The following is a 72089-nucleotide window of genomic DNA, read 5'->3' on the forward strand; positions in this document are numbered from 1 at the left end:
AATTTTAAAAGGGAAAAAAAAAATGCATCCAGGTGCGAATCCTGTCCTTCCAAATTCTAAGCAAAGTCTGCAAAACGATTGTGCCGTTTGTGTTGAACACTTACTAAAATATAAGCTAACAATTTATTTTAATATTTTCATGCATGATCATCCTAAGGGTATACTACCACTGTACTAAATCTCCTCCTGAATTCATTTTCCTATTTTTACCCTTCCCATGTAAGTCCGAACAACACTTTTTTGGAATTATGTTCGTCCGAATTTTTAAATTAAATTAAATTAGATTTTAGATGAGCACCCCTAAGACTACATGGTTATTATTTTAAGAATGTCTTCAGAATTGTAAATTATATTCGGTGGCGCTACATGGGCCAACATTTCCTCCCCTCCCAAAATTTAATATGGCATAAGTGAAAAGACCTTACCTTAAACCTTAAGATTTTGGAGGGGGAGGAGGTTCGATACTGAAATGCAGTCACACTTGAACTTTTTAACTAAATACTTATTCCTCTTATGCCCTTTTTTCAAATGAAGATATATAAAGAAGGAGTTTAAAAATACTAAAAATATTTTTACTAAAAAATAATCTCATTGTTTTTCAGTTGCTTAAAATGATTTAACTATTACTTATTTTACTTGATATGGCAGCAAGCATGTGACAGACGAATTCGACGCAATCTGCTCTCGTCTGCTTGTTTGTGCTGAGCAAAGATCATTTTAATAACAACAAACGTCAGTAATGTTTGTTTACATTAACATTTATGCATGCAATATGTTACTCACATTATTAATAATAACAAATATGTGGTGGTTCTAATTATTATTTATTTTAATTTGTATTCCTTTTCAAATTGTGACTTTTTTCCTCATTGTTGTTATTTCTGTTTTTACTTAATATCCTTCAGCTTACTTAAGCATATGAATTATGCATTCTTTTCAATAAAAGTGTTTTCTAATATTTTTTTTCTTTTGGGTTTTTTTATGTAATTAATACTATATCAGTGCATAGTTTTTGTCCTAAAATTTTTTTCTTTTTTCAAATTTCATGCAATTTTTTTATAACATTCAAATTATTTTTAATTTTTGAGATCTGAATGTTTGTATTTTTTTTAATAAATATTTTACACATTATTAGAAAATACAGATTTGTATTAAATTTAAATCTTTTGCTCTCTAAAGTTAGTTAGCATTTTGGCTTTTTTTTATTGTATTATTTTTATTAATAGTTTCTATATATTATCCACTCCCGGCATGACAAAAAAAATATTAAAAATTAGTGTGTATTACTATTTTCTTTTTTATTACAGTCTTTCCCAAACTTGTGTATCATTTCATTTTTATAACAAATAGGTTATTCTCCTTTTCTTTGTCATAATGCTTATAGACACTGAATATATCTTTATATAATAATAGAAAAAAAAAGGATCAATAACTTGAATATGAGTTCAGAGTCCTTATGTAAATAAGGGCTTTATTTCACTAACTTTAGACAATATAAAAAGATTGAAATACAGTATTCTTATGCCTTTGAGAATTATGCCTACGAAAACGTTTTTGTTTTAATTTTTAAGAATGTATTTTGCATTAATTTTTTTTTATTTAAAATTATATCTGTATTATAAATATGAGATGGTATCATATTATAAAGATGGGTGCATTTTTAAAAAGTAAGAATATTTCTATGTAATCAGTTATTTTTTTCTTTATCTTTGCATAATTATTATTTATTTGAATTACTTATTCAGTAACCCAGGGACATATTGTTGAATAGAATCAGGTTCTTTCAGAGATATAGAAATATAACCACTCTAGGTGAATGCTATTGAATCAAAAGAATTTTTTCCCAAAATAAAAATGCTTTTGAAGATGAAGAAAAACATATCTATTTCATTTAAAGTTATTTAATAAAAAAATATCGTAGTAACCTTTTCCTTTTTTTCATTTTTTTTTTCATTTGCAGATTGTTATTCTAGTAAATATTTTTAACTGATTGTTATTATAATAAAATTTATTCAAACTTTATTTAAGTAAAGCACTTTGTTATTTTAAATCTAAAGTTTGATATTTCTAAAGCATAACTGAATTAAAATTGCTTACTGTACTGGATATGGGCCCAAAAAATTTTAAAAGATTTCCATTTTAATCAAAAATAATAGAACTTTATAAAAGTAGTTCCTGAATAAATTTGAATCATATTTATAACTTTAATAATTTGGAAGTATAATTATAGTTTTTTCTTATTAGGTTGTGTCACAAGTTATGCTCATAAACTTACTGTGCCTTTTGTTAAGGAGATGAAAGTGTTTGAAGCTAGTTACCCTGGACCAAATTATTCATATCTTACTGAAGTATTATTATGGGGAATTGCCTAAGGCTGTGTGCTTCCTCTCCTGAGGATGACACACTTCTGCCTGAGCATTTAGACCAAGATTCATCGTCATCTCCGCCAACACCAATTGAGGTATTTTTACATGCTTTTATTTAATTTCGCTTGTTTTTTTTGTAAAGATGAAATATTATAATCAAAAGTTTTCTGATGTACTTGAGATTTCAAATTTTGTACACTTGTGTATTCTTAGTGGTAATACATTATTTTAATATTTTCTCATCTAGGAATAGCATTCCTTGGTAATAAATTTTAGGAAAAAATTATTTCAGAATATATATTATCATGAATTAAAAACTTTAAAAGAATTCGGGGATTCTATTCACTAATAGAGATGTGTTTTCTGAGTCTGTCTTAAAACCATTAATCCTTTTTTTATATTTCTGTGCAAGTCTTAATAATTCATATCTTACTGAATAATTATACTCATATCTTACTTTCATCAAAATAATTATTGAGACTTTTAATTTTTTATATTATATTATGTTTTAGTATAATATTATACTAAATAATTAAGTATAATATTATATTCTTTTAAAGATCACCAGATTTGCAGCTAACCTAATAAGATAATTTATAATAAATTTAATGTTGTTATAGATCAATTTAATATGGAGAATTTTTCAATCAAATTATTTAATATCAATTTGATGAAAATCATGACTTTCATAATTGATCTATTACTATACTACTACTTATTATTCTCTATTGCCTACTCCACTGATTATTCACTAGTGTTTTGTTTTCAGTTTAGATTTTTTGATGAATTCAGCTTTTAATGGAATATTGTACTGAACCTGTTACATAAGAGAAAATTTTTTAGATTTAATGTATTTATTTCTTCCCTTCCTTTATCTTCCCTTCAGCTTTGGCTTTCTCAGTTATATCTCCTTATTATTTATTTAATTCTGGCTCAAAAAAAATGTAATGAAAAAAAAAATACAATTCAAACTTATTATTGTTATTCATAGATTTTTTTAAAAAATATGTTTAAGACTTAAACAAATTATTTTTATTTCATAGGTATGGTAATTTTTGTATATTTAACCTCCATAGTTTAAGTTTAAAAAGGTTCCAAAAATTCTTGCTGTAAACAAAGAAATATATGGTCTTTAAAAAAAATGTAATAAGGATTTTTAATAAACTCTTAAAAAAAATTATGGATTAAGTGCTCCAGTTATTTTTATGCTTGAAGAAATTGTATTATGCTTAGGTACTGGAAGCTGCAATATTCTGCATATTTATTTGAGTTTATTAGCTACTGTTGGAACTTAATACTTTCTTATTGCAACAAAATATTCATTATATTTTTACTATTAATATATTAATAAAATAAAGAAGTATAACTTCCATGTATAGCTGTTTTTTACTACAACTTATTTAATTTTAAAATAATTCATTATTTTAACTATTCAAATGAAAATAAAGTATAAAGCAAATGTAAATAATTTTGAATAATAGCTAATAAAAATAAAAACAAGCAGTTATTTTTGCAGTTTTTATTTTTAACTTCAATTAAATAACTTTTTTTTCAGGAACGGCCTCCAGAACCAGTATTTTTTGTATCGCCAAATATTGGAAGACCTATTTCTCAATTAACTGAAGATGAACAGGTTAAAATTGCCAAGAGAATAGGTTTTATCCAACAACTTCCTACTGGAATGTATGATGGAAGTAATAAAACTAAAGAGTATGTTTTATTATGTTTGACAATTTGAATGCTCTTATTAAAATCTTTACACACTATCTTGTGCTGAGTATATCTAAAGCCTGTAATTTCTTACACTAAATAATGCCAGTTTTAAATATCATAATATTCAATGTTAGTTTTATTAATAGTTTTACAATTCTGTGCATAATTTTGCATTGTGATTTGGAGTTGACCGTGGGATCTTTTTGTCATGGTAAAAATTTCCTGTAATATATATATATATATATACACATGCACACACAATTCTTTTCAGACTTCCTTAAAAGTCAAGGAAAAGTCTATTATTAATATAACCATTGTAATCTTTATCCATTAGATTAAGATTATATAAAATATTATAATAAACTCAATAATAAGAATTTAATTTTGATGTACATTCCATAATAAAAATAAGAATAAAGAATGTCTGTATATAGTTACTCAAAAAAAATTATTACAATAATGTGCTATAATTATCATTACTTTTTATTCTTTTAAGTGAGAATTTTTGAATTTGTTCTAAATTATGTCAATATTGTATGAATATAATTCAGAATCATTAAAAGCAGACCTTTTACCATTTTAATGTACGAGTAAAATTTTAGTTTCTTTTGAACCATGTTTAATAATGCAGGATTTTGGAGCAATCCATCACATGATGGGTTTCTTTTAATAATAAATTATGTCAAGAGATTGAAATATAGATTTCTGCTTTGAAAATGACTTAAAATTTTTCTTCCACAAATTGGAAAATATAGTTGACTTGAACAGTTGTTGATTATCAGAAGTATAGCATTAGTTGTAAGATATGAAATTTTCAGAGAAATTTTAATTTATTGCTGTACAGTTAGTATTTAGTTTTATGCTACGTCACCATCTGATTTTTGATCGAAATTATGTTTGGAGATGATGGTGCTAGATGAAAATATGGATGTTTTAAAAATAAATTTGTTGAACATATTATTTTAGTTTGAATAAGACAACAAAATAATTAAAAAAATGTCTGAAGTTTAAAAATTCTCACCAAAATACAGGTAAGTTATATTCGCTAATAAAACATGGATATTTCTTCAAATGCATTTTATATTGCATTTAAAATATAGACATTTTAGAATTAAAAAAACATGCTAATGATAAAATGTGCGAGTTCTGTGTTTTAAAATTATAGAATTTACATAAATATCCATATACATTTTAAATAAAAATATGTTCTATGATGTATATTATTGTTTTGCCTGATTGGTAAGGTTAGTTCAGATTGTTGCAGGGGAAATAAGTTTAGTTTCAAAATTCATTTATCCCGTCCTTGTAGCTTCAAATTTTTGTGTTGAATCAATAAATCAAATAATTGCTTTTTCATACCATCAATATTACATTCATTTCTTGACTCATTACTATATAATATAATGTAAGGGATTATCACAAATTAAGTGCATATTGTGTCTAATAATTTTAAAAACATGCATACACTTTCTAGTAATAATAAACTTTTTCAGGCATTCGAAAAAATACTTATCTGTATTTGAAACTGAATTAATATTCATCATATTTTATAATAACTATAAATTTTAGAAAAAAATATTTATTTCCTCTTGTTTTATTCCATAGATTTTCTTTGTTTGAAAAATGGAAAATTATCCTCATTTTATTATGAGGGTGATCACTTGAAAAATTAACACTTGTTATTTAGCTTGAAAGAAAAAAAAAAGAGAGAGAGGAAAATATTATAAATACATTTAAAATTTTTATTTCCATCATTTTTTTTCCTATTGTCAACTTTATATTTTATTGAAAGTACATAGATTTCATATTGCAGATATACAACTTATATATTTATTTTCTAATGGTTCAGTTATTTAATTAAAATAATCTTTACAATTTAATTTCATTGAAAAGATATTTCTATATCATTTTTACTGATTGTTTAATGCTTTGGACTAGCTATCTCTTTCAAATTAATAGGTAATACTTTTAGTTTTAGTTTTACCTATATATTATAGATGCTGTGGGCTTATTCAAGATAAATTTTGACAAATATTATATTTAATACTGTCATTTATATTTAACATAATATTCTAGATACATATATATATAAAACAATAGATACACTAGAAAATAATGTGTCATTCTTCTTTTAAACCACTTTTCCATCTTACTGGTAGCTGTTTTTCCTTCAAAAAATTAAATATTCTCTTTCTGCCAATGTAATCTTTTTTTTTTTTCTTCCTACTGGTATGCTAGTGCATGATATTTAATGATTGCCTTACATTGTATGACTGTAAAAAAATTAAATTTGTGGAAGTATGCCATTTTGATTAAGTGTGTTATTTCTATTCATATATAAAATCATTCTTTGAAACCACTTACATTCTTTATCAAGAGAAATATTGTTCTAGTGTGTTATTTGAAGTGTTATTTAACTCACTCCTTTCTTTAGATGTCCCATCTGCATGGGTGACTTATTGTTTGGAGATTCTATCCGTTATTTGCCATGTTTACATATATATCATACTTCATGTATAGATGATTGGTTGATGAGATCCTTTACATGTCCCTCCTGTGTGGAGCCTGTAGATGCAGCTTTATTGAGCACTTTTCATGCAGCATAAAAGTGTGTTAAAGGTATTTAAAATACATGATTTATTTAAATCATTTATATAGAGAGTATCTACTCTGATTGTGACTCAATAACTGATTTCTAAACCTGTAAAAATACTTACACTTTCAGGTAGAAAAATATTTTAATTGATTTTGAAGACTTATATTTAATATGCCTTAAGTCAATAAATGCATTGTAAAAAAATTACAAAATTAAATTTTTATACAATTCTCTAATCCTATTAATTTTATTTAGTAAAATATTCTTAACACACTACTAACATTTTAAGGAGAAAAAAAAAGTTATTATTTTTCAATCAAAACTAATTAAGTTATGAAACTTTATTTTAGATGATTTTAAGAAATTTCAATGGCTATCTCAAAGATCATCTATCCAATTAACTATAATTTCTGCAAGATTGATTGCTTAAAATAAAGAAAATAAAAATTGCGCAATTTTTTTTTTTTTAATTTACTGAAATTGCTTAAAATATAATTTTTAACCTCATTCAAAACATTCTTCATGCTGACTGTTCCTAACAGTTTAGAAATAAACTCTTGGACCATAGTTACAATAGATGCAGTATATTTTTCTCTTTTATTCCTAGATCCATTCATTCATCATATTTGTTTCATTATTGCTTGGATTTTTTTTTTTTTTTTTTTTTTTTTTTTTGCATTTAGGAAATTTGCACATTAAAAAATATTGCTTTATTTTATTCAGACTTTTATGGAAAGGAATTTGAAGAGATTTCTAAAAAATTTGTAGTTAATTTTTAAATTTACTATTTTATTACATTCAAATTTATGAAATTATTGATATATATTTAAATTTTTTATTCTTTTGAGTGATGTTAGCAAATTATCATCATGATGCTAATTTTCATCTAATTTGAAATAGGGGATAGAGAGCTAATCTTACATTTTCTTATCAGGTTTCAACTTTATTTGCATTTGGCCTTTTGAAATGGAATAATTAATTTTACAAATATCTTAATAATCATTCTGAAATGTTAGGATCATGTAAGAACATAAATAAATTTAAAAAAATTATTAATAAATTATCTATGTTAAAATGCAATTGAAAAGATTTGTCTCTTTTTATAGTTTGATATTAAGCTAAAATATCTTGTATATTAAAAAATTTTTATTTTGTAGCATTTACTAAAATGCTATAAAATCTATGTTATAAAAATTAACATTAGATTTCATCTAATGTTAATTCTTTTCACTTTACTGTTTATTTAAAATAAAATGCTATTTTTATTCAACTTAATATTCATTTATTAATTTTTCACTAATTTGTTTAGAACTACTGTTTCTTTTTATTTGGCTTTTATATATTGTATTAAATATCAAATCTTTATTCCCAGATCTCACTAGAAGTAAACAAGCTCTGTCTTAAGCTTCTTTATATAATTTAAGCAGTTTGATGACAAGTTCAAGAAGCTTTTTAAAATGAAATGAACTAATATTGAAAGTTAGATTGACTGTAATATAATTAAAAAGACAAAGGGAAAAAGATTTCAGCTCGGAAGAGAGTTGAAGACATCTATCTGTAATATGAAACAAAGTTACGTTCATCTATGCAAACAAGAGGTACCCAGTTGTCCTACTACCTGCTAGTCATGTGTTCAAGGCCATTATGGTCATTTTATTAAAATGTTATGATCTGAATTGTTAATTTTGTCTTTTAATAGTAAGATAATTATAAAAGTGAGATTTTGTTCTATTCCACATCCTGGATTTTAAATGCACAAGAAACATAATTGAAATATCTGTGTCCTTTAGATGAAATTTTTTAATTTGTGGCACAGACAGGCACAAATTTAGACAGTTTAAGTATTATTCTTATTTGAAGTATGATACTTTCTCTTGCTTCTTGAACAAATAAAATTTCATTATTGTTTATTTTTAGTTTTAAGTTTATTCTTATGTGATTATAAAACATTAAAATTTATACTAAACATTCCATTATTAATAGGAAATGTGATTTTTATTTTTATCATTTTTTAAAAAAAGTATTTCACTTTACCAATCTTGGAATTAAATTTTAAACTCCATTTTCAAATTATTGTTGTTACAAAGTTTATAAGAATTTTATATTGTTAATCTGTTATTGCAGTTTTCTATGTGCCATTTCCAAAATTTGTTATTTGTTATTGATTCCCATATTCTACATCATATGCTGTATTTTAAAAGAATGAAAAAAAAAATTTTTTTTGTTACATAATGACTCTTCAAAAATACAAAATTTATTTCTGATCAGATTTGAAATGTTTCTTTATTCTTAAATTTTTGAATACTGAAAATTACTTTCTCTTTTTGTACTTTGTCATATGCATTGCTCATCTATTTAATTTTATCTTTTAAAAAATTTCCTTGCTTATAAGGAAAAAATGATATAAATCTGAAATGATACCCTTTGTTTGAATTTTTTTAGTTAATCAAAATATTTAATATTCATGTGATAAATATGGTTTTTCCCTGTGCTTTTTTTTTCCTGTGCGAGTTTTATTTAAATTTTTATGGCATGTTTATTATATTTATTTTTAATATTTTTTCAAATTGTTACCTGAATAAAATTCAAGAATAAAAAATATTTAGAAAAACTACAATGAGAATTCTTAAATTATATTTGTATATAATTTTAATATTTTGAACATATAAAGTTAAAATAGTTTCTCGACTTTTAAAATCAATAATGGAAATATTTTTCTAAGTTGTATCAGAGAGAATTCCGTTAAGGATCAATTTGACAAATATTTTTCAAAAAATTAAATAAAATAATTTTAAATATGAAAATATGTTTCAGATATTAAATTCTTAATCTGAAATTAATATGATGGATGTATTTAAAGTATTTTTAATTGAGACCTGAGAAGCTAAAACTGTATCAAGTTTTATGTATGTATTTTATATAGTTCTTTCTGTACATGTTTTTGAAGTATAATTATTTGAGTTATTTTCAATATGGTTTTATTATTATTATCAACACTGTGTAAAATAAATTTATTTAGTTTGATTTATCAAAGTTAAATTATCAGTACACATTCAAAATAATTTACATAGACACACCAATGTATGCTCTCACTGAATGAAATATATATAAATATGTCAAAAGCTGTTGAAAGCCTCCAGATTATTATAAAACGGAAATGCTCTTTGTAAAAAGCTGAGTTTTTCAATTAGCCCGCGACATATGCTTTTTTAAAAAATATACCTTTTATATAAGATTTGAGTCATTCAGTGCATTAATATTTTATTTAACTCTAGTCTATTGAGGGGACAGAATTGTTAAATTTGAATGGCAATTTCCAAATTTCTACACAATGATATAGGTGCAGGTAAGTCATAATGGATTTAGTATGCATTGGCTTAATATATTTGTTAGATTTATGAAACCTAAAACTAATTTTTTGTATACTAATCATAAAATTTGTCTCTATTTGTCTGCATTTACCTTATTTTAGAATCTTCATTTAAAATTTATAAGACAAAATTTCTTCTGAACTGGAAATAAAAATATATAGATATTTTGAAAGCATGTGAATTTCGAAAGCTATTACTAAGCAATCACAAATTGTTAACTTATTGTTTGTTCTTTTTTTTTAATTTATAAAATTAATACTTAACGCCTTATAAATATTTACTTATTTTGCTATTATGGATATTCTTGTTCTATATAGTTACGACATCTTTAATTATAGAGCACAACAGTAAAAACAAGGGATTTTTCTATTCTAGAAGTAGCAAAGTTTGTGAAAAATGTGATATAGAAGTTAAAAGACTACTATTTAACTCATGATATGTTGATTAATAGCAGTGAGATAATTTGATGAACAATGTACATTCACTGCAAAGTTTATTATTATTACTTTACAAAAAATTGCAGTTATATTGAAGAGAAGTGTGCATTTTAAAATCACTTAAGCATTATGTATTAGATTAAGTAGTTAAAACAATAAAAGTGTGGTTAAATGAATTTCAGAGAATGATTGATATAATAAAGGAAAAAGGAGAAGATTAAAAAAAAAAAAAAGGATATGCTTACAAGAAAGTACCATAAGTCTTAGTCAAAAATTCCACTTTCAAGTAACTGGACATTTTATGGTACCTATATATATATACACTTTTTTCAAGCATCCATTATAAGTTGCAAATATTTTATCTTCATATTCCAATTGTTTCATGCTGATATTCATATATTTCTCTTTCTGACTCATTAAAAAAATTCTGTTTTATTGCTGCACATTATATTGTCTACTCTTATTTTCTGAACATTGAGATTGACTTCATATTTGAAAAAATATTGCCTAATATGTGAATGGATGTTTAATTGGCCTAGGTAAATTTTAATAATAGATAACTAGAATCATTCATTGAGATTTCTTGAAGGTCTTGTGACATTTTATTACATCCTAATTTAACTGTCCATTCATTAATACTTATTAATGACTTTCATTATGTATATTTTTACTTTTGGTTCTACAAAATTCAACTGAATAGTAGTATTTTTCCACTCCAATCGATGCAATTTAAAAATATTTTTAAAACAAACATGATTGCTAATTAATACTCTTACATTGTTGAGATTAATAAAATATTGAGTTTGTTTGCCCCTTCAATTTTTGTTAAATTTATATGATAGATCATTGGCATTTATGAATATTTTCAAAGTCTGTTTATCACAAATATATATTTAAGTAATTAATAGATCTGTACTCTTGATAATACACCAACATTTAAAAGTTAATTCATCTTTCTACTGAATCTGAATTATAATAATGGAAAAAAAGTTGAAATTATTATTAGCTATTTATTTGTCTTATCTTATAAAACTAGTAACATTGAAATTATATTTTAATTCCCAAAGATGATTATTTAATTAGGTGATATTGATGTTTTACTCCAAATGTTTCAATTGTAAAATCTGTCTACTTTTTACAAAGTTAGACATATTTCCTTTTTCAAAAATCTAATATGTAATATGAAATATACAGAAAAAAAATTATTACGAACTTGTTCAATTTTTTTTTTCTATTGTCTTTCGATTTTTAATAGGAGCTTTTAAAATTTTAAAAGTCATTGAAAATTAGTGGCTAACAAGAAATGGCAATTAAAAAAATATCCAAAGAGCAATTAGCTGATATTGCTTTAAAGTAATAAAAATCAATAAAATGCATTTGAATCTAGTTCAAATTGCTTGAAAAGTAACTTTCATTATGATGCATCCCATACAACCAAGTCTTTGCACTGTATCTCTAAAAAAATTAATCTCCTTTTATCTTTAACTAACTCTTTTTTTTTCTTTTTTCTTCTTCTTTTTGGTCTGAAATTCCGACACTAAATAACCTCTCTTTCATATTAAAATTGATCTTCTGGTTGTAAATTATAATAGAAAAATTAAACAAAAAAAAATTGTTCTAACACTAAGACATAACAATGTCAATTTTTATATGAATGAAAGGTTTTATTTAATATATACATGTTTATTTCATTTTTCTTAATTCTTTTCATACCGCTTTCATATGGTGTGAATTGATTTCTACAGTCAAAAGGTTCACGGCTATCTAATTTCAATTTTTATTTGTTCAATAAAAATCTCTAGTTTAAGAAGCTAAATAGTTCATTATTAAGATTGAATCTTTTAATTTAAATTCATTGTAATATAAAAAAATAAATCTATTTACAATGCTAGTAAAACTTGCTGCTTCCCAAAATGGCTTTTGCTCCGTAAAACTTTCATTACTATAAGATTAGTGAATTAGTATCACGCTGTTGAAAGGATCATATAAATATGTTTACTTATCATTGCACTTCTCTAATAAATGTAATTTACTTCTTAAAAGCATGATCTATAAAATCATACTTTTTTCAAATGATTTTCGTTTTTAATCTGTTGCAATTCAGAAAGAATCAAAAATTTAGTTCAATGGAAGAAAAAAAATTAATATTTTCTATGTAAAACTGAATCTTCTTAAAATTGCTAATTTTAAGGATTGTTTTATTTTGAATAGTAAATGTTGTGACTATTCTTAGAATAATTAAAATCTAATTTTTCAAAATCTCAAATGTTAAATTCAATTTTTTAGATAAATCTTTAAAAACAATTCAGCATTAGACAATTCAACTTGCATTGCTGCTATGTAAAATATAATGGAAAGATGGTATTTTATATTTTGTTTTAATTTAAAATAAAACAATGAAATTAAAATTGTCATTCTAAAAGATTGTGCTTCTGTTTTGCTTGAAATCATTATACTGCATATCTTTGTGTTATGAAATGTGAATATTGTTGATTTTGAAATAATATATATCCATATAAACAAACATCTCTATACATAAAATATTTTGCAATCTTCTATGGATTTGTACATAATGTATCAATAAAAATGTATATTAAAGTTATGCATTGAAGTTATTATTTGGATCGTTATTTTAACTGCAATTAAAATTATGTGAAATATGAATAGTTCCTTAAATTTACTAATCAATAGATATATTATTATAATATGCTTTTTATTATTGTTTTCCCTTTTATTTTATCTTTATAGCAATTTTTTTCTGAAAATTCAATCTATTTAATTTAAAAAGCATGTTTATATCTATTTTATGCTACTGTTGTTTTTGAAGTTATTCTGTTTTTGTTGAAAATGTGTTAACTTTATATTTAATCTTAATTACATAAGGTGAATAAAGTATTTGTTAATTAATCTGCAAATATAACTTTGAAATGAGATTAATTGTTTAGCATTTTCTTTCTCCTGTTTTATTTCACTCTTTAAATTTATTTCTTGAGTGTGTAGGTTTTAACTCTGAGAGGATTGTTTAGTTGTCAACAATTTTCATTTTTAAAACCTTTATCAACAAAATCTTAATTGTAGCACAGTTGCAATATAACAAATGATATATGATTCCTTTCGCTTGAATTTTACTACACACTAACCATTTTTGGTGACCAGCTGGTTCTCCAGGATTAGTGGTACTTAAGTATTCAATTTAACATTTTATGCAACTTTTTCTTGATAGATTCTTCAATGAAGTATTTTTAAATTTGTAATTTGATAAACATGTGACAAATGCTATTTTAATGGTATCTTTCTTGTCATGCACAAAGCATTTTCCTACTTTTCTTCATTTCACCATAAATGTGAACATCAATTTGAAAAGCAGGAATGTTCAAATTCAGCTAATATACAAATGTTGTTGGTGAAATAAAACAGTTTTATTTTAAATAAAAAAAAGAAAGAAAGTAGAATTATTAAATTTTTTTGTGTACTATGATATATTTTTCATAATTTGTGTTATAGCTCAGAAGATTATTCAATAAAAATTTATCTGATTAAAAGCATTAAAAATTTTTTTAAAAAAAAGCAATTTTCAAGCAATTAGAAAGATGATATACTTTTGTGCATCCAATTATCTTATATTAAAGGATAATAGTGTTTTAAAAATGAATATACTTTAAATAAATTTCATCATTCTTACTAGGGAAGATAAATCTTTGTTGTAATATAACAAATTTCAAAAAGTATATTAAAAGCATGCTTTAGATAGAAATTTATTATAAGAAAATAAGTCAGAATTTATGATTTCATTATTAACAATAGAAAAAAAAAGGGGAGGGGGGTGGATGAAATATTAAGTAGAAAGAAAGTAATATATTGTTGCAAAATATATTTAAAAAATTTATAAAAATAGAAAAATTAGTATTATTGAAATATACTTTTTTAAATTTAAAAATGATCTAAAAATCAGAATTAAATAATTTTAACTAAATTTCAACAAATTTGTTCCAAGATTCCAAAGTTGATAATTCTAGGAAAAATATGTAGGGAATAGAGGACGAACATAGACACTAATACATTCATCTTTATTATTAGTAGAAAGATTATAATAATTGTAACAATCTGATTATGGATGTTTCATAAAGCTTTTTCTTCTCAACAGTAGTTACAGATTTGAGTCATAATCAATTCAGATTATGATTACATCTTTATTTAATTAACTCGTCAATTTAGAATCGCATTTCAATGCATTTTTAATTTAATGAGTTATTGCTTCATTTGAGGTTAATTTTTTTTTTATTTTATTACTTTTTTTTAATTTAAAAATGTATTTTATTTGTTGACTGCAAATCTTTGTTTTTATATAACACTAGCCGCTTTTGGCGACCAGCCGGTTCGCCAATCTTAATGTTCGTTAAAATTTTAATAATTAAATATTTTATGCAATTTCTACTTTAATAGCTTCTTCATCAAAATATTTTAAAACTTCAAATTTTGATTATCATATAATTCATTCATAATATTATAAAGGCCTTCAGTCATAACGTAATATGTATCTCTCTCATTTTCTGTTAGCACCCGTAGAATTTATGCTTTAAATTAAAGTGGAAAGAATTTATCTTCAATTAATATAATAATATTTTTTACTGAAACAAAGCATATTTTTATAATCTGATTACTGAAAATAGAGTCACTCAGCGTTTAAACTTTATGGGCACTAAAGAATATCTTTTTTAATTTATGTAATATCTCAAGAGTTGGTCAACAAAATTTTCTTAGATTCATTATGAGCAGATCGATTAATTAACAATGTTTAAATTTAAATGCATCAAACACTAAGAAAATAAAACGAATCGTTTAAAATAAACGGTTAAAAACAGGTTTTAAAAAAACTACTTAAAAAACGATGTACTTAAAACTATAAGCATATGCAAAGAATATATAACTAACATAAATACAATTTACTTACAAAAGCATGCAACTAACCCAAAAATAATTTAAATCATCCATTGATAACGTTGTCATGGCAACAATCAGAACAGAATGCGCATGCGTGAATTTTCTTCGCCGGTTACGTAACGCAAATACGTGATTTTTTCTACGCCAGTTGGGGTAACGCTATGCGGATTAGAAATTTTTTATTTCCTTTATTCTGTTTTATTTTAATTCAAAAGTACTTCAGAATGAATCTGAAAGATTGATTCATTAACAATGTTTAATTTTAAATGCATCAAACATTAAGAAAATAAACAGAACCGATTGAAATAATCCGCCGAAAAATTTTAACCCTAGCCTCATTACTGTTAGGAGAAAAAAAAACTGAAGTCTTTCTCGTTTAGCGCTGGGGATAATGGAAGATTTTTTTTGGCGGAAAAGTTGGCGGTGGGGAAAATGGAAGATTGTTTTGGCGGGAAAGTTAGTTTTTAATTAATAATTAAAATTCTAATTAAAAATTCGAAAAAAGAAACCCCAGGTGCACATTCCCAACCTCCAAGGTATACATGTACCAAATTTGGTAGCTGTATGTCAAACAGTCTGGCCTGTAGAGCGCCAACACACACACACACATTGAGCTTTATTATAAGTATAGATTACTTAAGCAGATGCTTGTTATTTATAAATATTGTAATAACTAAGAGAATGAAATGAAACAGATAAGAATGTGACCAATATCAGTTCATAAAGTATTAATATTGTCCTAATATTTTTAATTCATAGGAATTTGCTCTGTTTTACAAATTTATATGACAAATAGACTAATAATAACTTTTTAATAAAACTACAGTCTTCTGTGGCCTTATGCAGCTACTTATTAATCTGAGAGCTGCAATTGCTCCTCAGACAAGCAGAAGAGTGCCCTCTACTGTTGTTATCTTTTCTTAGTGTTTCAACCACACCTCCATGAGATTTAATATAATTATTCCTTGAAATAGACTTTTATATTTCAAAATTATTGCCAATTAACAAATTTATATTTTTACAAACTAATTAGTTGCATCATGATTTAAAATTAATATTTTAATTGGATTAATTTCTTAATCAAACTATTTTGTTATTTATATTATGATGATATAATAATAAAAAACTAGAATAAAAAAACTAGAATTTATATAAGTCATCATAAGTTCAAAATTGAAAAAATAATAACAGTATAAATATAACATTATCATATGTAATAAGCATTGCTAAATGATGTTCAGAATTATTGAGTTTTTTCTTTCCAATTCTTGGAAGTTAAATCCCTTCCTCCTTCATAGAATGAGGGAGGGGGAATCAGATACTTGATTTATTAACACCTAAATTTAATAAAAAAATGGAATGGAACTAAAATTATTAATAAGAAGGCATCATTAAAAAAGTGTGACATGCTAAATGCAAATTCTTGTATCCAGAGGATCATGAAGGATACCCACTGTTTTAAGTCACTCCAGATCAAATATACAAATTTCATTTTGGCTTAAGATCCTTTGAAGAAGCATAAAAAATATTTTAATAAAAATACCATCATTATATATTTAATTTAGTAAGAATTTATGTTAAAAAATTTTTGAATCAATAAATACAATGACAAAAAAAAATTGTTAATAACCCCCTGATCCTATTTATCATATTTCATATCCATTAATGATATTTTAAATTTAAAAAAAGTTCCATTCAGTCTATAGAAGTTATAAATATCATTATTATTGATAATTTTAACCTCTGAATTTTACTGTCTTAAGCATTTTTAACCTTTTCCAACATGGCTTCTTACAATTTTTTTAATATAATAAAATATAAATATTGATTTTGTAGTAACATTTCTTTTAACTAACTACAATCCATGAAGGTGGATCATTTGGTGACACTTTGTTTAGAGCAGTCGGTTTATAAGAAAATTTGTTAAGATAATTACATAAATTTCTCATGATAATAATAAAAATTATGAATATTTTAATTTCATAATCATTTTTATTTCATTTGAAACATTAAAATTATGCATTTTAGAAGATATATAAAATAAATCTAATAAATGCATATTAAGAAAAAAAAATTAATACAAGCATTAATTTAAAATAAAATCAAAATAATATGCAAAAGATAAGTATATTTAAATAGTTAAAATTTAAAACATTTATTAAATTTTAAAATATTTCATTAAAAATTATATAAAATGAATATATCTTATTATTTTTGTTGGGATGAAACGAGTGAACTATTTTTCCTCGAGTAAGAATATCTGTGTGGTTACGCTTCTGGCTTCGTTCCAGCACATTCCTCCCACAAACTGCTTAGTATGCTGTGTGCGTAACCATCAATACCTGTGTTCATTTCTTTTCTAATAAATGGGCTGTCTTCAAGAACCATGCTGAGATTTATTTCAAATTAACAACAATTTTGAATAAAATTGCTTACAGCAGGTGGCAGTGTCTATTTACCTCACAAATAAAGAAATACTGCATATTTTAAACACCCAGCAAGCTTTCTGCATTATATTATACTTTTCAAGTGCAGAACTAAAGAGATTTTGCGAAGTGAGTATTAAACCAGTATGAGGTCACATTCAGGATGCACATTTTAATATATTCATAAACGAATTTGAATATGAATATTCGATGGATATTACAGGAATACGAAAATTTTGTTAAAATTGTAATCTTTCAACAAATTTTTGAAAATTTTTATAGTAAAAAAAAAAAATGTTTTAAATATAAAAATCTTATAAAGGAAGCCACATTCTATAATTGGCCATCTTTAGTTCTTAAAAGGAAGATATTATATTTTAATTAATTTTTTTTATCTTAAAGTGAAATGTGTCTCTTTTAGAAACTTTTACAATGTCTGTCTTTTTTTTGTGTGTATGTGATTATGATATTAAAAGGGGTTAAGGAGTAGTAAGCAGCTTTAATTAGATTTATATCTAGGACCGGGATAGCCTGGTTGGTAGACCATTGGATTCGCATCCCTTAGGTTACGAGTTCGAACTCCGCCGGCCGAAGATTCCCCGCTTGCGTGGTGGCTGACGCGCGGAGGTCAAAAAGTCCTCCATGTCGAGAGTTAATACCACTGGGGGCACTCGATCACTCCTGATCGAGTGCCCCAGTGGTATTAACTCTCGACAGATTTACACCTTATTCAGGTCTAAATTACAGTCTGTGGATGAGTGAATGAAATGTATAAAGGTGGGTTCACACGAGGCTTTTTATTGCGCGCAAACGTTGTCCCTCTATTGTCCCCGTGTGAACAGTTGAGACAACGTTGATGGGACAATGGCTAATAGTTGTCCCGTTGCAGTCACGTGATTTTCCTGAAGTAGGCGTGACCTTCTATTGCGCGCAATAATAAGCCTCGTCTGAACCCACCTTAAATGAAGTCCGCCCCGTAAAAAGGGGTTCCGACTTGTGTGTAGCTAAATCGTTCTCTTGGCCTTAGATGGCACTACTATAATCGCTGTCTTCGTAAGAGCGGGCTTGTCCATGCCATAAGAAAAGCCAACCATAAGTGCCATAAGAAAAAACAACAGATTTCTTTCTTTCAATTATTTATTCAAGCATAACTCTGCATCGAAGAGCTTTTTAAAATCCAATTTCATCTTTTATTTCCTTAGCCATTTTATTTAAATGTTTTCAAGGAATGACTCCAAAACACCTAAAAAAATTGGAAGGCTTATTATAATAAATTAATCGTATAAGATAAGAAAATGTTGAAATTTTGTTAGATGATTTTTACTTAATTGATGAAATTAAGAATGACAAATGTATTTTCTAGTTAACCATTCAAGTCAAACTGGAAGTAGTAAACATAATTACTACTGAACCTTTAGGATAAGCATATCTGCGAATATTCCCTATTTAGAATTAATACTTAATTTTAAGTAAATGTAAACAATTTGCTGACTTTTTTCATCTAGAATTCCTCAGAATTGGAAATAGATGTCTAAATTTCTGAGCCTTATACATCTGACATAAGAAACTGTTTTTTTTTTTTTTATTATTATTATTATTCAGAAAGTTTTTTTCGAGTTGAAATTAAAAGAGAAGCTATTGTCCCTTTTGGTTTCTAGAAAATCCTCATTATATATGACCACACACCAAGGTACCGACTTAATATATTTACACAGTCAGTGCCTATATTAGAGAGAAACTGTACATTAACCGAGTCTTTTTTCTTTAATGATGTTTTAATATCTGCTAAACTTTTGGTTATTATATTTGTACTAATTAGGTGGAGCTGTTTTATAATGGAATTTATCTAGAATGTGGTTTCAGCAGAATGGAAATAACTAATAGAATATGGAGATATTTAAAAGTGACTTTCATGACTGCCAGATTTAAATTCATTAAATAGATTTCCTTAGGAATAATTAATAAGCAAAGTCTATGAAAAGGAATTTACAAATTAAGCAGATATGACAATCATTTTGCTAAGGTACATATATCTATAATACCAGATTGACTTAACTTTCAATCTCAGCAAATTAATGAGAATAAAAAATTTGTTTTACAAATGCATTATTGTATTTCAGCCAAAAGTCAATTCAAACAAATATTATAGTTTTGAGCAAATAGAGAAAATTACTTAATATTTATTTCCTTCATACTTCTCTGCTAAACAAAGATCACTCTAGAAACACCTCTACATTGACTATAGAAAATAAACTTTCTTTTTATTAATAAAGAACACTTCTTGCAAAATATGAAAAAGGACAAAAATTTTAATCAGACTGAAATATATCTTAAATGCATTTTTTTTTAATATGCAAGAGGAATATAATTCAATGCCCATGCTACTGATTATTTTCTTACAGCTCCAATGATTTCAGATAAAAATAAGAAAATACAGTTTCTTAAATATATATATATCTTAGAATTCATTATGGTTTTCTTAACTACTTAATTAAAGAGAACTAAACAAAAATTGAAAAATTTTATTTAACAATAACATAAAATTGATATTAGCTATAACTATTTACAATATCCAGTTTTATGGAATAACAACCTTATATCAAAAAAAAAAAAAATTACGAAAAACAAGTATATTTTATTTCAAGGATAGGGGGAAAAATGACTAGAACTAGGATTAAGAAAAAGTAACAATAAATTCATCTCTTCCGTTCTTATGATGAAAAAAAAAAAAAAAAAAAACTTAAATCTAGGTTCATTTCCAATAAAATTTCTTGATAAAGAAAAAAGTAAATACAATAAGTACTGGTTTTTATGTCCTCTGAAAAGTGATATTGTGTTTGAAAAGTGTCCTCCATTTGAATACTGACAAACCAATATATAAACACACATAAATGCAAAAAAAAAAAAGACTTACAAAATCTTATTCGACATAATTTATATGAACAGCACTTAATTCAAAAACAAAGTAAATAGCATAAACTTATGCTATAGAGAAATCAATATATACTAATTTTTTTTCTTAAATAAAATATGAAACAAGAAATCATGTTCAATTAATCTTGGAAACAACGAAATTCATGAGATATTAACAAAAGTCAAATATTTTATCATTTTAGGTTGATGTTTGGACCACTAATACTTTTTAATAATAAAATATTCAAAAATGTCAAAAGCAATGAAACCTGATAACTTTTTATGTTAAAATAAGATATTATTAGATTTGTTCTTCTTATTTATCAGCATTTTATCTGAAGATAAGAAAAAAAATTCATGAAAATATAGAATAAAATTTATATTAGAAAATTTTCATAACCAATAAAGGAAAACTTTTTATTTGGCTTCGTCATTGTATTTCCTTTTCAACTTGTTTAAAATATTTCTCAATTCCTTTTTTGATTCATGCATGTGAACAGACATTTTTGAATCCGATTTACATTTGCTGATGAAATAAACACCATCTGGTGGTGCAGATTTTAAACTATTAATCATCTCTGAATTTTCAAATAATTCTTCAATACTTATTCCTATAACTTTTAGAACTTCTTTTACTTTACAAAAGGCTTCATAATTGTGTTTCATCTTCTCATCACACTCAACTGGATCTTTAAAATTTATCTCTGCACTATCAGTATTATTTGAGTTATTGACAATAAAATCAGTTGCTTTTTCAGTTTCCTCTTCCATGTTTTTAATTATATCACGATTTTCTTTTTCACCTTCTAAATTATCAGTTTGGATCATTGATAAATTGGTACCTTTATGAAGTTTATTTTTTGTAGAGCTTTCGTTAACCAAACTGCAATTTAATTCTTCCATTTCACCATTTTTAGATATGTTACTATTGCACATAATTTGAGATTCCAAATTATTTTCCTTTTTAGAATGGCTTTCCTTGACTTTTTTAGAATTTTGAAATCTAACTGTTTTCTTCTGAGTTCGACCAAGTTTATTATTTACTTTTGAATTTTTGAAGAGATGTTCATTTGGTTCTTTAACTGCATTAGAATGTGAACTATTGGCCATTGATTTAGCAATCGGAACAACTGAGTGTTCTTTATTAGAATCTGGTCCAAGTTTTATTTTTCTGGATACAACTATTTTCTTTGAACCATTCTTTTTTAAACACAAATTTTCATTTTCAATACTCAAATTATTAGAACTACTTTCATCTTTTATGACTTTTAATTTCTTTTTTGAATTAGATGGTAATTGCATTACAGTTTTCTTTTTTAAAGTATTGACTTTTTTGGAAACACTGGACACTTCTGAGCTTTCTTGAATATTATCATAAGTTTGAGGCCCATTAAGTGAACCAGCATTAGATTTTTTAGAAAGATCCTCTTCTGTTTCTTTCATTTCATTTAAAATATTTAATTCATTACGAGAATCGCTATTCAGAGACTTGGAATTTTTTATACTATGATCATCTGACAGAGTAAATGCATTGATGGGTTTAGAATAGTTATCCCGACTTAAAGAAATAGTTGCTTCAGTATCGGAAGAACTTATTTGTTTAGTAGAAATATCTTTAGGGATAGATGTTTCAGATGAATCAATTAATGAAGTTTCAATAGAATTTATATTGTTTCTACCATTATTTTTAGAAGTCTGCACCGAATCAGATTTTAAAGTATTCTTAGTTGCTAGCATAATTTTATTTTCATTGCTTTTTTTCCCACGTATTTTCTTAGACTTTAATTTTAATGGAAATACAACAGTTGTATCCTCTATTAGCAACGCTTCAGTTTCCTTAGAAAATTTCTTATTTTGAGATGGTGAATTGTTTGATGAATCAGTTGATGTAGAAATTATATTGTCCTTATCACTATTTTTAGAAGCTGGTTCTGAATTGGATATTAAATTGGTCTCGGCTACTACTTTGCTTCTATTTTCATTGCTTTTTTTCCTATATCTTTTCTTTGAATTTGCACCTATTTGAGTTTCAATACTTAGCAGCTCTTCTGTAGCCTTAGCTAACTCTTTGCATTGAGATGAAGCCTCAGAAGGAGTGATATTATCCATTTCATTAATTTTAGAAGTTTTTTCAGAATCAATTACTAAGCTCTTCTTAGCTGATATCTGAATTTTATTTTGACAGCTTTTTTTCCTACATATTTTCTTAGATTTTATATTTAGTGTAGTTTCAGTAGGTGTATCTTTGATTAATGACTCTTCAGTATCCTTAACAAATTTCTTACTTCGTGAGAGTGAATTTTTTGAAGAATCAATTGAAGAAGTCTCAAGAGTGAAACTGTCCATATCATTACTTTTAGGAGATTGTTCCGATTCAGATATTAAATTATTCTTCGTTGATATCTTGCTCTTATTATCATTACTTTTTTTCCTATATATTTTCTTTGAACTTACATCTAACTGAATTACAGTATCTATACCTTTTATTAGTGACTCTTCAGTAACCTTGGGAAACTTCTTGCTTTGAGATGTTAAATTTCTTAATGAATCAACAGATGAAGTTTCAGAAGAAATGATACTGACCTCATCATTATTTATAGAAGATTGTTCTGAATCAGATATTAAGCTATTTTTTGCTGATACCTTACCTTTTTTCTTATACATTTTCTTAGCATTTATTGGGGTTAAAATATTTGTCTCTTTTATTAACAACTCATTAGTTTCTTTAGTAAACTCCTTATTTTGAGAAGGAGACATTTTTGATAAAAAATTGATAGAAGTGGTACAGTCTTTATCATTATTTTTAGAAGTTGGTTCTTGGTCAGATAATGAACTGTTCTTAGTTGTCACCATTCTTTTATTTTCACAGCCTCTTTTCCTACTTATTCTCTTTGAATCTCCATTTATTGCAGTAACAGATTTTATATCTTTTGTTAACAGTTTTTCTGTTTCTTTAGTGCACACCTTAATTTGAGTTTCAGAGTTCTTTTCGGATTCTAACTGTTCATCAGAAATCCTCTGAAAATCAATATTTATAGTAATATCAGAATTAACTTCTTGACTGGTTAAGTTTTTCTTTTTCATCTTAGATGCTGCTGGATCCAATTTTATTTTTTCATAAGAAGCCATATCACTTTTAACCTTACTTTTAATAGTTTTCTTCAACTTTAGCTTTGAAACAGATTTAATATTATTTGTAGTTATTTGTTCCTGGCTTGGAGAAGCACTTACAACAGTTCCAGGTAATTGTGCTGTTTTTCCAACTGTCAATTCAGTAGAATCTGTATTTATAACACTTACTTTTGTAACTTTCTTGCTTGGAACATATTCAGCACTTTTGTTATTCTCATTTAACTCAGTTACTGCACTTTCTTGATTATCTGAACTTTTCTGGACTGCACTGGAAGTACAAATTTTTTTATTTTCTTTATCTGTACAGGTTCTTTTCCTTTTTCCTTTAACAACCAAAGATGGGTCTAACTCAACTATAGTTGGGTTTTCATCAGTAACAGTAATTTTGTTACCATCAACTAATGTTCTTTCCGATTCAGATTGGAATAATGTAGGTGATGTTTTGCATTCAGAATTCTTTATATTGTCTTCAGATGTTTTATCATTGCATGAATTAGTTTTCTGATCATAATCCATTTCTACAAAATTAGAATTTGTGCTTATATCTTTTCCAAGAGAGGTTTTCAATTTTTGCTTCTGTTTAGTAGCTGATTTATGAATAGGTTTGAGAATTTTATCATTATCTTTACATTCTGCTGAGGAAGCCATAGAATTATTTGTTTCATCACATAGCTTTTCATCTATAACTCCTCTTGCCCTTAAATTATAAGAGCGTGTTAGTATAGGTGAATGTTGCTCAGGAGTGTTATTTTGTTGATCAAAATTTTCAGAAACATGTTTATTCTTATTAATAGGTGATTTTATATTTATAGGACTAGACAAATTCGTTTCAGAACATAATTCACTGTGTTCTGAAGACTTCTGCACTGATTCAGGACAATCTTCCCTATTAAGAAGAACCATTAACTTCTTTTTATTAATTGCATTATCCAATTTACTAGATTTTTCCAACTTCTTTCCTTCTTCAGATTCGACATTTCTCGATGATTCTCCCGCTTCTTTTACCAATTCTTTCTCACAATTTGATGACAGAGTTTTGCTCTTCACAATCCAATTATCTAAAGTTTTTTGTTTGAGTGATTTTTCAGGCGTACTGTTAGATAAGTTTACAGACTTTTTCAAATCCTTACTTGAATTACCAGCAGAATCTTTAGATGCAGTATCAATGCCGCCATTTTGTAAAGAAAATGCATAAAGTAATTTTTCGATTAAGTCTCGTTTTTGAGATTCTGGTAATTTTAAGATAATTTCATTTAGATCCATCTTCGAAAAAGATAAAATAGAATTACATTAAACTACGCAGTAGGCTCTTTCTACCACTAGAAGTCCAAATCTAAAATTGTAAACAAAAGAAGTTCAGGAAACCTCGGCTTTGTTGCAGTAAAACAAGATCTTTTAACACAAATTCTTTACAATAACATCTACTTATTGTAACAAACTATTTACAGTAACAATCTGCTTTACTGTAAAGAATTTGTGTTGAATTTGAATTGAACTAGTCCGCATGAACATTCGACATTGATGAACGAATCCACAGTGAGTCCGCATGAACGAATCTTTAGTGCGTGGTTTAACACGCATTTCCAAATTTACTTAAAAATTAAGTGATGATTAACGAAAGACTGCGAGCCATGTAGGATAACAATGATAAAATTTAATTACAAATTAAATAAACAAATATAGATCATGATACATCGGACGTATATCCATCGACCAGCGCGAGGCAGAAGTTCGGAGCAAGCCGGCGAAGCTAGGAAGTAGGTCACTCGTTTTCGTTGGGGAGCGAAGTTCATCTCCACAGATGTGAGTAGCCAGCTGGCGAAGCAAACAGTCATTTATCGCATGTTTGGCCGCTACAAATCCAAATCCAAAACGTTTTTAGAGATGACGAATAGGAATGCATAATCCAATTTTTTGAGCAACAAATAATTTTGGTATTGTTGTTTTTAAATATTTGTTCAAAATATCTATTACTTCAATCATATTATTGATTAAAAATTTTTAATTAGTATTAAATATAAAATTTATTAATTGTAATGAATACTTAATTTATTAATTTAAGTGACGTGTGATTGACTTAATTTATCTATTTCAGCTTACTTTTGATTTTTGATTTTTTTTAAACTATTTATTTATTGGAGTAAAACAAAAAGTTAATTTTAAAAAAGAAGTAATTTCTTTAAAATGTTCACTTTAACTCTATATTCTGCCAATAGATGGCGCCTGGAGAATGAATGCCATTAAAAGATCTATTAGAAATTATCTTTATGGATTAGTGTATTGTCAACTGCGAATGCCAGAGCTTTGACTTCACACTTACGAACACTTTCCTATGAATAATTCTAATATCAGTGATATGCGATTTCAGAGATACGGTAATTGGAAGATTAACAAATCCATTCATTTTTCAACTCATTCACAGATTTATGGCTTCAGTTAGGGGGATGGCAGAAAGCATTTCCTGAGAACACAAGTTTGCGAATGTTTTGCGTTTCTAGCATTTCTTTTCTTCCCCTCGGGAGGGTCGGGGATCAGCCGATGCCCTTTCTTTTATTTCAGAGGTGTCATCTCAAACCTCTTAAGTTTCGACCCCGTAATGTCAATACGGAGAATTGTTCCTTTGCGGTTTTAGGTTGAAGGAAATTCGAGACTCTTTTTATTCCTTTTCCACTTACAATATATTTGCCTATTGTATACTTTAAGATTTTACATTAATATCGTACATAAAATGGAAATCGACTGATTTCTGCGATGACTTTTTGCTACATTCATCTAAGAATGATCGGTTGTATATTAATTTTTAAGCATTATGATTAGAATATTTTTTTATTATTCAGTACCCAAGGTAAAAATATCAGTAGTGAGGAAACTTGAGATTCTTTTTGCTTGAATTTGTAGTTGTAGTTTTTGATAATTCTGTTCCATTTCTGCTGTTTTTGATAACGAAGCGTTGTCTAGTGTTTATCATGAAGTTTCATGGTGCATTGATCTCAATTTTATATTAATAAAGTGAAAAAGAATTATTTTATTTTATTTTTATTTTTCACGTATTATAAAACAAAGAGGTCTTATATTCTTCTTTCTTAAACATATTTTGAAAATAAGTTTAAAAAAATGTTATCATGCAAATATTTCTTATACAAAATACATACTTCTATGGATGTGATTTTATTGATCGTTGTAGAAAAAACTATTCATTTCTTCTATGCAATTAGAAAGAATCATTAGATGAATGGATTATTTTAAGAATAATTAATTTTATATTCCTTTTATAGACTTTTTGTATTTTTTTGAATATTTTGAAAAAATATTACTTTTTTTATCTAAAATGTCTGTTTTAAATCTAATTTTAAGGATGGATGACGTAATATATTTATGCATTGCTATGAAATGCGATTCTTTTAAAATAGAATTTCTCCATTTCTTACATTGTTTAACATTTGCTACATTGTTTACTACTATTAAGTGTCACAAATTGGGCAAAGATAATGCTTTCCCTTCCTGCAGATTTTCCGCCCATTAGAAATGCTAATTAATTCCCAGGCACCGGAGTTTTCGCTTTGTGATAAGAATAAATCCTTCTTTTTTCCGATTTCTGAGAAAAATTGAAATTGCCTTGTAGTCTCAAAATGTAGCAAAAATGTGAAGAAATTGATAATCGTTTTCCAATTGTTTCATATAACACTTACGTAAAAAAAAAAAAAAAAAAAAAAAATGTTTTTAATTTTTGCTTTGATAAGGATCTAGTTGTCAAATTAAGTGTGTTCGATCCTTTGAATTTTTTAAAAAATTTCAAACTTATGAAAACATTTTTATTACGTTGAATTTTAAAATTATTTCTCGAAATTACATTTAATTCCTGAAACAAAAATATATTTATATATATTTGTATAATTTTCATGTGGGATGAATTTATTTCTTGTCCTGCTATTAAAATATTTGTATCTGTTTTTGTAACGTATTTTTAAAAATAATTAGAACTGATTTGATTTCATAGTATTGAAAAAATAGCATTATTGGAATATTTTATAACCCTTAATGAAATTAATGAATTAAAATCTTAATTATTTACTCTGCGTTTTTAATATGCCACATTTCTTCATAGTATTCACTAAATGGTACAAATACTATGTTTGCTTTTCGTAACCACCAGAAAAATAAAATTTTTACTGTATTACAATGTTTCAATTTTTTTTCATTAATGGTCTTATTCTACTACACTATTTTGTAAGTTTACCATTGAAAGACTTTGGTGATACATAGATAGATAACTTTGACAAAAACAAATTGTGAACTCTTTTCACAATTTATCTATGGGTTAAATTTACAGCTGCATTGCCATGAAATAAATGTATATATTCTTTTGTGTTCATAAAATAAAGAAGAGAGTATGATTTTACAATAAAAAAATAACTAAGTAGGAATCTTATATGTAAAACGGCATTAAAACTTAAATTATAACAAACTAGCTGCTATACCTACATTTATTTGCTTCCCTTGTACTTATTCTATATGCAAGAAAAAGTAAAACACATTTACTTTTAAGTCAATTTTTATATTTAATTCTTTATGAGGTTTTAAGAGCCCCCAACCATAATTAATTACTTATGGAAAGATTTCAGATAAATAATATTTTTAATCTCAAATTTGGCGCAAACATAAAACGATTGCTTGAAACTGATAACATACAACTGGCCGTTAATGAAATTTTCTATGTTAATAATAGTTTTTAAGAGTCTAAATTTTACTTTTCAAAAATATGCATTGGTACATATTAAAAACTAGGATTTTGATGTTAGTGTGATAAATTATATGATAATGCCAAACTTGTGAAGTGAAATAATATGTTATTCAACCCACACCAACGGAAAATAATTTATATGTCAACTGGATACATTAAAATTTTAAAAATGCTAAAATAAGAAACAAAAGTTTGCCAAACAGTTAAAAAAATATGCAATAATTTTAAAAGATGTTGTTTAATAGAAATTACTAGACTAGCCGTCTTTGGGGACCCTCTGATTCGCCTTGATTAATATTTGCTAATAGCAATTAAGCTTCAATGAAAACAATTTTTTTTTTCTGAAATCAAATAATTTTTTAAAAAATAAGAGTACAGGAAACAGAATCATTCAGCATTGAAGTCTTCCTTGCACTACAGACTATTTTTTTTTTTTAAATAATTTATGCAATTTCTCAAAGAATTATTTGATACAAATTTCTCTGATTCATCATAAAATTCAGTTTTATTTTCAAATGGGTTTAAATGTCTCATTTTAAATCATTACATTATAAATTTTATTTTCGTTATGAAATATTTTTTAAGACATTTTTATCGGCTATAAGTTTACAATATAACATTTCAAGCATTCCATTTGCACAAAATAATTTCCAAATGTCATATGAACCTAACTTATCATAAAAGAATTTCAATTTTGTTTTTAATCTCTCAAAATTTTTACTAAATAATATGCAAAATCCTAATATGATTTTCTACTATGCATTGTTATATGAAAGAAATGTCATTTTATTCTTTCGTTTCAGATTCATTTTGAATTTCTTTATGAACAGTACGAAGTAATAGAAATAATTCATATGCTAGAAAATTCACATATCTGATTAAACTTATAAACGAAACCAAAAATGATAGAATTCGTAAATTTTATTGCAACAATATCGCTTTTAATTATATCACTGGTCTGAGGCGATTTCAGGTTTCCAACACATGTTCTCTGTGGGACTCCAAGTTCCTTGACAGTTATTGCTTATCAATCATTGACATGCCGTTCCGTCAACTAATTCTGTTGGAATTCAGAAGGATTTAACTCGTTGGAAAACGCTCGGCCGATCAGATAAAACATTTGCCAGTAAAAAAAATAATGAACTCAATATTTTGTGCTTTTTATGATAGCCATCAAGAATAATTTATTTTTGTGCTTAAGATATATATATATATATATATATAAAGATTTTTTTTAGTTAAAAAAAAACTTTTTCTTATTAATTTTTTATTAATCATTTATTGACATTATCCAAGTCGGATATTTGAGTGGTAGGAATATTTTAAACGATAATCTTTTTCTGTTATTAAATTAAATTATTGACTGATTTATTATTTTTGTTTGAAAAGCTTTCAATTTTTAGTAATCTGCATAGGAACAACAAATATAAATAATATTAACGTATTTAACTCATCGGATTTTTTTTAAAGTTTATCATGTTAACCAAGCACAGAAAATTTAATTATGCAAATATCAAAACATTTTAATCATGGAAAAATAGTAATTATGGTTTTTATATATATTTAAGAATATCACATATGAAATTTGTTTGGTGCACTGAATATCTGCAGAAATTTCTTTTAAAAAAACACAAATATTTTTCTGTGGAGACACGAGTGCAAAAGAAATCTTATTTTCGTACTATGAGACAAGCCACGTATTGCTTCCAGCGAGGGTCATTATCATGCGATAGGATCGGGAGATTTCGGTTCCGACTTTTTGCGAGATGAGAAACTCTATGTATGTGATCAATAAGTCCTACAACCTGCCACAACTATTTGCGGCAGCTCTATTCTTGGAACGTGCATCAGTGTGTAAGAGATGCATGATTGAATTCTGGTTTAAGAATTCAATCATGCATTGAATCTCGATCAGTTTATTGCACCCATCTATAATCAACTGGACGGGTCGTATCGATTGTTACTTTCGATTGTGATCCAAGCCCTGTTATCGAACTATCACCAGATCATATCAAAAATTTGAATCACACCCCTCTTTGAAAAGTATTGATCACTGGTATTTGTGATTTTTTGATATTGGCCACGTAATAACTGCTCGTAAAAATATTCGCCATCCTGAATGACGAGTTATTTATTTTATTATCTCTTATAGTTATGTATCTTTTGATAAATTTAATCTCCGGAAAAAAAAAATGTTTATTTTTATTTATAATATTCAAAACTACTGAATTAGTAAATTCTGTTACATATGATAACTTGATAAAAAATAGCATTTATTTCCATTAATAATCTTGAAAAATCCAGAATCATATAATGCTGCTTAAACATTATTTTTATCAAAGATTCCAAAATTCTGAAAATAGCTTTTTGATTTTCTTTTTAATAACAGTTCAAAATTAATTTAAAAGTAATACATAAAAATCTAAAGTAATACATATAAATCTAAATACATATAAATCTAATACATATAAATATAAAAATGCAGGTAGTATATCAATGTTTACATCTCCTCATTAGTTTCAATAACTATGTCATCCTTAAATCGTTTCATAGATATATACTAAAATAAAATAGAAACATTTTATTTTGAATTTGTGTTTGGAAATTTTCACTCCTATTACAAAAATGGAAGAGAAAATTCCTCAATTGAAATTTTGATATTTGGATTGTGTAAATATTACACTTTCTATAATTGATAACACAACCTCATACTACTACTCAAATCTTCAGATCAAGATTGTTCTAAACATATTTAAAAAATCTGATTGAGAATCTACTCAGAGAACAGGATTGATGGTGAATTCCAGCAAATATTGTAATTTAGTTTTTCTGATCTCGTAGTTTTTCTATATGAGAGACATTACTTTTCTCTTAAAAAAAAAGCATCATTTCTATAAATACTTATAAGTAAATTCTCTTTTAGTGTAAATTATTTATTCTTTTAAAGTTGTAAATGGGCCATGTGAAAGGGAAGGGGATTTCTGTTCTTAAAAAAACATTTAAAAATGGAAAGATTTGTATTAGTTGGAATGGAAGATTTTTAAAAGGGGGAATTAATAGAAGTTAATGCAGAATTAATAAATATGGACAGTTACAGAGTAACAAAATTTAAAATAGAATTTCTTTCTTCTGTTGAAATTTCTTTTGGTTTTTATTTTGTGAGATTTTGATGTGAATTGGGATCTAAAATTGAAGTGATATTAGTATACAAACTATTTATTATCTATATATTGTTTCAAAGTCAATTAAATCCATTACCAGTCATTAGACTTAATTAGTAAGCAACACAGCAAGTTACTGAAGAGTGAAGTCATTAGTAGAAATTGATTAAAATTCTGAAAGAATTTTAATTATGTTACGAGATGGCGGTTCCATTAGTTAAAATTTTAATTGATGATACAACTAACAATAATCAAGGTCAGATATATATCATCATAATTTTAAAAAATGTGTTAATATAAATTTATTTACAACAAATTCCAAGAAAGCAAGCATATTTATTAAGTAACACAGAATAGGTAATAAAATAGTGAAATGCAATACGGTGTCTTTTAACTAGATTTAACATCTTTCTTTTTATCTTCAGTTTTGGTATCCTCTTTATCTTTTCTCTCTTTAACATCCTCTTTTTTGCTACTTTCTTTCCTCTCTGCATCTCTATTAGTAATTTTGTTATTGATGAGATTGTGCAGGGCAATAACAGAGCGTGAGAGAGAAGCCAAATACACAACAAGCATTTGGTCATTTGTTTTCACATACATGGATTTCACAAACTCCCTCACACTTGCATCAGGCAGCAAATTGAAAATGTCTTGGAGTTGATAGATAATGGTATGATTCACTGGCAATGTACCAGATACCACCTAGAAATTACAATGGATTGAATTAATTAGCGTGTTAACTGAAAGTAACCAAATTTACAAAGTGAAAAAAGTTATAATTAAAAAGTAAAGTAAAAATTGTTTAAAACAGAATATCAGATATGATGAATAAACATTTTTTCTACCTACACCCCCTTTAAAATAAATGCTCTCTATTTTGAAAAGAATTTTTTTTTATCTATATATATTAAAGCAATTTAATGCATCACATGTATTTATTTAACCATTAGATTTCAATTTCTTTTTTTTTTTTCTTGGGAAGAAAAAATTTGTGGTGGTAAGAAACTGTCTTTTTAGGTTAATTATATAAATCATTCTTTGAAGAGGGAAATCTTTCTTTTAAATTATTCTATAAGGTAATTTATTTCTTAATTATATAAAAAAGGAGTATATGAAAAATTCATCAATTATTTAGATACCTATCACTGAAAAAAAAATGAATGAAAGGTTCTAAAACAGGGTTGCCAGTCAAATCTGGGGGGGGGGGATCCGTGTATTTTTCCGGTACATGTATTCAAGTCACAAGAGAAATGCAAAATTAGCACTCATGCGCTAGTTATAATGCAATATGATTTTGAGGAGTGGAAAAAGCAGGGAAAGGAAGCAACAGTTTAGCATTATTTGAAATAATAGCATATTAAAAGAATTTTGATATTTACATACAAAAAATAGCCTCTTTATTTATTTTCGAGAATTCAGCAAAAACAAATTTTAAGGGGTGAAGAGATATATTACCTCTCATGCTCTTTAATTGTAAGCCAAGTAAAATTAAGGACTCTGGTGAAATAAAACACAAAACATTTTTGTTATTATGATATATATAATTTAATAATTACTTAACAAAAAAATTATTATTTATTTATTTTTTGCCAAACTATATATTTGGGCATCAATTTCTGCAGATTTTTCAGATATCAACTTCATGGAGCTACACCTTAACAAAAAAGTTACAACATTTTTGTACGGCTTAATGTACATATTTGAGTTATTTTACTTTCAGTTAACATATGTGAAAATATTTCTGACATATCACTGAATGCATTAAAGGACGAATGAGACAACAACAAGCTTTAACGCCTATAAAAATTTAGTTTTAAATTATTGTTCTTGAACTAAAAATTTCGAAATCAGTTTATTTTCAGACATTAAAGTTGATGCTTTTGAACATGACATATCACCTTCTCTTTTATTCCTTTAGATACAAAGTCTAATATTAATTATGACTTTTAGTGAATTGACATGCAAATTTGTTTCCTCTTTTTGGTATAATAAGTGCTTGATTTTCCATATTACTTAGACTTATCATTTTTTCACAAAGCAAGCAGTATGCAACAAATGGAATTTGCAGGACTTCTTGAACCCTTTCAGCAAAATCAGGATTAATTTTTTTTATCCTGACAATTCATATTAAATACAAAACGAAGAAAATTACAATGTCTCTAAAATATAAAAGTTCAACAAACACAACAATTTAATATATGGCAAATACAACTGAACCACATCTTTGGGACTAATTTTTTAGACCTATAGAGATGATATGGCTTTCTTTAATTAAGTCTTGAGCTCTAATCTTCATACTAAGAAATCATTTTCACAATGAAAATCAAATATGCTCTCCTAAAATTCAGAAATGGAATAAGAGAATACATTTAATAATTTTTAAATTTAATTTTTAAACAGTCACAGTCGCATTATTTTGTTAATAAAAAAGAGAAATGCTATGAACTACAACGTACTGATTACTCTATTTTTTAATACATTTCTCAAAAAATGACAGAATTCTCAGTACTAATTAGTTAAAAATCATATTACAAAAAATTAATTACAAACTGCTTGGAAATTTCATAAATACAAAATTTTAAACTCAGTTAAAGTAGGACCTACGTTCCATAGTTTTATTAAAGAATTAAAAAAAAATTAATAGCATTTACAAACTTCAACTTCTTAAATTTCTTTTTTAAGTATACAATTAAATATATAGCAGCAAAATTTTAAAAAACTGATTATGTTAATGTATCTAATTATTAACAAATAATGAGTTTATTATTGTTAAAATTGACCAATTATATTATAATCAAGTTATTCAACGACAGCAAAATTTAAAAACAGAAAATTACAATGCTGAAAGGACATTTCTGAACTTATATTTCTCTCCAAAATTCTTGCTGAAAAATTATTACGGGTTTTTATTTTACCAGAGAGCTTCTCACTCTGATGTATGCAGCAATGGTATTAAATGAAATAAAGTTTTATGAAGAGAAATATAAAAAAAAAATCATCTAAAATTTTCTCAAAAATTAGACCCGAGGATAAAATAATATTAACAGTTGAAAGTCATAATAAATCTTATTAAAAAATTTGCTTACCTGATCTAAATAGTTCTTGATATCTGTGATCTGAGAATGAAGGCCTTTTAAACCTCTTAGCTGGTTGGTTATTCTTTGAGAAAGTGTACCCAAAGTTGTATCTTTTATATCCCTAAATTTGGAAAGTAAATTAATATATTTACACATGGAATAATTTAAAAAATTTCAATTAAAAAATATAATAATTTGATTATAGTTGGTTTATTTTTGGCATCAGTTTAATTTATTCAATATCGAATGATATGTCACATTTTACTTTGTCACCGAATGCTATAACATCAATTTCCCTTACGATGCAAAATTACATGAAGCCTATAATATTCAAATTTATAAGACATATTATCATGCATTCAATATCACACCACTTTCATATTTTCAAAATATTATGGCTAAGTGCTGGCTTATTGGCTCATTAAGAATTTCCATTTTCTTCTGTCTTTGGTCTTAAAGGTAAATGTATTATATATAAAATTATATATAAAATTCTGAATTGAGTGGATAATTGAGTATATTATATATAAAATTCTGAATTGAGATATGGAAAAAAAAATTACCAGAATGATTCGATTATTAAATCAAAGTACAATGTGGAGTACAATAGCAAGATGCATATAGTAATAAAGTATTTTTTGTTTGTTTAAATGTGAAATTTATGAAACATAATGTTAAATGTTTTAGATTTTTTAAACATACTCACACACTTGTTATTTTTGATAGATATTAGATGATAGATATGCACCTGATAGACAAAAGATTAGAACAGTTTCTCAACTAATTTTAACTTTTTTGAAATAAATATAAAATCAGTCAAATATTTGAGTTGAAAAAACAAATTTTGCAAAAGTAAATTACCTCAGCAGGTGTTCCACACCAACTTCCTCGGCTTCTTCTGCTCCTATTTCACTTGATACATGTTCAAATGTTTTTGTTGTAGGTGTTCCATCCTAAATTTCAAATTTTCATCATTATTCTTCACATTTAATAATATATAATATTATTACCTATTTCATATGTTTATATATATATTCCATATATTTTTAAACAATAAATTTTATTTATAGCAATATATTTATTATCTTTAATAATAACACAAAACTTTTATTCAATTATTTATACTTTTTGAAGAATAATAAATTTATATTGCTGAAATTTTAATAATCATTGTAGGTTGTAACATATAAATTATAAAATATAACAACTTTTATGCCACAATATATAAACATTTTATCATATTTTTAAAATATGGCAATAAATATGAAGTTCTAAAAATATATAGTTAATTATTGAATATCAATGATGACATATGATAAGAATTTCTTTCATTGTATTTCAAATGTAATTCAATAAAAATCAAGAAAAAAAATTAAATCTTACATCATGAACTTCCTCAACAGCAATATATGCTTCAGTGGGCAAACCAAGGTCTTTAGGCTTAGCTCCTATTATGACCAAAACCTAAAACATAAAAGTCATTGATTATAAATTAATCATAAGTAAAGAATACAAAATATATAATAAATCATTGCACAGTATTAATACAAAGCAGCACTCATATTGCTAGTGAAGTGAAAATTTAAATTTAAATCGGAATCTAAATATTTATATATGAAGTTATTTATAACTATATAAAAAGATATAATGCAAATATCTTTTGCCAGGCTTGCCATTCAGAATTGCAAAAAAAATTCCCTGTTTTCCCTTACATATATTCAAGATACAAGGAAACACATGAATAGTACTCATGTACTAGTTATAATGCAATATGAATGCCTTACGGGGTGGAAAAAGCAAGGAAAGGAACAACAATTTAACATTATTCAGAATAATAGCATATTAAAAGAAGATTTATATTTACATGAAAAAAATAACAATTTCTCTTTATTTATAATCTAGAATTTAGCAAGACAAAGTTTATATATAATAGGGAGGGATATGTTAATTTGCATGCCCTTAAACTGCAAGTAACAGAAAATTAAGTAACAGAACATTGAAATAAAACAAAACATTTTTGTTATCATGATGCAAATCAATTAATGATCACTTAATAAAAAAACATTACAAATTAAAATTACTTTTTAAAATTCCATTTTACTAATTCATGTATTTGGCCATAAATTTCTGCAGATTTTTCAACCATTAATTTCATGGAACTGATCCTTATAGTTCTTTAACAAAAAATTTTGAAATCGGTTTATTTTCGAACATTGACATTTTCGGATTTGGCACGTCATCTTTTCCTGTATTCCTTTTCAGTTCTAATTCATATAATATTAAGTTCAACATCAATGTTGACTCTTCTGAACTGGCAGTCAATCTTTATGTTTTACTCTTTTGGCATGACTAGTTAGTGCAAGTTTTCCATATTATTTAGGATTATTATCTTCTTACAAAGTGAGCAGTATGCAACAAACGGATTTTGTGGAATTTCTCGAACTTATTCACCAAAACCAGGATCAAATTTTTTAATCCATTCAATTCGTATTAAATAGGGTTTTTGATCAGCTAATGTTAAAAAAAAAATCTCAAATCTACTTTGAATAAGCAGATAGTTTCTAAAATAATAAACAAACCATTCAATAAACTCAAATATGCTAAACTAAACACCACTACAATGTGTCTCCAGACTGAATGTTCCAGCCAGGAAAATGTATTCTATTCTTTCATGCAATTACCTTAGTCTTGTGATGCTCATTAGCTGCAATTTGGGAAACTCATGGAAAAAGAACAACTGTTAGGTAAATCAAAACTAGAATTATCTATACAGAAAGAAAAAAGGGGGGAGTTTCTGTATTACACAATCGCAAATGGTGTTTTGTTTCTTAAGCTATGACTACGATCTTTTAGCCTTTCAATCTGTAGAAATCGACATTTTTTTAAATGAGAAAAAAATAACTAAAAAACTTAAAATTCCCTGTATTTTCTGTCAATTTTCCCTGTTTACAAAGCATTCCTGCAAGCAATTGAAGAAATTTTATTTATTCCACTTCTTATCAATCCAAAACATCTTTTTTTTACTGTCTTATTAAAAAATCTACAATTAAAATAATAATTGATAAAAATTTGAATTATTAGGGTAATTTTTAGTAAAAAGCTAAGTGGTTTCCACAAATCAATTAGATTAGCATAAAATAAGTGCAATTAAGATTTCAATTGATTAATCAAATGTTTATCTACAGATAGTACAGACTACTACAACATAAATTTTTTTACTTTTGCTGATTCAGCATTATAGCTGCAATATCAGTCTGATGTACATCCATCTTTCTTTTAACCAAAAGAGTGACATTTTCCTTCCCAATTACCCAATACATGATAGATGAACTAATTACTGTTAAGTGAAGAAAAGTGAGGTGCGTTCTAAGGGTAGTGGATAGTAAATCGTATCTTTTAATTACTTGAAATGATGGGAAGCACTTTGCTACTTATTTGTAAAAAAAATGCATATTAATTGGATGTTTGTATTTTGCATTACCCTATATTCTAAACATAAAGACAAATGATCAGTCTTCCTATTTCCATCTCTATAATGAAATGATAACAGATGGATTTTTCTTTTTCATTCAGCCAGCCCGAAAAGGAGGGCATTTGCACCTTAGTATTATTTTGTTATTACCATGGCAATTGTTTAAATTTCAACTCATCAATTACAGCATATAGTAAACAGAAAATATCATCTTAAAATGATTTCGAGGGGGGGGGGGACCCTCACCTGCCATCTTTTCAAATAAGATCTCTGCTAATTTGACCATCAAAGCAGTAAATATACTGATTTACCCTGAGTAAAAATCAATCTTCGCATCAAACTTGGCTTATATAGAATAGTATAAGGTATTATAAGATCAGCTAAGTGACCAGAAGAGAGACAAGTTAACAAATAAAGTTGGGTGTGGTGAAATTCTAATTTTCAGCAATAGCAACAATTAAATGTCTGTAAGCAAATATATAAATATTCTGCTGTTGCAATATTTATATTATCCATAGTTAGTTAAAGGTTGGAATAAGAAAATTCTTTTGGATACTATTCATATATTTACAGCTCTAATGATAAATTTGTGCTTAGAAGATCGTAGTTATACATTTTGAAAGATTTGGGGGAGGGGGGAACAGCGGAGGAAAAGAAAAGCCATTCTTTTTTAAAACTTGGATCATTCAAATCACCATAAATAAAATTAAATTAAATTTTGACAATATGAACAGCTATAAAATACAAATATTTATAACTAGAAAGAAGTTTAATGCCATTTTGAGCATTTGTAGCTAATATGTCGAATTCCACAGAACTATTCAGGAATTTCTGTGCTTTTAAGGACATAATAAGAAGAAAACTAATTCTATAATTAATCAATAGTAAAAATTATATGCATTTATATTATATATATGAGATAATAAAACAAAAAAACTTTTGCTTACATTATTAACAAACAAGAAAATACTTACTGAATTTGGACAATATCTTCTAATCAGCTCATTAATGCCAATATCATTTTGATGAAGTTTAGGACCAGTATGATACCATCCTACAATCCTTTCACGAGCTAAAAGTAATAAAAATTTTATAAAGCATATAAGCATCTAATACAAAAGAGATTACATAATGCAAACAATGGAAATTTAATTGAAAAATGGAAAAAACCTCTCAAAATACAGTAAAAGATGAACAATATAAGATATTTTATATTCCAGAGTACAAATAGTTGATAAAGTTGGTTGTAGCCTTGTAATTTTTACTGACAGATCGAAATTTAAAAATAGATTATTTAGACTTTTACATCATTATTTCGTGTTCATAACTGAAGTTTTGGCAATAAAGTTTGCTATAGAATTTATAATCGAACAGCAATAAGATCACTGCACAATCATTTCAGTTTCAAAATATACTCTTTAGGGCATTAGACTCTCTGAATGAAAGAAAAAGAAAAAAGAAAGGAATATTTTAAATTATATTAAAAAGAAAATAAGTAAATCTGATAAAGGAATTAAGTTGGATGAAAGCCCACATGGGACATATAGGAAATAAAAGAGCAAATAAACTTGAAATCTTGCAACCAAAAATTATATGTGATTAGATATTTCTTTTATTCGGAAACTCAATTTAGAGCATTTGTATAGTAAAAGTATTATGGACTTCTGGTAGGACAGATAACCAACAAAGAAATTTTCTGATAAAGTATACCAGAAGGGATTAAAAACAGGTTTTAATTTAAAAAAAAAATATTTTTACTGGATATGGTATCATTAAAATATATCAGAAGTAATTCTTGGTAAAGTGGAGCAGTTGAAGGAAATGCTAAGTATCTTCTTTTGGAGTGCTGGATTTGGAAATGTGAAAGAGTAGATCAATAGTTACATTAGAATGCTCTTTTGACAACTCTCCTTTTGTACTCTAATTTTCAAAAACTTTCAATGAATTTTCTTAACAGACTTAGAATTTTAGAGGATATGAATGATTGATTCCTCTAAAAGAGGATATGATTGATTTTTTTTAAATACTCTTTACATGTATTTTACAGATTTAATATTTTCTACTGTATTATTATTAATTTTTTCATTAATTTTTGCTTAATGTTAATCGAATTTTTGTCAGCATTTTCTAAATTTTTTATGATGTTGATAAGCATGTTCCATATTTTATAATTTCATGACAATATGTTTTTTTTTTTTTATATTGCAACATGCATGCTTTTGAGAATCTTCCCTGCAGTTTTTATGCACCATACAGCATTTTGGATAGGTAAGTAAACCTATTGAGGTTTAACTAAACAAATATTTCACAAAACAAACTAGAAAAAGCTTAGTTAAATATAGCTGTTATATCAATAAATCAACTACCCATTCACAAAATACTGCAATACATTTTAGCAAATGTTGATTTCTCTACCTTCTTTGATATCTAATTAAATTTTGAATTAAAAAATTTTTTAATTATGCATTGTCTTTAAATGTAAGTAATAAAAAGATTATTACTAATAATTTATACATTTTTAACAAATAAAAACCAAGGAAATTTCCTTTTTCCTAAACAAATTTTAAAATGTAAGAAAAATTCTAAAGCTTATTTAATTCTAATATTTCAAGGATCAAAATTAATGATGCAAAAGCAAAGTTACAAAAAAATATAATTATTCAATTTTTAAAATGAAAATTATAGGCAACTAATGCTTTGTGTGAAGGGAGGGGGACCCCTATGCATAAAAATGAAGGGGGGGGGGAGAAGCAACATAATGCAACTTCTTAAGCAAAACATTTTGTTTCATTTCCCCCCCCTAAAAGCATTTTTATAATCAATATATCTTCGCTAAAATATATTTTTGTTATACAAGAGAATGTTTCTATTCTTAAGTGAAATTATAAATTTTCCATAACAAATGAATATAATACAATAGCATGTATTCTATTTCCAGTAATACAAGCAAATACATCTTCTGATAAAATACACATAACAGATTTATTGAACTATATGCATCATCCTTCTATAAAATTTTAAGAGAAAATTATCTGAAATTAAATGTGAATATAGTTTTGTCTACAACAGCTTCAAATATTTAAGAACAAGATTTCAAAGTTAGGATTATTTATATTTACTGCAAAATAATAATAAAAAAATATTTTACATATGCATCTTGTCAATCTGAATAAGTTTATTAGACAATGCTTTTATAAGCTCTCTCATTTTATTATCAATCCTAAATTTCAAAATATATTTGAAAACTAGTGGCACACAAAAACTGATCTGTTGAATGATTCTGCAAATTAATTAATTAAAAATATTGTATTATTATTACTAAATTAAACAATACCTGGAATTCTGAAAAATCACGTTGAATAGCATAAAATACATATTAAAACAGAATAGTTCCAACTAAAGATTTTTTTATATGAATAATTATTTATTTCTAATACATCAAAAAAAATTTGTATCCAACATTTCTATATTCACTTTTGGTTTTAATAATTAGAATTCGATAGTTATAAATACAAAAAATTTACTATGCACAAGCATTACAAATGAACACACACTTTATAAGTCATGGTTATTCTGGAAAGCATCTAAATCATTACAAGCAAATCTTAGCAAAATTCTTTACTGTAAATAAATTATATATTTTGAATATTTACTATAAAATTTTTGCCAATTCAGTAAATTTTCATTAATTTTGAATCCCTCACATAACAGTATTCTAAATTTTTCCTTCATAAGATTTTCAGAGGTAAGAGGAAGTAAAATTACTAGCTTTCAATCCAATGACTAAAATAATTACTTACATATAGATGATATAATTATTAAGTCATCTATATGTTCTACATTACATATATGAAGGATTTATATTTTTATAAATTCAGATCAGCATTGTTACTGATTAGATGTAACTTTACTAACTCAACAAATTAAAAGAATTCATCATGAACAATTTTAAATACACTTTTATTATAATTTGAAATTATCTAATAATTCTAAGGTATTATTAGAGAAGTAGTCTTCTTATCACATCAGCCAGATTATTTGAATGAAATTAAAACCAAACAATCCCCCGCATCAAGAAAAAGGCCAATAAGATCCATCTTAACTTACCATTGACTTTCTTAAACATGCTGTACATATTTTCAAGGTAATCATGATCTAAGAACCAAACACTTTTATCTTTGTCATCTTCATCAAATGGAACTATTGAAAGAAAAAAAAAATCCATATCATTATAAATATCACTTTGAGCACTAAATTTTATCATCTATTTTAAATTCAAAGTATCAAAATCAGTGCTCTATAAAAGACATTAATTTTTCCCTAGAATGAAATCAACAACAAGATAGAATTTTGATGCTGGGTTGGTATAGATTGGGTGATTTACAATACATATGAATCTATATTTAATAAATTCCAATTCGTACAGATGTTATATTTCTTCTTTCTGAAAAAAATAAATAATCCATATGAGAACACTGAGTTGTCTATCTCAAAATATCACATTCTCATCTTAAGTTACCTCATGGACAGATTGCACAATTGTATGATCCTGAATATAATTTAAACAGTTTTCAAGAAAATTATCTTTCCTCCAATCTTGTACATTTACAAAGAACCCAGAACTTTACTTTATAACTCTAACTGTAGGCTAAATTGAATGAATTACAGATAGTGATATCAATTAAAGCATCAATAATATGCAACAAAAGAAATAATTTTACACACATATTATATACAAATAATTTAACAACCGTTATCTAGAAACAACTGGCTAATCTGATTGCATGCTGATGCAAAGCTGTACAATTATAAAATTAAAAAGATGAAAAATACAAAAGCATATTTAAAAATACTTACAATACCAAAAAATTACTATATAGAATCAAACAAAATATAATTTAATTCACATCAACTATGATGGAGAAAATATAAATAGCAATTTTTGTTCCATATAAAAAAATTAGAAGAAATCAGAGTTAGCATAAGATAACATTCATGTAAATTTAAAATAGGGTTAAGCAAACTTTTATAAATTTAATAATAAAAATTACAATGGATATCAATGAAATTCTTCAACATCATATAGAAAAAAAAAAAAAAAAGGTACATTCAATTTATATTAGAAAATATAAATATATGAACTCAGTTTGAAGACAACATTAAAATCAATCATCTTTGGTACTATTTTTATGCTGAAATATACTGCTAATTTTTTATGCTAAAAAATTTTACTCTTCTTTTTATAATAATCTTTTTCGCATTATAATTATAAATGTCTCTTTATTATACCAAAAGCAATCTATATCAGGCAAATGAATAATGAAAAATAACAGAGATACTCTTATTAATGCTTAATGTGAAAACATCAGGTATTGCATTTACAATTAGAATTCATTAAAATATATTTGCCAATTTATGAACAGCATTTTAAGCCCCTACAATTAAATTTTTATGTATATGTTGTATACATTTTCTGTGTATGGTATTGAGGAATTCTACTGATATCCATTATGATTATTATTAAGAAATAATCATAAATATTAAAAAATTCTTAATAAGAAATAATCATAAATATTAAAAAATTCTTAATAAGAAAATATTCTTCTGGTAAAAGTTCACATAAAACGACTCAATTCTGAAATTATAACAATAATAGTATTCTGAATATATTAGAAATAGTTAAAATCTAACTTTATATAGTTAGAAAATTAATATATTAATAAATACCAATTTAAATCAAATTGATGATAAAAACTAATGAATAAGTATAATATTCAGAATGAAACAAACAGAAAATAATAAAAAGATTTAAATATATCACTAAATATTCAGATATAAAGAAAAAAATGCAGCTTAACTATTTTTAATAATGAATGGAAAATTATTTTTCTATGGTTTCTTAGTATATCTCACTCCAAACATAATATCAGAAAATCAAAGTTACAAATTTTAATAACTTTTATTAAACATTAAAAAAGAAATAAAAATAAGTACCAGCAAAGCTATTGGATACGTCCAAGATTCCTTTGCCTTTCCAAGATCCCAAGAGAATGCCAACAACTCTTTTCTGGTTGCCTATTTTGCCCATGCGATTAAAATGGTCAACAACACTCAATAAAACTAATGGATGAACAATAACTTTTGATATCAATGGTTCTGCAGCAGGCATCTTGAATAATGTGCTGTAAAAGTAATATATGTATCATTAAAAAATAATTCAAAGCATTTAAAAAATTAACATAATTCATTAATTCTTAACAAATCTATTTAAGAAATCCTTCTAAAACTTGGTGTCTTAAAATTGTTACAAAATTAAATTATTCAAAATGTAAACTAAGGTAATTAAAATCATCTCATATGTAATTTAAATTAAATAATAATAAGTAATTTATTAATGTAAATTAAAACATCTCATATGACATTTCTTGCTACTAATATGAATATTTCATAGACAAGGTGGATTGGAAGAATTTTTATGTCTAAAGCAAACATTACCCCCCCCCCAAATGTGAAAAATCAAACCAATTATATATAATTTATTTAAAAAAAATTTTACAAAAGAATATATTATTTTTATTTTTATAACAAAAAAAATTATAAGCCATTCATTAAAAAATTTAACAAAAAATTATAGCAAAAGTTACAATAAACTGAAATTTTACATCAGGGGATGGGGGATAGATCAGATGGATAAAACCAGTGAATTTTTTTTTTATCAATAATACTTTTAAAGAATATTGAAAAACCTTTACCCTGAAAACAATCTTTAAAAAAAGTATAATCAAACATAAAGAAAATAATAATATAAATGTAATACAACAGATAACATAAACTTTATGAACAAAAACTGATGTGTAATATATATAGAGGGTGTCTCAAGAACCATGACCATGGCTTTTATTCCTGAAAAATTGATTGCAGACATAAACTGTAAATTAAAAAGTTGTGTAAAAAAAGGTGCAAATTGCTATGAAATCAATTAAAGTTTTCAGGGGATTAAACTTTAAAAAATACAAAATTGACATTTTTATATGGACCCTGTACAATAAAAATTCCCAATCAGTAAAATGTGACACATCCTTTAATAAGGTCATGTACGAAATTTCAGCATTTTATCACAAAAAGTCTCAAAGATATAAAACTACATACATTGCGACTTAAACTACTTTTCGATACCTGAATACGAGTTCGCGAAGAAAAAAAATCATGTTGGATGATGTTTTAGGAGTCGTACACAAATTAACAAAGAAAGTAATGATTGAATAAATAAATAATAATTTTACTATTTATTTACTATTCAAATTTTTTTTTTAATTTTTATTTTTCAAAGGTATTAAAAATTTGTAGAAATAATAACCTAAAGGAAAGATTAGTTTAATGAAAGATTACATAAGATTTTTTACAAGTTCACTGATTGGGCTATTTTTAAGTTATATTCCATAATTCATGATATAAAATTTTAAAATATTTTTCAGGAAGCATAGATTTTAAAATTTGTATTTAAAACTAAAGATATGAAGCATATTTAATTTTCTTATGATGCATTCCTGTGTCGCCTCATCTGTATTGAAGCTGTAAACATTTACATTTTAATTTGTGATGATCCTTCTCCAAGTTTGTTTTAACAATATCTTAGAGAATTTTCATGATAAAATTCTGGAATTTGCATATAACCTTATTAGAAGATGGGCGCATTGTACTCATTGGAAATTTTGTACGGAATCCGTATAAAAATTTAAATTTTGTATTTTTTTAAGTTTAATCCCCTGAAAATTTTAATTGATTTCATAACATTTTGCACCCTTTTTTTTATGCAACTTTGTAATTTACAGTATATATCTACGATCAATATTTAAGGAATAATAAGCCGCGATCAAGGTTTTTGAGAAACCCTATATACTGTGTATCTCTGAAATGGCAATAATGATTTGAATCAAATTTTATATTTAGATAATGTTTTGCTTTTTAAGTTTTTCTCTCTCTATAATATATATGTCTTTCCTGAAGAAATGTGATTTTTCACACATACATAAATTAATAACTATTAGAGCTTTTTTCCTATCTGCTCTCATGCTGACAATGTTATATAGAGTCATCTCAGACCCAATATCATCATGATAAAATTGAATGTAGTTAAAAATATATATAAGTAATGATAGATAAACTGGAAAATGAGTACTATAACATAGCAGATGGTTTCAAATAACATGTTAAACTAAGTGCCAGCATGATTTTTTTTTAAATGACCATTTTATATGTAGGTAAGAGTGAAAAATATTCATATGTGTTCAATATGTAATTTGTACCTAAATATTTTCTCCAAAAAAACATGATTTTACAAAGAAAGAAAACAAAAACATGTAGAGTGAAGCTTGGTCTTCCAGATATTTAGTAATCATGCTGGGAATGATTTAGTTGTCACCTTTTAAAAGAGAATACTAAAATGTTATCTCATAATGATTTATAATGAAGTCTTTATCACAGTATGTTAACCTTCTAGCTGCATATTCCACGGTTTGGCAATCGATCCGTTTTCTGTTGCATTCCCCCCATTTTTCGCAGCTTATAGTGTTTATTTTTTTATGATCACTGATTTTTATTATATTATATTATTATCATGTAACATATAGTATCAGTTCACTTTCTTTGAAAAATATTTGAACTTATTTGCAAACATAGCATCTAAATAGTGATTTTAAAGAATTATGCATCAAGAGGGATTTTTAATTTTGTAGATAAAGATGAATATTTCTTGGAGAAAAATATTCATCTTCTACCTATCGCCTAATGCAAATACACTTGACCCATAAAAATAGACCTTATTAGAGGATGAGGCACATTTTACTCGGTGGGATTTTTTTGTAGGGGTCCGTATAAAAATTTAAACTTTGTATTGTTTAAATTTTAATTCCATAATAAATAACAAAGGTTATTATTATTATTTTTTTTCATAAATTTTATTTTTGAAAAGTTCATTTATGTTTTTTTCAGCTGACAACAAATTGTTCCTATATAAGCTGGATCATAGGTCACCCAAATTTTAATGATATATTTTATTTAATTTAATGGTTTTTTCAACAAAATATTTCTAAATTTCTAATTTAGATTGCTATATCATGCTATTTTAGAAACTTCATATTGTTCCATTCATTATATTAAGCATTTACCTTATTTTTTGTCATTGAAAAATTGAAATCAGTTTGCTAAGAAATATTATATCAAAAACATATTTAATGTTGACAAGACTGGTCTATTTTTTTTGGATTCTTCCAAACAAAATCTGGTGTTTCAAGACAGAAAATTGTAATGATGGCACCAAGATAAAGTAAAAAAAATGAAAATGTTTTGTTTTTTGTTTCCTATGCAAAGCAAATTCTGAGAGTTTTGCAAAGGTAAATGATTTAAATAATCATACTGAGAAACATGTCTCCAAGCCAAAAGAAAAACATCAAATTTTGTTAACTGATTACTTAAAGTAAATAATTTTCTATGTGATTACAGTTATTATTTATATGGTTTAAGTCAGACAAATAAAGTACTAAGTTAAAAAGGAATTTATAGTAAATACTTTGCAATTTTTCATATTCTGTTATAATGAATTGATAATTGTTGAAATACAATTAAAACTGCGTATAATTTTTCATTAAATGACTTGTTATAAAAAAAAATCTTAGTATTGGATGAAATTCTGTTTTCATGACTATTTGTGATTCAGATATAATACTATATTTGATTTTATTTCCCTCAATAAATGCACTTATGGAAAATGTTATGAAATGTAAATTTTATACAATTCTTTCATCTTTTAAATCATATTTAGTAAATTATTCTTGGTACTTTAAATTTAAATAAACAAAAAAATGTTTACATCTTTTATGACCAAATCTCACTGAGTTGTGAAACTTTGAATATCATTATTTTAAGCCAATCAACCTTGGGGAAACTTCAGGCCTGATAGGCATATTTTCTTCGAGACTGGCATATCACCTTTTGCGACCTCCTGTTTCACTAGGAATACTATTTGTGTTATTTCCAATTAAAAGCTTTCTGCATAATTTAATGTTCAATATTTCCTTGAAAAATATTTTAAGCTTCAAATTACCATATACATGAATGCTGCATTGTTTTAATAATTTGATATATGTTCTGTTTTTTATATACCCTTCTAATGAAAACTAGTCCCATAACATTTTAGCAATATTAAAAATGTAATTATCATATAACAATCACCATTTTTATTTGTTACCATTGATGACCAGCTGGTTTGACAAAGATACTGATTATATTTAATTTCAGTTAAATCATTTAAACATTACTTGATGTCTATGATAGTGTCAGACAATAAAGCTGTATTTTAATTGTCTTAGTTAAAGTTCTATTCTTTGTGTATAAGGACCTTTCTAATAGACAGTCCCATAATATCCTAGTGCAATTAGAAATGTAAATATCTGGTTCATCTATCAACTAAATTTTGTGGTTTTGTAAATATAATTTTATAATTTGTCCTGTACACTATGCAAATATTAACAGAATCTTCCTTCATTAGCTTTCAACAATAAAAGGATATCTTGAGATTAAGTATTGGTGAAACAATAAAAACAATTTCAATTTCAGGGCAACAATGTAGTCTATTGTTGGAAAGCAGAAATTTTTTTTATTCCAAGCCAAAATTCAGCAAACATTTATACGATTATTAAACTGGTATCATTAAAAAGACATTTTTTAAAATTTTCAAATGGTGTAAATACTTTGATATTTAAATTCAAACTCATCCAACAAAATATTCAATTGTATACTTTTACAAGCATTAAAATTAAAATTTAAAAACTTTTTTTAACATTAATTCCGAAGTTTTTTTTTTTTATTTCAAGTTTTATTGGGAAATATATGTCCTTTTTAATTTGCATGCATTACAATTTTTTTCTGACTCATTCAATTCATGTTCTCTCAGTTTTATCAAATTACAAGATGAAATTTTCTTTTCCACATCAATAAATAATAGCCTCAAAAATTAATAATCTGGATGAACAGCTGATTCCTCTCATCCATTAATTTGAAGACTTTAGTAATCTGTATTCATAATGTTTAAAAACAAAAAAATAAAAATGTTTTATAGAAAATATAACAATAATGTCCGATACTTCATAATTCAACTAAAAGGTATCCGAGATGAGCGGAATAAAATATTTATTTTATTAAAGTATATTATATCAGAGTTATAAAAATGGGTCAATATTTTACAACCAGTTCTGAATATTAATACCCAAAATTCATACTTTTAATCTCTTAACGTGATATGATTGATTTCATGTTTGCAGGAAGAAAAAGGGAGGGGATAGCACCATAAATATATATTTTAAATAAAAGAAATCCATTACAGCTTAAAATCATAGTAGGAGCTGGACTTTAATTAGACTGCCTTTTACCATAGTATGCAAAATTGTTTTCGCTAATTAAGCCGATAACATGTTCTCAAAAAAAGCAAACTAAACTTTGGGCAAAAATGTTATATATTTATACATATACAAGAAATTAGATATGGTTGTTAATCTTCTCTTCCACAGTTTGTTTTAGACTTTCAGAAAGTTAGATTTTCCTTAGTTGCCAACAATGTTTCATTCTACTTAAAAAATACCAGCAACTTATCATGTTCAATAAAAATTACAAATTTATATATATATATATAAAAAGGTTAGGTTTATAATAAATTTCCCCACTTCTCAGAATTCCCCGATGATGCCTGGTTTTCCTGAGTAGGCTGACCACCTGTTTGAAGAAATTTTTTATGTGCTGCTATCAAAGAATTTTACAAAATTTTCAAATGAAATAAATAAATAATTTTAAAAAATCTGAAAAAGTAATGAACTGTAAATTTGCCATCTATATTGGAAAATGAATAGCTTTTAAATGCCAAAAATAATTTTCAAGTATAAATATACATTTATATATATATATATATATATATTTACTGCTTGCTTATTTAAGCCAATGAATTGATTGTTCAAACCTATGTATATATATTTTATAATTAATACTAGCCATCTTTAACAACCATCTTTGTACTATGCTATCTACAACTGTATATTGAAAATGATAACTGAAACCAAAACCCTCAGTCATAACCATTGTACCAATTTTGTCAATTATTATTTTATATGAAAATTAACAGTAACTAAATATGCCAATAAAGGTCTACTGCTCTTTATTAGTATCCATTTTTGAGAGAAATTTTTTAAACTTTTCTTCACTATACATTCCTAATAACTTTGACAGAGTTTTCAACTCCCTGCAAATAAATATCAAATGTGTGGTTTCATCAACTTTTCCTGAGTGTTCATGTTTCCTAAATATATCATCACAGGCTATCTGTCCCTTTGTAAACATTTCTGAGGGATAATCCAAAATAAAACTTTGATGAAATGTTTAATCTCAACAACCCAATTTTTGTCCAGTACAGCTAACCAATTAGAATGCTTTATCATCATTATACAATCATAATTTAGAATATTACTTTCTTCTGTTTTGATAAAATAAATCTCATAAAAATTGGTCAACATGAATAAAATAATAGACAGCTGGGATTAATAAGAGTAATTTAATCATATGAATCATCTCATTACCTTGATTTTAACAATATATTTTAGTTTGAGTGGTATGTTTAGTTAAACAAATCAAGTATGGATTTGTGTTTTGTGATTGCATTTTATGCAATATTTAATTATATATCTACAATTTTGTCATAAAGGCCGAAAATCATACTTTACTTTTTAATTTCTTTCCATATTTAAGCCCACTCATGTTCCCATGCATAACGAGAACCAACATTTAGAGAAATTTTATACAGATCAACAATTTTAGTGATAAAAAATACGTAAATTTTCGCCATTTAAAAAATTGTTTTTTTGGTAGAATACTCATAAAGGATATAAATTCCAAACTTGTATTTATCAAATTCAGCGATGCCTAAAACAAGGAAATGCATCAAAGGATCCTTTTTGATGAATTTTTTACTATCATCATACTTGTTAACCAAAGAAAAAAAGAATAATTTATAACGCATTTTGTTTAAATGATAAAACAGGTATTTTTTTTTCAACTTTCTATGTCAATAATGTAACATGCATAAATTAATTCTGTCTTTGGGATACATGTACAAGAAAAATATTATTTTAATCAAATTACTATTATTTTAGGCTATGTAAAAGAAAACCGCTCTTCAAATTTATGCAGCATTTAAAGGATGTAATGTATTTACTTACTTCAAAAAATCCTTTATAGATAGAATATGTGAATCGGAAAATAAATACAAGACTGCGATTTTTTATAATCTCTAACAATGATAAAGCGTGATCTGAACAATTGTTTCAATAAAATGAAAATAATTCAAAGCCGTCACAAGAATGAATTGACTGAAATATCGTTAGCAGAACTGCCAGATCAGATTGGCAAAATTATCCAAACTTGGATTTTCTTGTATTATTTTTTCTAATTTCTGAAAATATAATTTAAGTCATTTATTTCTATAGATTTGACTATTCATTAAAACATATGATGATTACATGTGAGTATTGCTCTATTCAAATATTTTTTGGGTAAAATTATTTTTACATTGTAGTGTAAATATTACAACGCTATTTTGAAAGTTAAGTTGGCAACACCTGATATCATTTTTCCCATTTCTGTTTTTTTTTCCCCCTGTATCTCGCTAGTTACGCCGGAGAACATACCTTACCTTCATTCTTGCTCGTCTATTTCATCTCGTCCATCATACATCTCGTTTAGTTCAAAACAATGCCAGTCACTCCTGTCGTGTGTATTGTTATCTCCATTAAACATTTGTAATATAATATATCAAACATATGTTGTATACGGTTTGGATATAAGCAGGCTTAAAATGAACTCTGTGATATCAAAACAGTTATTATTATTATGTGCTGCTGCTGAAGTTGTGAATCAGCAAGACCAAGATATCCAGACTAAAATACAAAAGCAAGTTACTAGTGTTAAAAAATGGCAGCTGCAAATAATTGATGAAATAAAGCCTTCTGTTAAATTAGAAGAAACTGACAAAGGAAAAACTGAATCTTCTATCGATGTTACTGCACTACCAAATTGGTTTTTTACTCATTATATTGAAAACATTTTTGAAGAATACAGCAAACGATTCAAGTATCGATGTACGTTTTCTCCTACATGTTCAGAAGAGATAGAAAGTTACAACAATAAAAAGAAAGGATTTTTAGAAATGAAGAGGCATCTGATGAATCATCATTTTTTAAAAGATTCACTTACCTATATTGAAAAAAGGATCATGCAAGACGAAAATAGGAGTTCATACAATAAAACTATGTTTCTAAATTTCATTAAGATGAAACGATTCAGTATGAATGGGGCATTTAAAGATTCACTGAAGCGTTCTAAAGACCATAACGCTGTAAAAAAGGATGAATATGTTCCTCAAGCAGGATCAAATAGAATTAAATCGATTTTGCAGCAATCAGCTTTATTAGACTCTAATTTTGAGACAAATAAATCCACAGATTCACCATCAGATATGAATGCTGTTGTGTTGAGACAGTTAAATCATGATTATGCAAAAAATATTGATGTTGATCAATTATCTAATGCAAATCTTGTTGAAACTGAAAAGTATGAGAATAAGCGAAGAAAAGTTGACAACACTTCTAATAAATTTGATTTGAACAGTTACTGGAATGGTAAAATGCATTTTGTACCACCAAAAATTCCTATCCCTGGTTTTCCATTTGTTTATACTCCTTGTCCTCTTGAACCAGCTCAGATTGTTGAATTACATTCAAATGGTGAGCCAGTTAATTTAATGAAACATATCAATCTCCAGCCTCCTACAAGTAGAATTCCATCCAAAAAATCGGTAAAGAAAAAAAAGGCTAGATTAGTTAATAAAAAACGACCAGTTTTAGAAAGTGTGGAAAATTGTGTCGACTACAGCTCTAATATTTCATCTGAACCTACTGATCATGCTTTACAAAATGATGCTATTGAAAATCATGAGAATTTTAATAGTATATGCACTCCTGAAGCGAGTATCCCTGTGTTTCAATAATATCCATGTTCAGTGTTTTCAATAATATCCATGTTTATCTGTTTTTACAAACATTAATTTAAAATAGCTGGTTTTGTATTCATCCATAATGATATGTAAAGTTTCATGACAAACTTTATACACAATCTGCATTCTTTTAAATTTATTTTCATATTTTTTTTTTTTTACAGTAATTGCATTTATTTATTTTTGACACACATAGTGTTTTTTTTTTACAGTTGTGTTTTAACTTCATGATGTGTAAATGTATTTTAATGCTTTTCTGATAATATAACATGTTTTAGCATTTTAATCTGAAATTGCATAATGGCTATTCTGATACATTTGGATTTTTAAACATTATTTATCTATAAGCAGAAATAATTTTTTTAACTATATTTCTGAAGAGGTATTCTGGTTTTGAATTTTTTTAATATATTATTTTGCTTATGAAATTATATTGCTCAGTTAACCACCCAAATGTATTCACAAAATAACCAGGCAAACTTGGAGTACCTTATTAACCACTCTGTAGTTCAAGAGCTTAACTAATCTTTTCTTAAGCTATATCAATTAAATAAATGTTAATTGTATTTTGATGAAAATATTAACGTTTAATAATTTGTTTGCCTATTTTTCTGAAGCAGCATTATCAAATGTTTGTTATTATGGGTAATAATAATTTTTAATAAATCAGTGGATTGTTAAAACATATGCTTGTGTAGAGTTAAATTTAAATTGAATTACTTTCCCATTTAATTCAGAGTGCAAGTTATGCAAATCATATTTTTAATTAATTGTTCCTGTGAGTGCTTTAGTGATTAGTAACATTTTTCATTTTATTAATAAGTAATTTTAAAATTTACATTTCAAAAAAACTTTTCACAATTTCAATTCTAATATTTAATTTCTGCTTCATATTTAAAAATATTTAATTAATGCGATTGAAGTATTTGTATCTTACATGTCCTACAAGTTGTTCTGAAAAATTATCTTGCAGGACATGGGTTTCATTTTAATCAGATGTGTTAATCTGTGTTTAATTTTCAGATGTGTTAATCTGTGTTTCAGGAATTATTTCTTGAATGCTTAAATTAGCGTTTCACTTAAAATGATACCTGAAGTAGTATTTATAAATGCAGTACAATAAGTGTCACTGGTTTTCAGAATTTGTTTTCATTATACATGAAAGTCTGAATATAAAGCATTAGTATTCAGCTAGTAATATATATTGTTTGATAATATATTTAATTTTTCATATTGTCATGTTTTGGGCAGTCTTTATTTTTGCATTTTTGTCCTAACTGTATTTCTTTTACTCAGCCAACTCCTTGGCTGTGTAATGTTGCTGCTGAACCAGTTGAAGCAAGCCTGATCTGCATCTTTTAAAATATTGAAACTAGTCTCTGCTGCAGCAGTATACAGCCAAAGTAAGCTTTGTTGTACTAGTTATTTGTCTACAATTAGTCTCTGGTTATCAAACTTTTTCATTTCAGGTAGTAGCTTCTTCTATTGATCGGTAACTTTCTTTTTAAATAAATAAATTAAAAAAATATGATGCATTATTCTACCACCCCACCCCCCCAGGCGGATATCTTAGATATACCTTCATGATTACATATTTAGTTGATGCTATTATTGTTTAATGACCTTGCAACTTGTTGCTCTACAAATTCATCTAGATTCTGAACTTGGAAAATCAATTTTCATGTCAGAACCATGACAAATGTACACTGATTTATCCAAAATGAAGTTTTATTCAGTGACTTAAAAAACTGAAGATTTGATCAAAAACCTGTCCAGAAAATTTTAAAAAATCATAAAAATTCAATTATTAAGGATAACTTTTAAATACAACAGATGTTTTTGTTCATCTTCAATAATCAAATGGTTATTTTCATAATAACTACTAAAAAACTGAAGAAATTAATTTTTTTTTAAAAAATATCTGGTTCTAAAAAGTTAAGAAATTGCATCTTATTTAACCAAATTAATTTGCTAATAGAAAAGTGAAAAATTCCTAGGTCACCTTTAAATAAGTTCAATTGAATATTTTCTTAAAAGTTTCTAATCCAAGTAGAAATGCACCTTGGCCATTAAGTATTATATAAGTAGAAACACCATTAAGTATTTTATTTAAGACAATTTTCAGGTGTAGTTATTTGTTTTTTATATTTTCTATTGTCTTACTTTTAATTTCTCTGCATGGTATTTTATCATATGCTTTTAAAAAGAAAGAATTATTAAGAATGAATTTTTAAAAAGATAAATATGAATTATTCTATTTTTTTAAGATGATTACTCTTGCAAAAATTTATTCTATGGTATTTATTTATTTAATTAATTAAATGAATTTAAATTTCTTAGTGAGTTAAAAAGGTATATTCTAGACTTTAAAAAGTTTGCTTCAAGCCTTGCACTTTTAAATATTTGTTTTGGATAATTTAAACGATAGTTGTAAATCAAATTTCGTTTGTTTTATCTTCGCCAGAATAAAAAAAAATCATATTGGAATTTAATGATACATGAAAGGGATTAATAGTAGTACCCATAAAATATTTATAAATATTGCATTATGTATGTTTGTATGCATGAAGACCTTTAAAAAAATATTAGAATGTGATAGGGTTAATAAAATAAGTGTTGGAAGAAATGAGAAAACATTTGTTACCTTCTCAAGAAATGTGCATATTTTTGTATAAAATGTCCTAGTTTGATAAAATTTGTGAAGATTGTAGCATTTTGTTAAGCATTTCATTATTGCATCCCTAAAAAATTATGAGTAACTTTATTTTTTTTAATCTTATAGATGAATTTTAAGATTTTCAATAATTGGAAGCATCTTGAATTGCATTTTTTTTTTTTTTTAATTTTTTATTAACAGGTGAAAAAAGTATTTCAAAGTAAAACATTTTATCATTATTAGTCCTATTTTTCCTTTAAAAAATCCTTTTTTCACTATAGGAATGGAAATGGAGTTATAATTTTTTTTAAAATAAAGTAACCTGTTGAAATTTACTTATCTAAATAAAAAAGTTTGGTGTCTGTTCTTAATTATAATGCTGGATATGAGAACTCAAAATATTCTTCCACTTAAATATTTATGAATTAATTCTAATTTATTACTTTCTTTTTGATTGTAGAAGTAATGAATTTGATGTCTGTAATTATAGAGTTTTTAGATAAAATAGAAATTCTAGCTGAATTAAAGAAGTTTACTTTTTTCAAATGTAAACCAGCCCTATTCAAAGTACCTTAATGAATCATTGGAGCTGATTAGTGGTACTATGCTTATATTTTTTTATATTGTTGGGAAATTTAATATATAACTGCTTCTTCTAGACATTTGTTGACATTGTATAAAATAATTACTAGGATAGATATGGAAGTGTCATCATGATGGATGAGAACACTCACTGTGCCATTCTCACTTCATAATTTCTTCTGAACTTCATAATTTTACAATTTTAGGTGTATTTTTCTTATGGTTTTGATTTTTAATTTTTAGTATTACATTCCAGATCTTAAAGTTCATATTGCAATGGCTGATGATTGTGGATTTTTTTACTAAGCATTTAATATTATAATTGATCTAAATATTAAACTTATTTCATCTCTGAAATAAGTTTAATGATAGTTAACTTTTAAAATATTAAAAAAGATAGTTAACTTTTAAAGTATTAAAAAAGATATATAACTTTTAAAATATTAAAAGATAGTTAAGTAGTTTTAGTTTTTAGATAGTTAACTTTTAAAATATTAAAAAAATATTTCAGTCTCCAGATGTTATTTATATTGTTAAAAATAACATACCCAAAAATATTTTTAAATGTCTTTGCAACTACCTTTCAACATTCAATGGTAATAGTTCTACTGTATGCTAAAAATTTCTTCCCTATTTTATAAAAAATTATAATATAAAGGAAGAACTCTGAACCATCTGCAATGGATATTATTCTTTTATAATAATATATGGATGCAGTATATAATACCTTCTAAAAATTATTTCAGTACAGTTTAATTATTATTGTATATATATTTACAGACAGTTTAAAACTGCATGTTTTGAATACAGTTACTATATAGATGATCACAGTTCAGTTTTTAAAAATATCTTCAGGATTAATCTTTTTAAAATCTCTTTAGTACATTTAGTTTTCATTGAATTAAAATTATTCTAAGTGCAAACATTTTCATCTATAGTTAAAGATTCAGAAAAGTGAATTAATTTTTTTAAATCTCGTGACATAATAAAAATATAATCAAATAAAAGATGCATTATAATGTCAATTAAAAAATATACCTGAAGAGTTAAATATAGAAATAATAGCATTGCTTAGTTAAATTCCAGTTTATGTGTATGTATGTATATATATATATTATATATAAGGCAAAATAATTGACAAAGAATTCACCCCCCCCCCTTTTTTTTTCTCATGTATGAAGCATACAAAAAGATAGTATTTTAAACATCTGAAAATTTGAATTCAAAATTACGTTTAGATTTACATGTATCAGATTTTCCTTTGTCTTAAATACACATTTTTGGAATTTTGTCTGTGAACATGATAATTAAAAAAATGTTCTCATTATAGGTAGATGAAATTTAATATGCGTTCTTTTCATTCAATTTATAGATTTTTATTGAATTTTGAATAAAAATCCATTAACAGAAAATCGATTTTCCAATTATCTCAGTACAAATGAGCACAATGGATACAAAAGATAAAAATTAAATGAATAAAATTTGATACACCAAATTAACATTTAAATTATAGATCTGTGTCAAATTTGAAACTAAATTTGTCTTAAAGATTGATCTTTCTGTGTTTTTGCATACTTGTAAACACAGTGATTTAGGTAAATAAAATTTAATTAGCTCTTTTAAGCCTCTAATTTCAGATTTTTTAAAATCAAATTTGTCCAAGGGTTGGCCATCTCTTGATCCATACATTTTTATGCATGTAGGTACTGTATATAACACAAAAATGCAAGAGCTTAGGTAAATGAAATTTGGTGTATGGCTTTTTTTATGATAATTGTAGCTCGCTACCAAATTTTGGTTTCAATTGGTAGGGGAAAAAAATGTTCAAAATGCATATAAAGTTTTCTTCACTTTAGCATATAGTACAGAATGCTCATATATGGACTCTGAAAGTAAAATTCTAAGAATTTGTGACAATCATGACCAAGTCCAAATGTCACAGTTTTGTTAGGTGGTGGGGATTTATTAAGTAATATTTTTTTGAAATTTATGTAGACTACCCATTAGACAACATTGCTACTTTAAATTTTATGTTATTAATAGTATGAAGGTATTTATATGAATTTTTTAAAGTCGTATTTGTAAATTTAAATAAAATTCATCATTTAGTGTTTTAATTTCAAACACTAACAACTGATGCTTTTTATGAAGTCAAAAAAAAATATATTGTTTTAGAAATCAAAACATTTAATATAATATAAATGATAACATTAAACTTTCATTGGTATCACTTTGCATATGCTACATGGTTAAAACACTATGTGATGTAACATGCATATAAGTTGTATATTTTCAATTTCTGTTGCAAGAGTTCAACTTTGAAATTTCATTGTCAGAATGTGTGAGGCTATTTAGAAAATCCATTTTGTTTAGTGTATCTGAGTAATACAATAAACAAGATTGATTTGATAGAATGTTTGATATGACTGATAGTATCAGATGAACAGATTGGATTAAAATGTATAGGCAATGTTTTGTTGATGTGGATCCAACAAGGTTGGGGGGAACAGTTATTTCAAAATTGACATTATTTATGTTTTACAGTTATACTAATTTCTAAAGAATACTTTCAAACTTATTCCTGCATTATACATGCTTAAAACACGATTATCCTTTTCCAAGCAAACCAAATATTTATAATTATAGTTACAAGTGTGAAATTCTAAATAATATAATAATTGCATTATTTTACTGTAGTTAGCAGTAACAAATTATTGCTCACAGTTAAAAAAAAGTATAGTGTTGTAGAAACAAATTATATCAAAATTGAATTTGAGAAGGGTTTAATCTTTATGAAAGAAATTTATGGCATAGCTCTATTTAATTGAAATGTTATCAATGAAGTTTTATTTCTGAAAAACACTACTTAAATATGTTTAAATATGAGAGTTACCTATGAAATTAAAAGTTCACTTTGAATTCAAACATTAATATTAAAACATTTTATATACATTTTGTTATTTTCAAAATTAAATATCAAGTTAAAATTACTTATTTCAACACATGTACAAACTACTCATACTAAAATAAAATAATTTGTACAAATCTTTATGCATACATATAATTACATTCATACAAATAATTGCTGAACATTAATAAATTAACAATTTATAAATGAATTTGAGTATCAAGAAATATAAGCATAGAAATTACTCATAGGTCAAATATATTAAAATATATGTATGAAAGTTTTTAAGGTGCTAATTACTAATTGGACTTATATGTAATAAATTATTTAATTTTTTTATATATATATGGAAGTCACTTTTTCAAAAAATATGTATATGGTAATATTGCAAAGATAAATTAAAATTTAAATAAATATTTGAGTATAAATACTTAGTATTTTAAAATTTTATAAATAATAAATACAGGTATGATAGAAATTTATACATTGTTTCTCATACAAACACACTGCAGTTTATAATGCAAAAGTTGTAAATCAAAAATTAAATTTGATTTAAAGTTGAGTCGGGTCACAAGGATACATTTCTTATTGTTATTGGATGCTAAATCATAAACGCCATGATTTCAGCCATTGTTAATTTCTGATTTACAACCTTTTGCATGCAAAGTGACATTTATTTTTTACCAATGTTTGCAAATTACATAATTTAAAAATAGAATTAGTTCAGAATGATGAAAGCTAAAATGTGTTTAAATTAGATGCTACATTATTAATGATATAATATGTTTCTAAATGTATTAATCTATGAATAGATTGTTTAAAAATTACTTTAATTGCTTATCAAAATATATAAATGAAATGTGATTATAGTCTGTGTAATTTCTATGGGCATTAAAGAGTTTTTAGCTATTAAATGCTGTAATTTTCTAATTCATCTAGTAGCTGCATTTCATATTGAATAGCTAAGAAGTACATTATCATCTGAAATTAGATATTTTGAGATGATCTGACAGTTTTTTTTGAATAACTCAAGTTATAAAGTATTTATTTTCCCCATGAATTTTTATTGCATAATTAACGCAATGTTAAATGTGTTTAAAGGATGCTTTAATTATTCCAAAGTACTTATGTCCATGTGAGGTAGTAAATACATACATTTTAAGATATCCAAATTTTTTATTTATATAAAGCAAAATCAGGATTTAATTGGCAGAGTTACAAAATGTATAAGAATAAACTTTTATTTAAGGTATGTGATGAACAATGATCTTCCAAACTAAATATTTTGTAATTATATTTTTAAAGCTCGATAATCACAACAAAATATTTTATGGTATTTATAATTTTAATTTTGTATTTTCATTAACTTAGATTTACTAGTAAATAAAAAAATTATTTTGGTGCAAACCTTAATTATTTAGTTTTGTTTAAGTAGGTGCAAATTGATAATTTACATCTGCTTGAATAGGTTAGTTATAAAAATATAATGCAAAAAGTTATTGGTCGTGCTTGATATTGCTCATGATAACTGTAATAAGTAGAATTTTTTTTTAAAGATTATTGAAAGGTTAAAATTAGAAGAACACAAAATGTGAAGATTTAATTTTGTGAACAAGAAAAAAATAGTTGATATTGGTTTTGCCAAAAGAAAGCTTTCATAATATTTTTGAAATAAAACACATTTTATTACATTTCGTTATAATTAGATTTTTATCATGAATTTCACATTATGCCTTTTCATGATTTCCTTGAAGGATAGCTTCTTGTCTCATACTTAACACTTTTTCTTTTTAGTATAACTTATTTAAGATATACTTGAATGTGTATAATGGCATGTAAAGCATAATTTGATTAAAGCACATTAAAATTTCGATAATGTCATAGGTACTGGCAAAATGTTATTAACATTTTGAAGCATTAATGTTTGTCCTCTATTTTAATATCTTATTCAAACATTGAATAAGAGTCCCCCCCCCCCGCCTTTGTTGATTGCAGCCGTTGCTTTGTTTTTATCATTAATTTTCATATTTTATCTAATTGATGTAATTTTAAAGAAAAATTGGCTGGAATATATATGGAAGAGTGTGATATTGTCCTGTCACCAAGTATATGATAGTTTCGTCAAAAGTATATTATTTTTAATCTTCTGAATATTATTAACTAGTTTGACATACGGGAGAGAAAAATATAAACATAACTATTATTAGAAATAGTATTCTTCTTTGTCATTGGCTACATCGGGTTCTTCGAAACAGTCCCCAAAGCGCCAGTTTTATGAGGCATTGTAATTGGATTTTTTATAAATTGGGTCTGTATATATATATATATATATATATAAATCACTTAAATAGTGTGCACAATCAACTTTTATCAATCCGATCCAGAATATTACATGTTAAAAATGATTTACTAAATTTGAAATTGCTATTTTAAGATATTCGCTTGTTCTGTAGCTAAACACTAAATGTGGGGAGGGGGGATACTCAAAATTTACATTAGCTTATAGCTACATTTAATAATATTTTAGTTTAAATAAATATAATCGATAAAAACGCATTTTTCTTGTTAATTTTTCTTTTCGATTATTCAGAACTAAAAAAAAAAAAAAAAAAATGACACAATCCATTTTTCTAGTGTCACAGTAGAATAATTTGCTTTTTCGTGGTGTAATTTTTAACTTTTTTGCTTTACGTTTCTTGACGCTTAAGAGAACAGAACAGAGGCGCTCGTTGGTTTCTATTTCCTTCATCTGCAAGTAAGTAGTTTCATTTGTGACAGTAAAATTAACCCAAACTTCAATAATTTATTTTTAAATAATTTTTCTGAAAGTGCGTTTTTATTACGTTTTTTTTTTAAATATTATTTTAAGTATTTGTCTTAAATGAAATAGTAAATGATAGGGTAGAATTAAGAGCATTTATATTTTTAGGAGGGGGGGCATATTTAGTATAAAATGACTGTCAGTATGAAAAAAAGAAATGCACTGCTGACTTGTGTTAGTGTTAACATGAAACTTTCGCATATTTGGTTCCATTTAATAATAAACCAAAAATAATGAATAATATATCAATGAATCAGTTCTTTGAAATCTTAGGATTTCAGCGAGCCTGGAATTATGTACTTATTGAAAATTGCAAAAGGGTAAACGCAATTAATGTAATCTTTGGTAAAAAAAAAAAGAAGTGGCAAATATGTTGACTAACAAACACAAAGAGTGTGAGGATTACACCAAAAAAATATTGTAAACTAATCGGTGTAGTGCATATTTTTATATGAATTGAATTGGAGGGGGGGGGGATCAAAGATTCGAATGCCTAAACGAAAACATTGTAACAGGATTTTTTTTTTTTCAATATTAGGATTAGGGCTAATTTGTTTATATTAATTATTGTGATAACGACACACAACGAAGCAAACGCGCATGTAAAAAAGTATATACTAAAAAGAATGTTCCTGTAGGAAAAAAATTGCGCATAAATGAAGTTATATCGGTGAAAAGCCTTTAAAAAGTACAATAGTATGCTCTTAAGTCACCCCAGAAAAAATGTAAAAATTTCAATTAATTTTTAATTAAAAATCATTACAGTTTGAAATATTTTTTAACGAGTACCTGGTGTCCATTATCCGAATGTGGTAGCTAGCTCAAGGGCATGCGACTTGCCTTACAGAGCATATTTCATTATTTTAAATCCTGAATGATATTTACCGTATTTAACAACCTGTAAACGTTGTCGTGTTAAAAAGTGTACTTTTAACACATCGTCGTGGAACATACGTGTTTTTTGTAAGAATTGGAAAAGGAGTTGGAAAAATGGTAAGATGTACATGTAGAATGTCGAATGATGAGGAACAAGATTCCCAATGGTTTGGTTTAAGTGATTGTCTGAATGTTTCTGACTTTCTCTTAAGTTTTAGGAAGTTTCTTTATTAGAAGCTAATACATCGAACCTGGAATATCAGAAACATTTTAGAACAGTAATTCTGGATGTCGAAGAAGGTAATTTTGAGTTATTTAACATTATCAAATTTTGTGTCTGATTTTTATTTAGACAGTACTGTTATAATGAATATATTTTTTGTAAAACTTGTTATGCTACGTATGAATAAATTTGTTATATGAATTTCTTGTCTTCATTGCATTATATATTCATTATTGTTTGCATTTCCTTTAAATCTCATTAAAATGCAGCTTATAAAACTGGGGTGAGCAGACTTTTTCAGGGTATTGGTTAATTCTAATTTTTGCAAGATGTTGCGGTCCATCCAGTGGTGTAGGTCTACAATATTTATTACAATTTAATAATAAATACGAAATATATACTTATCTACATAACTACAAATATAATAATAATAGCCACAAATATAATAATATCAAATGATGCATTTAATATCAAACAATTCAAAATACATTAGAAAGCCTAATCTAAACGTCACTTCATCTAAAGTTAGTTCTCTTAATCATATTTAATAGAAGATTTAGTCTGCATACTGTCCGCCTATCTTGAACATTTCGGTATATAATTACTAACTGCTAATCTTACCCTGAATTCTGAGAGACGGGAACGATATGTTGTCTTAATTATATTCATCGTTGAAAATACAGATTCACACATATAGGTAGAGCCAAAGCACAATATTAAATGTTATGCAATTTGTTTAAAATTAAGATACTTAACTTAATCCATTAGATTCCTGAAGTTTTTCTAGGTTCTGAAGTACGTGCTTTTATAATTATGCCATTTTGAAAGAGAAAAACTTCGTTTGCCTCTAGAGATAAAGAGAATATATAATTTATATTTTCATTTATTTCTTCCACATCAACATTGCCAAATGAGTAACACATGAATGGAACGATTGTTTCTAGTCTAGTAAATTCTTCAAAACGTCCCTCGAATTCAGAGTGAAATTTTACTGTTTTTAAATAATAGTTTTGTTTGTTTAATGTACCACCTTTTTAAAGCAACACGTCAAAAATATTTGTGATATTTTTCGTCGGTGTTCCTTAAATATGTTTCTTTTAGTATGCGCGTCTTAATTCTTATCAAAGGCGGTTATCCCAAATGTCTTGGCGGTCGATCGCGATCGACTTAATGCCCACCCCTGATCTAAAGTTTTATTACTGTTAGTTTTCTGTTCTTACTTTTTTTTTCTTCTCATATGCGAAGTATGAGAAGCTACTACAATCATGAACAAGGGAAAAGTTATAGATGCTCCGGGTGTTCTATTTGATTGATTGATTTGATTGGACTTAGACCCAAATAGAAAATCTGCTTCAAGTTTTGAATCTAGTCTAACAATGATAGCAGGTCCGAGATAATAACGTGATTCTTTTCAAATTAAAATAAAGCTAAATACGAAACTTTGTATTGAGTAAGTATACAAGAAAGTTTAAGTTTTGAATCTCTCGGCTGATTTGATACGGAATTACATTACAGATCCCAAGTCTGAGTACCTTATTTTATAACGCCGAAATTTCACTTGATTTTTATTTAATTATTATTCCAATTGCATTTTCAAATGGTTTTGCAGGTTTGCATTCTCCCTTACAAAGTACAAATTTGATACTGTTCGTTTCATTATCCTGAGTATTTTCGACGATTCTATATCAATAAGGGGTGAGACGCGAAAGGATGTGCGCATTTTTGAAATTTAGTTTATTGTTAAATGTTAACATCTCCTCCTTTCATCTTTCCTCTTACCCCTATTTTATCGAATTAACCCATCCTAACGCATGCGCAAAAGCGCGGAAGGTTTTAGAATCTGTTGGCAAATAGTAGTGCTATATGAAACGTTCAGGACTGTATAAAGTGCCAACAGACACATATTGATTCTGCTTTATTATTGGTAGAGATTAGTTTCTCTATTATTATATATTATTTTCAGTGAAATAAATTTAAATTTTTGCTGAGGCTAAACAAATGGTTTTTAATTTCTTGTGTACGAAGTATATAAAGTATTGTTATCATCAAAAAATTTGAAATTTCAACGAATCTCGACATTTTAAATCTTTCCCAGTCCGAAAAATATGTTTTTGGACTTATGTTTGCTTAACACTATAACTAAAAGACACTAAACTGGTGTAATTTGCTTTCAAAATAAATAAATAAATTGTCGAAAAACAAATTTGTAGATTTTTATCAAATTTTGGAAGAAAACCATTCACAGAAAGTTCATCTATCTGTCCAAGTACAAGTAAACATGATAACTACAAAACGTAAAGAGCTAGATGGATAAAATTTGATACAAAGATTTAGCATATAAAGTGCAGAAATGTATCAAATTTTGAACCGGATTTTTTTTGTAAGGCTCATCGCCTGTTGATCTGTATTCTACATGCACTTACACGCAATCATTAAAAAAACATAACAAGTTAGATGAATGAAATTTGGTTCATAATTTTAGTATCTGAAGTAATCAAGATTTGCTAAGATCGACAATTTAATGGGTTAATTGTCTATCAGTCTATTTGTTTACATTGAATGCATATAAACACAATTACTCCCAAACACTAATTTTGTTAATAACTTTGTTATTAATATTGTAGTTTTGTTTCAATCGCGCAACAAAAGGTTTGAAAGGTTCATTTTCGGTTCTCTTCACCATACTACGAAGCTCGAAACGCTCATATGCGGAACTCTGAGAATAGAATTCTCCGCACCCGTAATGATTTACCCAAGATCCGCAATTTTTATGCGAGAGGAGGCGGGTTAATATCATTATTTGAGGGGGATATGCGAAAGTTTCGAGGGACCACTGGTTTGTGTAATCATTTAATATTTGTAACATAATATTATATTTCGTCTCCTTTTCTTTTAGCTTTTTACTTTATAACAATGATAAAATACATTTTCTCTCTTCTAAATTAAACTTTATCAAAAAAAATTAATTAATTTGTTTGCCTTACATTTTTAGCATTCGGTTTATACATACACACGTTTTTTAGAGAAATTTAATTAATCAACTGTAAATACATTTTTAATCTTATATATAAAAATGAATTTCTGTTGGTTCGTATTTTATGCGCTGCCGTACTGTTCATCCGATTGCGATAAAACTTTGCCAACTTATTGCTTGCACTTGCGCAACGTTATAGGCATAGTGCAATCATTATACCTAATATATAAAAATGAATTTCTGTTTGTTCGTATTTTATGTGCTACCATACTGTTCATCCCATGGAGATGAAACTTTGTCAATTTATTGCTTTGAACCTAGAAAATCCATGTTTTTTCACACGGCCAGTTTTATGTTGGATGCTCACGAATCGGAGAGCCACAAAATTTATTTGTTTTTGATGAAGACGAGGGAAAAAATGTCTACCCTAAAGTATACTTAAATAATAAAGCTAAAAAACAACAACAGAATAAATATTATTTGTGCTTCTCCTTTATATATTATTCAATTTCATTGAATGCATTCATTGTCGACAAGAAAATAAATATCATTCTTTCTTTATGTCATTCTTAATTAAAAAAGATAGCTATTTCAATTGATATTTTCAAAATTATTTCTTCTGCGGCAGCAACGCGTCAGGTACCAGCTAGTATTCTATAAAAACTGCGTTCCTATTTGCTTCATAAAGTTCATTTACCTTTTCAGTTTCTCAATATTTGTAATGATAATTGCCCTATCAAGTGCCTAAATTAAATTTCTCTAATTGCTGCGTTTTTTTTTTTTTTTTTGAATCCTTAATAAAATATTTTTTATTTATCCACTCAAGTTCAAATACATTTTTTAAAAACTTGTAGTGGATGACACTTGATGTTAATACAGTTTTTATTCAAATATTAATTAATTATTTAAATTTGTCCAGTAATTTCTATTTGGTCGCCAAGCTCTGAGATTACTGACGCGACACCCGATCATAAATAATATAATATATATATATATAAATAATATAAAAAATTTGTCACTTTAATTTGTAATTCTGTCATATGTATATATATATTTATATTAATTGTAATTATTTAATAAAAAATAACTAATATATATATATATATATATATATATATATATATATTTGTTGACCTAAGTAGGAAGTGACTTAAGAAAAAAAATTTCATATATATTACTTGTTAACAAAAAATTGAATGTTTAGCTTATGATCAGCAATATCTTTTAATTGTATAAAATTTAAATTTTGCTGTACCTTTTTGATGTGTTATAATTTGCTTTGTGACTTGTACTCCTTGTGTGTTTTCATTTTGTAAATGGAAATCTCTGTAGTGTGCTTATTTCAAATAAACGAAAAAACGGTTTTTTTCGTAATCCTTCGAGCAGGATATGGAGAATGCATATTGACAATGCAGTTATTGAAAAGGAGATACCATAAATTGGAACAAAATAGAAAAATTTCCTTTAATATGAAAGAAAATGTTCACAAAAAAATTGTCACTTTTTAAATTGTTTAATGAATTATCCCTAACATTTTATGAATAAAATAAATCTTAAAGATTTCTTCCGATACAGAAGTTTGATTTATAATTTTTTCATAAAAATAAATAACGGAAGTTATCCATTAATTATTCATCAGATTAAAAAAAAATCATTGAAAATAAAATTAAAAGTATGTGGAAACTTTTTTATCAACAGTTCAACTTAGAATCAACTTTAATTCCCTAAGATCCCCTACCCCCAGCAAAGCAACTACGAAAACCCTTTTAAATAAATACTTTTACGTATATTGCCCTAGAATTTTATCTCATAACAATTTTTTGTCTATTGTTTCCTATACATTTTTTTGTTACAATACTTATTAATCCGCGGATTAAAAAAAAAAATATCACAAGAATCATCTAAGATATTGTTGGATAAATAATATTTATAAAAATATCCATTTTTAATCCGCAGTTTTAACATTTTTATGAAATTATTTACAGCATCAAAATTATTGAATACTCTTAAACATGTATATCACTTTATCTCAAAGAATATAGTACTTTGCCGTTTACTTTCTCATTTACGAAACGTACAGTTAAAATCTTGTAACAGTCAAAAAATTCGATCTCCAAATTTTGAAGAATCTTTATATTATAAAATTTCCCGATTAAAAAAAATTCTAATTAACTTTTTCTCGGCAACGTCGTGACGTGATGTTTCGGAGTTCCGCGATGTGACAAAGTGGTCACGAGCACCTCCACGTCATAATTTGGAATAAATACTTTAATTTCTTAGTTTAGGGAAATGTTAAAATTAATTGAAACTAGTTTGGACGAGCGCAATAAAGCTCTAACGTCATGAGATTTGGTATTTAATTCTTCTTATTATTATTTATGATACAATTAATTAATTAAAAATAATATTTAGATTATTTATTGGGTAAATATGGAGAATTTTAATGGAATAACGTTGCACGTGCTTTCTAAATATTAGGACTGATTTGTCTAATTTTTTCTCTCTGCCTATAATCCTTATGATCAAGCTTGGCCAAGCTAAAAAGAGATATGATTTGTCAGAAGTGAGCTGACCAATCAGGAAATAGTGGGCGGTTTTTCCTTGATTTGATTGGGCGGAGTTTCCCTACACTGCAATAAAAAAATTGAAATGAGATTAGTCGTAGAATTAACATTTGATGCGAATTCTCTTCAGTTTACAATGCTATTTTCTTTGATTTTCAGTAGTTATTTCAATAATCCCTTAACTTAGTTGACGGATTTTGATTGGTTTTGACTAGAATTCTTTCCCCTTGGCGAGATTTAAGTCAACATGAATGAATAAATGTATGTGAACATTTTATGGATGAACGAAATGGCTTTTTAAAAAATTATTATTAACGAATATCCAAAGTAACTTTTGGGGGGTGGAGAGGGGACGGGAAGGCTATTTAATGTGATGTAATCAAAGGCATTAGGGTGTAGCAGGCAGGACAAGCACTTCTTAATAGGGGAGCACAAAATTGTGGAATAAATTAAGCGCATTTAAGAAGATGTAGTGGAACTTCACGTAACGAGCATAATTCGCTCCAGAATTTTATTCGTAATGCGAAACAATTTTTTCATATAAGAATGCATGTAAAATAGGTTTAGTTTAGTTTAGTTATATTAACGTCCCGTATTAAGGCAACACTAGGGCTATTTTGGGACAAACCACGTAATTTTGAACCGCGGTCAGATAATGAGGACAGTACCTGAGCTGGCATCCCCTCTCCAAACTTCCACACCACGCCAGCGGGAGGACTTTAGCCCCGATGGATTTAACTTGCACTAGACCCGCACAATTTTGCCGGCGCCCTGGCGTAGGGGTGGAGCATCTTTCCCATGATCTGGGCGTCCCGGTTCAGGCATGGTTGTTCTTTTTTTTGTGTTCTATCTTTGAGGTTTGTGAATGTGCCCCCCTGTAAAGGGGTTGTGCAAGCGAATGTGACGCGTGAAGTAGCTAAGTCGCACTCTTGATCCTAGTTGGCACTACTGAAAAATTAAGAAAAGCTCATTAGACTTAAATCACTGACAGTTATCTGCCAGCGATTGGTGCCATAAGTCACAATACAAAATTTCTTGCGTGAAATCGGGTCTTATAACCTGAAACCCTCCGGTTCCGAAGCTGGGACCTTACCACCAGGCCGCAACGGCATACTAGTAAAATAGGAGGACCACCGAGAAAAAAAATACTTAAACAAATTTTATAATAATATTATTTATTATCTCTAATACATGCTTTTTTTTTTTTTGCAAGAAAATTGCTTAAAGAAATTTATTTTGGATTCGCTTCAAAATTTGGCAAAAATGAAACACGGCATCATTTTTAAATAAATTTGTATCCCGCATGGCTACTACCACATCAGGATGATGTTTCTTAACAGACGATGCAATATTTGCCCATGGTTTCGGTATCTCCCTTATTTCATAGGAAGGCTGTTGCTATGAAGTTCATATGAAGGTTGTTGTCGCCACCGGCCAAAGGCAGAACATAGAATGGAATTCCATAAACTCTTCTGTAGTTCTAGCTATGCTTGTCTATCAGCCCATCGATATCGGGGTTGTCCACCTCTAATTCCATAAGCTTGGTCAGAGTTTATTTTAGTTATATTAACGCCCCGTTTAAAGCAACACTAGAGATATTTTGGGACTGATTTCGAAATTTTGAACCGCGATCAGAAGACGAGGATGACACCTGAGCTAGTGTTATCCTCTCCCTCCCACCTCCAAACTTCCACATCACATCTGCGGGAGGACGTTTGGCCCCAACGAAATTGGAAATGGAATGTGGTTTTAGGTTTGGAACCTAAGAACCTGCGATTCCGAAACCTAGACTTTATCACTAGGCCACCGCGGCTAGCTTAGTCAGAGATAAAATTTCGTTCATTAAGGTTCCACAGGCATCTCTCAAATTCCTCGGAATTGCATTCTACAACGCTATCTGGCCGTAACTTCTATGTAGATATGAGCGCTATGTAGATATAAGCGCTCTAAACAAACTGATATAAGCGAATCCAGCATTTGACATCATGATGTCTCCTCGTTATGTTTTGTGAAACATCGCTCGCCAAACAAGTCTTTTTTTTTTTTTGTTACTTTTTTTTTGTTTTGTTTATTATGCTAACCACTCGTTAAGTGAGATTTGACTGTTCTACCAGTTTTTCAATCTTATTTCCCAAAACTGAAAAGCTTTTCAGAAACAAAAATTAAGAATTTTTAAAATATTTTGATATATTCAGTTATCCCGAAATTTTTCAAATCTCTAAATCCCAGGCATTAACTTAGTTTCTTACTTTCACAAACAAATCATGAATGTTAGAAAATATTTTTTTTGATTAACAAGCAAAGGCAGATAAATTGACGTAATATAAATGAATTACAGAAGAAGCATGTGATAAAATAAGATTATCGAAAAATCGGGCTTAGTATAAATAACCTATGAAGGTTATATTTCAGTTCACCAACTACTATCAATCAGCAATTGATTGTTTTTGAAAACACTTTGTTCAGAATTGCTATAATTAAATTGAATCAGAACGGAATTAAATACCATTATTAATAGAAGTGCCTAGTGTTAATAGGCCATAAAAATTTTGTTTTGATGAATGACAGCCTGGATGGAATGACGAATTATTTATCTGATATTTCTACTATTTTTTGAGGTAGAAGTAAATCAGTTTTGTTGTAAATTTCCCTCTCAAGGGAACGACGGCAGTTTCTTGTCTCATAATACAGTGTTGAAACTATGAATTTGAAAATGAATTATACTCTGGATTATAGCTCTGTTTCATAAACTGGTTCAATTTGAGAACTTCATACAGCCAATAATTATTTAATTACTGCACAGTATTTGGTTTTGAATAATTCATCAAATAACTTCTATTCATAATCTCCTTGAACTTCAAAGGAGGAACTTCAATTTTTAATGTTTCGTAATTATTTAATGTTTTATAAATAAATATTTTCCTGTAAAGTTTAGTCCCGAATTTTTAATTTTATTTTTCAAATAAAAAGGCAAAATCTTGATCTCACTTTTTTCATTTAATTTCAAAGTAACAATTTTGAATTTTTTAAAAAATATAAATTTAAGTT

The 72089-nt window shown here is 26.4% G+C and overlaps 3 protein-coding genes across 3 annotated transcripts; 1 reads left to right on the plus strand and 2 right to left on the minus strand.

Annotated features, from left to right (window-relative positions):
- The first annotated feature begins 1392 nt into the window (after positions 1–1392).
- LOC129984377 (RING finger protein 11-like) lies at positions 1393–6685 on the plus strand. The gene is made up of 4 exons (XM_056094247.1): positions 1393–1667; positions 2245–2461; positions 3922–4076; positions 6514–6685. Exons 2-4 carry the CDS (start codon positions 2357–2359, stop codon positions 6683–6685), a joined length of 432 nt encoding a protein of 143 aa, XP_055950222.1. The 5' UTR covers positions 1393–1667; positions 2245–2356.
- Positions 6686–21180: 14495 nt separating this feature from the next.
- LOC129984928 (uncharacterized protein DDB_G0287625-like) lies at positions 21181–25158 on the minus strand. The gene is made up of 4 exons (XM_056094876.1): positions 24755–25158; positions 24245–24592; positions 22564–24163; positions 21181–22458 (listed from the first exon to the last, which is right to left on the minus strand). The coding sequence occupies exons 1-4, from the start codon at positions 25156–25158 to the stop codon at positions 21181–21183; spliced, it is 3630 nt and encodes a 1209-aa protein (XP_055950851.1).
- Positions 25159–32113: 6955 nt separating this feature from the next.
- On the minus strand, positions 32114–51768 carry LOC129984445 (26S proteasome non-ATPase regulatory subunit 7-like). Its single transcript, XM_056094328.1, has 8 exons — positions 51606–51768; positions 44341–44528; positions 42454–42546; positions 39321–39418; positions 36258–36338; positions 35736–35827; positions 34884–34995; positions 32114–32499 (listed from the first exon to the last, which is right to left on the minus strand). The coding sequence occupies exons 2-8, from the start codon at positions 44513–44515 to the stop codon at positions 32188–32190; spliced, it is 963 nt and encodes a 320-aa protein (XP_055950303.1). The 5' UTR covers positions 44516–44528; positions 51606–51768; the 3' UTR covers positions 32114–32187.
- Between the last annotated feature and the right edge of the window lie 20321 nt (positions 51769–72089).

Source organism: Argiope bruennichi, chromosome 9 (assembly GCF_947563725.1).
Source record: "Argiope bruennichi chromosome 9, qqArgBrue1.1, whole genome shotgun sequence".
Lineage (NCBI taxonomy): Eukaryota > Metazoa > Arthropoda > Arachnida > Araneae > Araneidae > Argiope > Argiope bruennichi.

What these genes read in the sequence shown, in the direction of transcription:
- LOC129984377 (XM_056094247.1), top strand. Translation starts at nt 2,357, where the DNA reads ATGGGGAATTGCCTAAGGCTGTGTGCTTCCTCTCCTGAGGATGACACA. An exon ending in CTCCGCCAACACCAATTGAG is followed by an intron (nt 2,462 to 3,921) that starts GTATTTTTACAT and finishes CTTTTTTTTCAG; the next exon opens with GAACGGCCTCCAGAACCAGT. An exon ending in GGAAGTAATAAAACTAAAGA is followed by an intron (nt 4,077 to 6,513) that starts GTATGTTTTATT and finishes TCCTTTCTTTAG; the next exon opens with ATGTCCCATCTGCATGGGTG.
- LOC129984445 (XM_056094328.1), bottom strand. Translation starts at nt 44,515, where the DNA reads ATGCCTGCTGCAGAACCATTGATATCAAAAGTTATTGTTCATCCATTA. An exon ending in GAAGATATTGTCCAAATTCA is followed by an intron (nt 36,339 to 39,320) that starts GTAAGTATTTTC and finishes TTTATGTTTTAG; the next exon opens with GTTTTGGTCATAATAGGAGC. An exon ending in TCAAGAACTATTTAGATCAG is followed by an intron (nt 32,500 to 34,883) that starts GTAAGCAAATTT and finishes TGTAATTTCTAG; the next exon opens with GTGGTATCTGGTACATTGCC.
- LOC129984928 (XM_056094876.1), bottom strand. Translation starts at nt 25,158, where the DNA reads ATGGATCTAAATGAAATTATCTTAAAATTACCAGAATCTCAAAAACGA. An exon ending in TGTCCTGAATCAGTGCAGAA is followed by an intron (nt 24,593 to 24,754) that starts GTCTTCAGAACA and finishes TTATAATTTAAG; the next exon opens with GGCAAGAGGAGTTATAGATG. An exon ending in GAAAACCCAACTATAGTTGA is followed by an intron (nt 24,164 to 24,244) that starts GTTAGACCCATC and finishes TTGTACTTCCAG; the next exon opens with TGCAGTCCAGAAAAGTTCAG.